Here is a 72,089-nt window from a genome sequence, read left to right as displayed (position 1 = left end):
CATTCTACTGCCATTGAAGGACCTATCACCACCACATCCATCACTGCTGGAGCCTGTGGCCGTCGGGTATGCCTCTATTGCCAGTGAATGAAGCTGTTGTCGCCAAGATCCGTTGCGAGTAAGGTTTCAAGTTTTGGGTTTTTTTTTTTTTTGAGATTTCAAAAGCTTTATTGTTGCTACATGTTACTTTCAGTCACTGTCACTGGACTCGGGTCGCACTGCTGCCAAACCGGTTCAGAGGTTATCGCTGCTCTATTTTCATATTACAATAAGTATTTTACGTTTCAAAATCCCCCGCATTAGTGTTCTGTTCCGTGTACTAAAGTATTTGCAATGTTAATGGTCTTAGGAATTAGAACCGAGTTTGCATGTGGTGTTTGAGGTTGTTTCTACTATTGAGAAAGCAGAACTGAGGTTTTGGTTGCCATTGAGTTCGGGTCGAGACAAAAGGAATTCTGTGAGGTGCTTGGGTTGTGGTTTCAATGTGTTGAGGTAGAGGCCTTTTAAGAAAACTATATCTTATAAAATGGAATTATTATATATGGATATTTATGCGAGAAATGTATTTTAGTGATTGTATAAGTCTTATGTGTTGTTTGGTTGTCTTGGGTGAATATGAATGCTTGTTTGACTAGGTTACTGTTTGGTTTTGTGAGACAGACTATTCTTGGAGTGTTTCTTTAAAGCTGTTTCTTAAAAGTTTTGAAATTAAGTTTAATCTATTGGAAATTTATTTGAGTTTGAATTGGCGTTCTTGAAATCTAAAAATGATGTACTTTTGGAACCAACTTGATTTTGAACTGATTTGGTTTTGAACCTATTGAAGAGGATTGTGGATTGGTGTAGTTGGGACCCAGAAAAGGTGGCAATGTCCAAGTTTTAGGAGAGGTGCTACCGAAATTCCTATAATATCTGAGACTTTATTGAAATATTATTTGAAAAGTTATGAGTTAAAGACTTCTACTATTTTACTTGGATTATTTAAGAAAGGGATGACTTATGCTGAATTATTAAAAAGAAAACTATGATTTAGTCTTGTTTCTTAAGAAAAGTAGTATATCTCATTTGGGAGCAAGTGATTCAGAAAAACCTATTTTTAGGCTGGTTTAAATGTGAAAATGGTTTTTCTTTGAATTTGACTTTAGGGTTTCAATTGGAGGAGTTTTAGTGACTTTGAAAGAACTTGAATGTCTATTGACAAGTCTCATTTTACAATGTTTTAGGAAAAGTTTTAAGCACTCTTTGAATTCTGAATTTTTGTAAGATTAAAATAATTTTTGAGCAGTTTGAAATGCTTTAGATTTAATCATGGAATGGAAGTTGTTTTTGTTTAAGTAAAAGAAATGGTTTTGAAAATGTGTTCGGAGTAATTGACTACACTACTCGGTTTGGCTTAGATTCTATTTTTATTACTCAAATCAGGAAGCCAAGGTCTTAAAGATTTTAAACGAATTTGCAGAAAAGTGTTATGTTATTTCCCCTAAAGACTTGAGACTCTACTGAGGAAATTTTGTTACCAAATCATGTTTTAGGATGAATGATTTTGAATCTCTTAGAAAAGACTTTTGTTTTGGTGTGGTTTTTATAATGTTATGGAAAGATGTTGAGGAAGGTGACTTTGTTTTAAAAAGAGGAATTTACGTTTGAGAAAAATTGGCTTATGAGCCTGAAATAATTTGAGAAATTGGGAGTTTAAAGTTGAGGTTAAAAGGAATTGATTTTGATTTCAAGGTAAAGTGATTTGAGGAGAAAGTAATATATGGCATAAATGAATGTATATTTGAGATACCTGGGTAGTAGCAGGGATGGTGGTTCGTCCCGCTTGCTCTAGGTCAGTGATTGTGATGCCTGGGTAGTAGTAAGGGTTGTGGTTCATCCCACTTGCTCCAAGTTGAGCTTTTAAACACTCACCTGGGTAGTAGCCGCAGTAATGGTTATTCCACTGGCTCTGGGTTGAGTGGGTAGTAGTAAGGGAGTTATAACTCAAACTCACTTGCTCCGCATGGGTGTTTCAGTCCATGGTTAGCTACCAGGATGTGTCGGGTTGGCTATATAACCGACAGATGATATCATCAACCATAGGGCAGGCATTCATCATATGCATCCATGTGACATTGTTTGGGTATGCATATTTTACTTGGTTTGCCTATGTGATTAATTGTGTTTAACTGTTAATTGTTCTACTTAATGTAACTGCTTGATTGTGTTTGAATCTTCTTACTTGTATTTGTGACTGAAAAATTGTTGGACTGCGGTGGATTGACTGTTGTTTGGATTGTTTGGGCCTAGGACTGTGGTTGATTATGAGATGGGCTGAAGGCCGTGTTTGGTTTGTGTTTTTGGTTTAGAAAAGTATGAAAAACTAAATTGGTTCAGCATAGACTTAATGAACCTATGCTTGGAACAGCTTGGTCATTCATGTTGTCTAGGAGAAACTTTTAAAAGGGTTTTGGGATTTTTGAAGAGTTGACTGTTTTCTCCTTTAAAAAGGATTTCAAATATTTGAATATAAGTTTTTGATTTTGAAAGGATACATAAGGTGGTTATTAATCATTGTACTTTAAAAAAGAATTTTATTTTCACGTATCCTATTATAGTAATTCTTTAACCCCATAGTGAGAATCAGTGAGGATGATGTTCTCACTCCCTTACAGGTCATTTCTTTTTTAGGTTATGGACGACGAGGTTCAAAAGAGCTTATATATTCCTTTTTTTAGAAGATGTTTTATGTTGTATTAGTTGCTTTTTCCCTTGCCTTTATTCTTTATAAGTCTTTATAAGAGGGATAGGATTCTAATTATGTAATGCTTGTAATATTTATTAAGATGTATATATATATGTATCCTTTGTATGTAACACCCAAACTATCAAAATGTCATGCTTCCAACTATGCCACTTTGATAGCTTGCATATTACAACGACTCTTATAATATTTAATACTAAAATATGAGCCTGTTGAAAACTTAAACCGAATTTTATCAAAACATTTATCCATATTTACAATACAAATTACAATCCTTACAGAGAATGCATACATATATATAATTACATACATATTATTAATTTTATATACATTACATAATAAATTTCCTATCCCTCTTATAGAAAATTGTAAAGATAAAGGCGAGGGAAAAAGTAACTAATACAACACAAAACATTGTTTAAAATAGAAAAGAAATAAATTAGCTTTTCCATACTTCGTCGTCCATAACTTGAAAAAGAGAATACCTATAGGGGAGTGAGAACATCGTCCTTGCTGGTTCTCACTATGGGATTAGAGAATTACTATAATAGGATACGTGAAAATAAAACCGTTACTGTGATTAATAATAGCCTTATGCATCTTTTCAAAACTAAAGGTTTAATATAAAAAATTCAAAATCCTTTCTGAAAGAGAAATCTGTTAATTTTTCAATAAAATAATCCAAAAGCCTTTTTGAAAGTTTTTCCTAGACAGTATGAATGACCAAGCTGTTCCAAGCATATGTTCATTAAGTCTATGCTGAACTAGTTTAGTTTTTCATACCCTTCTAAACCAACAATACACACCAAACACGGCCTTCGGCTTATCTCATAATCAATCACGGCACTAAACCCAAACAATGCAATCCACAGCCAATCCATGGCCCTCGTCAAATTCATTTAAAATCTTTAAAACCTGGCTTCCTGATTTGAGTAATATGAATAGAATCTAAGCCAAATCGAGTCGCGTAATCAATTACTCCGAACACATTTTCAAAACCATCTCTCTTACTTAAACAAAACCAACTTCAATTCCATGATTAAATCTAAAGCGTTTCAAACTGCTCAAAAAATTTTAGTCTTGCAAAAATTCAGAATTCAAAGAGTACTTAAAATTTTTCCTAAAACATTGTAAAATAAGACTTGTCAATAGACATTCATGTTCTTTCAAAGTCACTGAAACTCCTCCAATTGAAACCATCAAGTCAAATTCAAAGACATAAACCCTTTTCACATTTAAAACAACCTTAAAACATAAGTTTCATCTAAATAACTTGCTTCCAAAAGAGGTACAATACTTTTCTTAAGAAACAACACTAAATCATAATTTCCTTTTTAATAATTCATTTTAAAAGCATAAGTCATCCCTTTCTTAAATAATCCAAATAAAATAGTAGAAGTCTTTAACTTATAATTTTCCAAATAACATTTCAATAAAGTCTCGAATTTTATTGGAATTTTGGTAGCACCTCCCCTAAAACTTGGACCTTGCCACCCTTTTTGGATCCCAACTACACCATTCCACAACCCTCTTCAATGGGTTCAAAACCAAATCAGTTCAAAATTAAGTTGGTTCCAAAGGTACAACATTTTCAAATTTCAAGAACACCAATTCAAACTTAAATCAATTTCCAACAGGATAAACTCAATTTCAAAGCTTTTACAAAACAACTTTAAAGAAGCATTTCAAGAACAGTCCGTTTCACAAAACCGAACAATAACCCAGCCAAACAAGCATTCACATTCATCCAAGATAACCAATAATACATAAGACTTATACAATCACTCAAAGATACATTTTCTCACATCAATATCCATATATAATAATTCCAATTCATAAAGGAAAGTTTTTTGAAAAGGCCTCTACCTCGACAAGCAAAACCATAACCCAATTGCTTCAGAAATCCTTTCATTTCGACCCGAATTGACGGCAACCAAAACCTTAGCTCTGATTGCTTTCTCAGAAGCAAAAACAGCTTCAAACGCAACATGGAAACTCGGTTTCTAACTCCTAAAATCATTAACATTGCGAATACTTTATTACACGGAACAGAACACTAATGCAGGGGCTCTCGAAACAAGAGTACTTACTGAACCAACAAAACAAATCAGCTGCGAACTCCGAGCATGACATGCAAGCATCGATACACAACCCTACGACAGACAACGTCGCAACACCTCAGCAAAAATTAACAGAACAGCGACAAAAGGCTTCTTGAACCAAAAAAGCTTACCAATACAGAGGAAGAATGGCTGAACTGAAATAGCGGCGGTCTCAGAACCGGTTCAATGGCAGCCCCGGTAGCGATGTCCTGAACAACATGCAACGATGATAAAGTTCCCAAAAACTCAACGGAAAGAAAAACCAACTTAAAACACCTTAGCGGCAGTGATCATCGGTGACGGCAGTGGTGTTTGGTGGTGTCAAAGACTCAGCCACCCATCAACAACTGCGGCGACGGAGCATGCAATAGTGGCGGCTGGGTTCGCACTAGACGGTAGCGACAGAAATGGCAAGGCGAGGCGATGAAGGCGCGGTGGCTCCAAGCCCGCGACCCTCTCACTAGCGAGCAATCTCTCTTCGCTGCTCTACTCTCAACGGTGTTAGGGTGTCTGGCAGTGGGGAGGACGAATGGTGGCGGTGCAAGCAGCAGAATGCGGTGGTGGCGGGGTGCGAACAGTGATTGCGACAAGACTTGCTCAACAACGTTGCAGCTCGGGGACGGTGACTCACGAAGATGTCATCGACGGGGTTCCTTTTGGTGATCGTGGCCCTCCTCCCCTCGGCCACGTCAGTCGGTGACGGCGATCCCAGTGCTGCAGGCGCAGATCCCCCTCTCTTCCTCTGCTTCTTCCTCGAGCTCTCTACCCCCATTCTCTCTTTTCTTTTTCTTTCTTTTACTTTGCAGCTACTACTGTTGTGTTGTTAGTGTGTGTGTGTGTGTGTGCGCGCGCGCGCGCTGGGTGTAGGTATGGGGGTTGGGTAGCTAGGGTTAGGGTTAGGTCAAAAATTAGAATTTTGATTTGAGGATTTTGGGTTTAATTTAAGTAGGATAATTTTAATAAAATTAGGATCCTAATTTTATAAGGTATTTGAGATAAAATAATAATTTAAAAATTAAATATAATACTATAAAGATTATTTTTAAAATACGTAAGATTTTATTTATCAATATATCAATGAACTCAAATGATTATCTTTAATTTAAATCATAAAGTAAACATACTAATCACATTTTATAAAATACAATTTAGACACGAAAATATCAATTATTCAGATTATATGCCATAATCTTTCATAATTTCTCTGTTACCAAGATTTTAATTTCAATTTGTATAAAACAACTAATTATAATAAAAATTGTACATACACGTTAGTTAACTTAAACTCAAAGTATTTATAAAAATTAATTTAATCATTCCTAATAAATTAATCTCTAAGAGCTCAATTTAATAAAATTAATCGTAATTTAATCATAATACAACTTTCTTAAATTAAATTATATAATACTTTTATTGCTGAATTTTAATTTCAAATAACCAATTATAAAAATTTACACAAGAATATTAATGATCTTAACTCCAAATATTAATAAAACTAATTTGATTACTCCTAATAGATTAGTTTACAAAATAAGGAGTTCAAATTAATAATAAGTCATAGCTTATTCATAATAGAAATCACTTAAATTAAAATATACAATTCTTACTTATTTTTCAATCACTAAAATTATGCAAAATGTTTCATTATGATAAAATTACTTAAGAATCTTATTTGATTTAAAAATGAAGTTATCTCCGAATTTATTTAATTATTTCTAATATTCTATAATTATAAAGTTTAAATTTAATAAAATAAAATCACAATCTATTCATATTTAGATTTTCAAAAAATGCGGGATGTTACAATGGGTATTGCCGGCGAAGAGTTTTAAAATGAGAGGAGAGGAAAGCTTTCGACGACAGCAACAACAGAAGGAACGAATCGAATAGGGCTGAACCGCCAAACAAAGCTTCCACGCGTGATGTGGCACCCACGGTCTGTCCCTGGAGGAGAAAAGTTTGACGATGACCGAAGAGGAATGGTGGGCTGCTGCGACTGCGTTTAAAGGAGGTTTAGTAACACTAGGGTTCTCCAATTTGAATTTTCAGAGGAAAAGAGACGGGTGGAGTGCCCTCGTACAGGTAATACTATTGGCCTTTTATTTTCTACTGCTAATGATACATTTGATTTGGATTTTTATTTTTTATTTTTATTTTTAGTATTTTTATTTTTTAGATTTTGCAAAGAAAAAAATAAAAATAGTAGGTAAAAATAGAAAATAAAATTTTATTATTTTTACTATTTTTTTACAAAATTCAAAATACAAAAAATATTAAAAATAAAAACACAAATCAAACAAATCCTAAATTTTTTAGAGATTTAAGACAAATTCAGCAAAAATCTTGAAAACTAAAAGCTAGTGATAGAATTTTAGTGAAATTTACATTTATATTAATAATGGTATATAATTAAAATATAATTAATTTGAAAAATAGAAAAAACATAAATTAAATTAAATTAGATATTTTTGTATACTATATAATTAGTATTTGTTAAATATAATAATTAGAAGCAAATGGCTGAGTGGCAAGTGGAGGTTGGTTTTGCTCAAAGGTTCTTGGTTCGAGATCTAGCGGAGACATTTTAAAAGTTTTTTCACGCAGACCGGTTTGCACCGGTTCTTACCGGTTTGATCCGATTCTTACCGGTTCATATCGGTTTTCTTCCTTAAACGGTCTAAGGAGTAAATCAAACCGAATTAGAATCCGGTTCACCGATTTTCTAGTCGAACTGGCCGGTCCGGTTCGATTTTTACAACTATGATAGCAAGTGTACATTTGTATATGTGTGTTATGATTATAAATTTGAATATGTTATTTGTAAAGTTTGATTATATGTGTAAATCAAGTTTGTTAGTATTATTTATTAAATTTAATTATATATATATATATATATATATATATATATATATATATATATATATTCATATGCATAGGTATTGATTACGTCTTGCATCAATGTATAACAAGATCTCAAATTCTCAATCTCAAATCTCATATATAGTATATATATAATAGGGCTCATTTTAGTTTTTTCATGTAACGATAATAGAATTTTCAAATTTTGATTTAAAGCATTAGAAATAATGTTTATACGCAATTTTTTATTTCAAATAATAAAAAAAGTTCTTATTATAGGTACGTTTTAAATTTTTGAAATTAAATGCTTTTTTGTTTTTTTGAGTTACTTTTTTTCTTTTGTTTTCAAATTTTTATTTTGATTTTTTTAAAAAGAATTTAAATTTTAAAAAATCTTTTATGAGGTATATAAGATTTTTTTTAAAAAAAATACGAAAATATTTATGTAAATATCAATGATTTTATATTAAAATAATTTGTATTACTTTTTTAATGATTTTTTTTCATAAATTTTCCATGGATTTATATAGTGGTTAGTGATTAGTAGCAATATGAGACTAATATTTTTTCTGACAAATTAGTAACAACATGAAATAAGTGAAAAAAGTATATCAGTTGTTAAACGATCGCTAATTCCTCACTAAATAAGCTTTTGATTAGTGACTCAATTGCAACCAGTTACTTATAAAATTTTCTCGATCAGTTTTGGATTTGTTATAACTCTGCGACAGAGTTCCAACGAGATTAGCAAGTAATTTGCTACAAAATAGGTAGGATATAGCTTTTACTTTGCGACAAGATTGCAGTTGCCAAGTCACTCGCTAAATTAAACTTATGATAACTTAGCGACAAATGTATTTCGCCCGCTAATCAGCGACTTGAAATCAGCGAACAAACTGTGTTAGTTGTTAAATGGTCGCAAATTTCTCACTACTTATGTCCTAGGCGCTCAATATCCGTATTTTCACTTTAGCGACTAATTAGCGAGGAACAATTCCCTAACTAAATGATTTATCTGTTGTGACGAGTTAGCGACGACTGTTTTCTGTCGCTACTCTTATTTTGAATTTTACAATATTATGCGACAAATTAGCGAGAAATTAGTTGCTCGCTAAAAAATAAAAGCTTTGGTGACAAATTAGCTAGCAAATTATCCATCGTAAAATGCATTTCAATTCTTCGTGACGGATTAGCTAGGAATGTTGTTCCTCACTAATTAGCCATTTCGCGCAAAGTTTATTTAGCGACGAACTAGTGTGTGAATTGTTTCTCGCTAATTGTATATCAAACACCTGCGACGGAATACTGACAATAATATCACTCGTTACTTTACTTTTATTCGATTGAACCCCTAAGTGACTGATTTGCTAGAACATTGTCACTCGCTAATTAATTTGTGACAAATTAGCGAGAAAATTTTCCCCGCTCTTTTTTAGCCACAAAAGTCAATCTGCGAGAAACAAACTTACTTGTAAATATCTCAATAATCAGTCACTTTTCTCAAGTTCGGGTATTTTGTGAAAACTCATTAATTTTGTCGTTAGTGCGTCACTAATTCCTCGCAAGTTAGTGACGGATTAGTGACAAAACATATTTCTCGCAAAAATTCGTTGCTAATTTGTCAAATTCTTGTAATGGGACATAGGGTACTAATTTGAAATCTAATTAATTCCTTAAATTTTACTTCAAAATATTATTTGTTGTGCCATAATACTAATTAAATAAAAAATCAAATACTTTAATTGAAATTATAAGATAAGAAGATTAATTTTTCTTATTTCTAAAACTCAAAGTATTGAATTATAAAAATATCAACTATTTAAATTAAATAATATAAAATTTTTATTATTTCATAACTACTAACATTATAATTTAAATATAGAAAATAACTCGATAATTGTAGAGGTTGGATAAAAACTTTAATTCATTTCAAATTTAATTAATCAAGACTACCTTTAATTACAATAGTAAAATAATTTATGAAATTAAAACTGTAAATAAATATATCATTTTGAAATTAGTTCATAATAAGGTTTTTCAAAAGTTCTGGCTCTTACATTCCACCCACCTTATAAAAATTTTCGTCCTCGAAAATTAAAGTAATACATAAGGTAATACATAGTCTTAGCACTCTACCTTTTAAATGCTTTTTAAATAAGTAAGAAAGTTTAGCATATATACATATAGATGTTCAAATACTGAATAACTATAAGATTTAAATATAAGGGTAAGGTATGGTGTAAGGCAGAAGATACAAGATAGGCGTTCACAAAGCAAAGCTATAGTTAATGTGGCAGAAGCTATGAAGCAAGCTGGTATTAAATCAACGAATATAACGTCCTCTCACAAATCTCTTACCCACTTCAGAACTTCAACTTTCCAACTCTATCAAACACTTTATAACCTCATACCCGGCCACAAGCCTAACACCCGCAAACTCTTTCGCAAGGAACAAAACTCCCACAACTTCTCATGATGTACACTTACCGCTTCACCTTTCATATCCATATACCACATCTTAAAGAACTAACACATCGCATTACTATGACTAAAGGTCGAACGTGATATCAAAACAATTCCCGAGTCTACTCAGAAGGGTACACAAGAATTTGAGAGAATTGTTGAAATTACACGTAGATGAGGAGGTAAGAACATTGAAGGGTACTGGAAGGCAAATCAGTTTGCCAATTTCAGGAACAACTTCTGAATCAGAGAAGACCGATAAGAACTACAAAAAGAATAGCAGTGGGGTAGTTTAAAACAAAATCAAGCTGAGTCAAAGAAGTATGAAATCATAGAAGATTGACTAAAGTCAGTGATGATGCTCACAAGGATTTAAAAAAATTATGATTAAGTACACCTAATATATAAAAATATAAAGAATGAAAAACTAAAGGAAGATCACCTCATGTTCTAAAAGAAAAGGTATGTAACTCGCATTTTGCACAAGGGTGACAGAAACATATATCAAAGCTGCAATATGGTTAAAAGATAATTAAATTGCATTTTGTCCAAACAGTTTCTAAGTAAAAAAGCAGAATAGATGAGGTTTGAAAAATAAAAATCCATTGTGTTAAGGCCAAAATGATTTCTCACCATTCTCGAAATACATTTAGGTAATAAATCAAATAAAGTTGTGCAATGGAATCGCAGCAAAGTCGGAAGGAGTCAAATCTTGTTGGAAAAAGGAAAGTTTGGGTTAAAGTTTTAAACTGCACAGACTTTCAAAGTTCATATTCAAACTCCATTAAAAAAGAAATTCCGAGGTAAAATTTGCTTATAGGTCAGTAAAGGAAATAAGTGGCGCGTTGTGAGCAGACAGGTTTCTGCTAAATAAGGAAGCTTTTCAAAACTTCATTTAAAATAGTGCATGCCAACTTTAAAATAATTTTGTCAAATTTAAAGAATAGTTATGGATGCAATTAAGCGAGAAAAAATGATTTAAAATTTTTTAAGAAGGGAATTCAAAACTTGTGTTAAAAGTTCACATCAAAATTCTAAAAATATTCTTGAAATCGCCATCACATAAAAACATTCAAGAATATTAAGATGTACTAAAAAGAAATCGAGCTATACGAGAAAGGATCTTAATTCAAGGGAGTTCAAACAAGATCCACGAGGCATGAGACATCGAATAAGCTTTCAATTGATCCAAAAGAATGCAAAACTCATAAGGAAAGACAACTCAATCAATAGTGAATTCTCAAGAAAGAACCTTCGACTAAAGAAAGACAATTAAGAGGAAAAATGTACTAGATTGAAACAAATTCAAGCTGACTCGGGTGAGTATGAGATTCACAAGAGAAGGAAAACTAAGATTAATGGTGATGTTCATAAAAATAAAAGAATAATTAAAAGCAAAACCAAGTATGACATCCATAAAATGAAAAGTTTAAGGATTTAGTCCATGTTAGAAAGGAAAGATATGAGCTCCAAATTTTCAAAAGAATAACAAATGCTTAAATGATGTGTTATGTTCAACCAAATTTAATTTAAAATGAATTAGGTGAAGTTTGTCAAACAAAGATCAATTGGAAAGAGGCAAAAATCTTTCTTTTGAAGAGTATCTAAATACATAATCAAATAAAAAATTTTCTAAAAACTATAATAAAGTTGTTAGAAATCAAGTTGTATGTAAAGCAAATATATGTCCATAAATCAGTAAAAGAACAAGCAAAGTATTAGAAACAAATTGTTTTTTTTTCCAACTTGCATAAGGAATTTTCAAAATTTTATATTGAGAGGTGTATATCAAATCAAAAACGATTTTATAAAACTTTAAAAATTGATTATAAATACAGTCAAATCAGAGAAAAACAGAATCACCATTTCTTTAAAAATGGACTCGGAGTAAGGACATAAAAAGGCACACTGCATCAAGACAAGTTCAAAGCTATGCCAAAGGATACCTGAATCAAGAGAAGAGTTCAAACAAAGGAAAGTAGATACATCAAGAATTTCAAGCAGGCATATGCAATTACGATCAAACAAGAATGCATACGAACATACCAATAAGGTTGGAGAAATCAAACTACTATCCAAAAGAAAAGGCAACAAGAACTTCAAGATAGGTGGTGCACGAAATTGCAATCACACTTTTGCAATTCCACACAACTAACCAGCAAGTGCACTGGGTCGTCCAAGTAATACCTTACGTGAGTAAGGGTCGATCCCACGGAGATTGTCGGCTTGAAGCAAGCTATGGTTATCTTGTAACTCTTAGTCAGGATATCAATAATTATCAGGGTTGATTGTGAAAATTTAAAGAACATGAAATAAGTCCTTGTTTTGCAGTAATGGAGAACATGTTGAGGTTTTGGAGATGCTCTATCTACTGAATTTCTGCTTTCCTACTGTCTTCTTCTTCATGCACGCAAGGCTTCTTCCATGGCAAGCTGTATGTAGGGTTTCACTGTTGTCAATGGCTACCTCCCATCCTCTCAGTGAAAATGTTCAACGCGCTCTGTCACAGCACGGCTAATCATCTATCGGTTCTCAATCAGGTTGGAATAGAATCCAGTGATTCTTTTGCGTCTGTCACTAACGCCCAGCCTTCAGAAGTTTGAAGCTCGTCACAGTCATTCAATCCTTGAATCCTACTCAGAATACCATAGACAAGGTTTAGACCTTCCGGATTCTCTTGAATGCCGCCATCAGTTCTAGCTTATACCACGAAGATTCTGATTAAAGAATCCAAGAGATATCTACTCAATCTAAGGTAGAAAGGAGGTGGTTGTCAGACACACATTCATAGGTAAGAATAATGATGAGTGTCACGGATCATCATATTCATCAAGTTTAGGAACAATTGATATCTTAGAATAGAAGCAAGCGTGATTGAATGAAAAACAGCAGTAATTGCATTAATCCATCAAGACACAGCAGAGCTCCTCACCCCCAACCATGGGGTTTAGAGACTCATGCTGTAGAAGATACAATGAGAAACGTGTAAAGTGTCATGAGGTACAGATACAATATCAAAAGGTCCTATTAATAGTGAACTAGTAACCTAGGGTATACAGAAATGAGTAAATGACGCAAAAATCCACTTCTGGGGTCCACTTGGCGTGTGCTTGGGCTGAGCATTGAAGCTTTCATGTGTAGAGACTTTTTCTGGAGTTAAACGCCAGCTTTTATGCCAGTTTGGGCGTTTAACTCCAATTTTTGTGCCAGTTCCGGCGTTAAACGCCGGGAATTCTGAAGCTGATTTGCAATGCCGGTTTGGGCCATCAAATCTCAGGCAAAGTATGAACTATTATATATTTCTGGAAAGCCCAGGATGTCTACTTTCCAACTCAATTGAGAGCGCGCCAATTGGGCTTCTGTAGCTCCAGAAAATCCACTTCGAATGTAGGGAGGTCAGAATCCAACAGCATCTGCAGTCCTTTTCAGCCTCTGAATCAGATTTTTGCTCAGGTCCCTCAATTTCAGCCAAAAAATACCTGAAATCACAGAAAAACACACAAAATCATAATAAAGCCCAAAAAAGTGAATTTTAACTAAAAACTAATAAAAATATAACAAAAACTAACTAAAAACATACTAAAAACAATGCCAAAAAGCGTATAAATTATCCGCTCATCACAACACCAAACTTAAATTGTTGCTTGTCCCCAAGCAACTAAAAATCAGAATAGAATAAAAAGAAGAGAATATACTATAGACTCCAAAATATCAAAGAAACTTAGCTCCAATTAGATGAGCGGGACTAGTAGCTTTTTGCTTCTGAACAGTTTTGGCATCTCACTTTATCCTTTGAAGTTTAGAATGATTGGCATCTATAGGAACTCAGAACTCAGATAGTGTTATTGATTCTCCTAGTTAAGTATGATGATTCTTGAACATAGCTACTTTATGAGTCTTGGCTATGGCCCAAAGCACTCTGTCTTCCAGTATTACCACCAGGTACATACATGCCACAGACACATGACTGGGTGAACCTTTTTAGATTGTGACTCAGCTTTGCTAGAGTCCCCAATCAGAGGTGTCCAGGGTTCTTAAGCACACTCTTTTTGCCTTGGATCACAACTTTATATATTTTTCTTTTTCTCTTTTTTTTGTATTCACTGCTTTTTCTTGCTTCAAGAATCAATTTGATGATTTTTCAGATCCTCAATAACATTTCTCCTTTTCCATCATTCTTTCAAGAGCCAACAATTTTAACATTCTTAAAACAACAAATTCAAAAGACATATGCACTATTCAAGCATTCATTCAGAAAACAAAAAGTATTGTCACCACATCAAACTAATTCAACTAGTTTCAAAGATGAATTCGAAATCCTGTACTTCTTGTTCTTTTGTGATTAAAGCATTTTTCATTTAAGAGAGGTGATGGATTCATAGGACATTCATAGCTTTAAGACATGAACCTTAAATTTTATTAATCATGAATTAAGAACAAGACTTAAAAATAGATATAAGGTAAGACTAATAGTAATAGAAAACAGAATTTTAAATTACTCTAAAATAGACTCTTAATGATAGAAATTATCACAGAGTTATAACTCAACAACCTTGATCTTGAGAAGTGGATGCTCCCTCAACTTGTGGGGTATTTGATCCTTCAAGGGAGAGCTTTTGGCACTTCAACTCCTGTAGCTCACGCCCTTGCTTCTCTTGTTCCTTCAGCAATTTGCAAAGCATGCAGTTTTGATTCTGCTGTTTTTCCTTAATTTGTTCCATAGCTTCTTGCAGCTTGGCAACAGATGCTTCTAGATGAGTCAAGTAGTCAATTTCAGGAAGTTCAAGGAGGAACTCCTACGCCCTCCTTTTGATAGAGTTATCTTGCATTTGTCCTTCCATTGACCTCTTGGTGATTGGGTGCTCAATTGGGATGAATTCATCTACTCCCATCCTCACCCCAGCATCTTTACATAGCAAAGAGATTAAGCTTGGGTAAGCCAGTTTGGCTTCAGTGGAGTTCTTGTTTGCAATTGTGTAAATCTCACAAGCAATCAGATGATGAATCTCCACTTCTTTTCCCAGCGTAATACAATGAATCATCACTGCTCTCTTGATAGTAACCTCAGAACGGTTACTAGTGGGCAAGATAGAACGCCCTATGAAGTCCAACCAGCCTCTTGCAACTGGTTTGAGATCTCCCCTCTTGAGTTGGTTTGGGACACCTTTTGAATTGGTCATCCACTTGGTTCCAGGGAGGCATATGTTCTCTAGAACTTGATCCAACCCCTTATCTACTCTCACCATTCTCCTATTAAAGGATTCAGGATCATCTTGTAGTTGAGGTTATTTGAAGACCTCTCTTATTTTGTCCAGATGGAAGTAAATAATTCTCCCTCTGACCATGGTTCTGTAGGTATGAAAAGCGGTTCCAGTCATTCTCTGCTTATCTGTCAGCCACAGATTTGAGTAGAATTCCTGAACCATATTTCTCCCAACCTTTGTCTCAGGGTTGGTTAGAACTTCCCATCCTCTGTTTCGAATTTGCTCTTGGATCTCTGGATATTCATCTTCTTTCAGATCAAATTTAACTTCCGGGATCACTGACCTTAGACCCATTATTTTGTGGTAATGGTCTGCATGTTCTTTGGTTAAGAACTTCTCTTGACTCCAAAGGTCTTTTGGAGTATTCTCTTTCTTGCCTCTTGAATTGGTTTGTTTTCCTTTGGGAGCCATGATCTTGATGAGCCTTAACTTAGTGATCACGGAAAAACACACCAAACTTAGAGGTTTGCTTGTCCTCAAGCAAAAGAAAGGAAATAGGAGAGAGAGGATGAGAGCAAATTCGAATGGTGGGGAAGGGGGGTGTGGCCGAACATATATTTACAAGGAAGGGGGAGAGATTTCGAAAATTTTGAAGGAGATTTGAGAAGATATGGAAAGAATTTGAGAGATATTTGAGTTTTTTTAAAGAATATTTGGAAAGGATTTGAAAGAGATTTGAAGAATGATTTTAATTTTGAAAATTTGAAGGTGAATGATGAAAGTTTGAAATGTGTTTATGTAGAAAATTATGGATCAAAATAGAAAAGTTTGAAAAAATTTGAAGAGGAAAGCAAAATCTCTATCCCCCACCTTTCTGGCGTTAAACGCCCAGAATGGTATCCATTCTGGCGTTTAACGCCCAAATGTTGGCCAATTTGGGCGTTTAACGCCCAGCCAGGTACCCTGGCTAGCGTTAAACACCAGAAACCCCTTCATCACTGGGCGTTTTGCTAAACACCCAGGATGTTGCACACCTGGCGTTAAACGCCCAAAATGGTGCCCATTCTGGCGTTTAACGCCCAAAGTACCCCTTACTGGCATTTTTTCGCCAGCAAGCTCCTTTTCTCTGCTTTTTGCACTGAATCCTTCTGTAACTCTGTGAATTCCTTCAATTTTGATGATTGCCCTTTGAGAATATGTATCAAACTTTGATTAAACAAAACAGATAACCTGCTAATGACTGGGTTGCCTCCCAGCAAGCGCTTCTTTATTGTCTTTAGCTGGACCTTCACTGAGAATCATTCAAGCCTCAATTTTGAGCATTCTTGCTCAAATTGCTTTCAAGATAATGCTTGATCCTCTGTCCATTAACAATGAACTTTTTGTTAGAATCAGTATCCTGAAGCTCAACATATCCATATGGTGACACTCCTGTAATCACATACGGACTCCTCCACCGGGATTTAAGTTTTCCTGAGAACAGTCTGAGCCTAGAGTTGAAGAGCAGAACTTTTTGTCCTGGCTCAAAGACTCTGGATGACAACTTCTTGTCATGCCACTTCTTTGCCTTTTCCTTATAAATTTTTGCATTTTCAAAGGCACTGAGTCTAAATTCATCTAGCTCATTTAGCTGGAGTAATCTTTTTTCACCAGCTAACTTAGCATCCAGGTTTAGGAATCTGGTTGCCCAGTAGGCTTTATGTTCTAGTTCCACGGGCAGATGATAGGCCTTGCCATACACAAGTTGGTATGGAGAGGTTCCTATAGGAGTCTTGAATGTTGTTCTGTATGCCCACAGAGCATCATCCAAGCTCTTTGCCCAATCCTTTCTACGGGCAATTACAGTCTATTCTATGATTCTTTTTAGCTCTCTGTTAGAGACTTCAGCTTGCCCATTTGTCTGTGGATGATACGAAGTTGCTACTTTGTGGCTAATTCCATATCGGACCATAGCAGAGTATAGCTGTTTGTTGCAGAAATGAGTGCCTCCATCACTGATTAGGACTCTGGGAACACCAAATCTGCTGAAGATGTGTTTCTGGAGGAATTTCAGCACAGTCTTAGTATCATTAGTGGGTGTAGCAATTGCTTCTACCCATTTAGATACATAGTCCACTGCCACCAGAATGTAAGTGTTTGAGTATGATGGTGGGAACGGACCCATGAAGTCAATACCCCATACGTCAAACAATTCAATTTCTAAGATCCCTTGTTGAGGCATGGCGTATCCATGAGGCAAGTTACCAGCTCTTTAGCAACTGTCATAGTTATGCACAAACTCTCGGGCATCTCTATAGAGAGTAGGCCAGTAAAAGCCACATTGGAGGACCTTAGTGGCTGTTCGTTCACTTCCGAAATGTCCCCCATACTGTGATCCATGGCAGTGCCATAGGATCCTTTGTGCTTCCTCTCTGGGTACACATCTGCGGATCATTCCGTCTGCACATCTCTTAAAGAGATATGGCTCATCCCATAGGTAGTACTTGGCATCTGAAATTAATTTCTTTCTTTGCACCCTGCTGTACTCCTGGGGTATGAACCTCATAGCTTTATAATTTGCAATATCTGCAAACCATGGAGCTTCCTGAATGGCAAAGAGTTGCTCATCTGGGAAATTCTCAGAGATCTCAGTAGAAGGGAGGGACGCCCCATCTACTGGTTCTATTCGGGACAAATGATCAGCTACTTGGTTCTCTGTCCCTTTTTTGTCTCTTATTTCTATATCAAACTCTTGCAGAAGCAGCACCCACCTTATGAGCCTGGGTTTTGAATCCTGCTTTGTGAGTAAGTATTTAAGAGCAGCATGGTCAGTGTACACAATCACTTTTGACCCTACTAAATAGGATCTAAACTTGTCAATGGCATAAACCACTGCAAGTAACTCTTTTTCTGTGGTTGTATAATTCTTCTGTGCATCATTTAGAACACGACTGGCATAATAAATGACATGCAGAAGCTTGTTATGCCTCTGTCCCAACACTGCACCAATGGCATGGTCACTGGCATCACACATTAGTTCGAATGGCAATGTCCAGTCTGGTGTAGAGATGACTGGTGCTGTGACCAGCTTGGCTTTCAGGGTCTCAAATGCCTGCAGACACTGTGTGTTAAACACGAATGGTGTGTCAGCAGCTAGCAGGTTGCTCAGAGGTTTTGCAATTTTTGAAAAAAATTTTATAAACCTTCTGTAGAATCCTGCATGCCCCAGAAAGCTTCTGATTGCCTTAACATTGGCAGGTGGTGGTAATTTTTCAATTACCTCTACCTTTGCTTTATCCACCTCTATTCCCTTGCTTGAAATTTTGTGCCCAAAGACATTTCCTTCAGTCACCATAAAGTGACATTTCTCCCAGTTTAAAACCAGGTTAGTCTCTTGGCACCTTTTCAGGACAAGTGCAAGGTGGTTAAGACAGGAGCTGAATAAGTCTCCATATACTGAGAAGTCATCCATGAAGACTTCCAGGAATTTCTCCACCATATCAGAGAAGATGGATAACATGCATCTTTGAAAAGTTGCAGGAGCATTACACAGACCAAAAGGCATTCTCCTGTAAGCAAACACGCCAGAAGGGCAAGTGAATGATGTTTTCTCTTGGTCCTGAGGATATACTGCAATTTGGTTGTAACCTGAATAGCCATCCAAAAAGCAGTAATAATCATGACCAGCTAGTCTTTCTAGCATTTGGTCTATGAATGGTAAAGGAAAATGATCCTTTCTGGTGGCTGTATTGAGCCTTCTATAGTCAATACACATACGCTACCCTGTAACTGTTCTTGTAGGAACCAGTTCAGTTTTTTCATTATGAACTACTGTCATGCCTCCCTTCTTGGGGACAACTTGGATAGGGCTCACCCAGGGGCTATCAGAAATGGGATAAATAATCCCAGCCTCTAGTAATTTAGTGACCTCTTTCTGCACCACCTCCTTCATGGCTAGATTTAGCCGCCTTTGTGGTTGAACCACTGGTTTGGCATTATCTTCCAATAGGATCTTGTGCATGCATCTTGCTGGGCTAATGCCCTTAAGATCACTTATGGACCACCCAAGAGCTGTCTTGTGTGTCCTTAGCACCAGAATCAGTGCTTCCTCTTCCTGTGGATTTAAAGCAGAGCTTATGATCACTGGAAAAGTGTCACCCTCTCCCAGAAATGCATACTTCAGGGATGGTGGTAGTGGTTTGAGCTCAGGTTTGGGAGGCTTATCCTCTTCCTGAGGAATTTTTAAAAATTCTTTTGTTTCCTCTGGTTCTTCCTGATCAAGCTGAACATCCTTGAAGATGTCCTCTAGCTCTAATTCTAGACTTTCAGTCATATTGATCTCTTCTACTAAAGAGTCAATAATGTCAGCGCTCATGCAGTCATTTGGTGTGTCTGGATGCTGCATAGCTTTTACAGCATTCAACTTGAACTCATCCTCATTAACTCTCAGGGTTACTTCCCCTTTTTATACATCAATAAGATTTCATCCAGTTGCTAGGAAAGGTCTTCCTAGAATGAGAGTTGCACTCTTGTGCTCCTCCATTTCCAGCACCACAAAGTCAGTTGGAAAGGCGAATGGCCCAACCTTGACAATCATGTCCTCTATTATGCCTGATGGATATTTAATGGAGCCATCGGCAAGTTGGAGGCATATCCGGGTTGGTTTGACTTCTTCAGTCAACCCAAGCTTTCTGATAGTGGATGCAGGTATTAGATTGATGCTTGCTCCAAGGTCACACAGGGCTGTCTTGGTGCAAGCACCTTCTAATGTGCATGGTATCATAAAGCTTCCTGGATCTTGAAGCTTTTCTGGTAAGCTTTTCAGAATGACTGCACTGCATTCTTCAGTGAGAAACACTTTTTCAGTTTCTCTCAAATCCTTCTTATGACTTAAGATCTCTTTCATGAACTTAGCATAAGAAGGTATTTGCTCAAGTGCCTCTGCAAACGGAATCTTTATTTCAAGAGTCCTTAGATAGTCTGCAAAGTGAGCAAATTGCTTATCCTGTTCCACTTGGCGGAGTTTCTGAGGATAAGGCATCTTGGCTTTATATTCCTCAACCTTAGTTGCTGCAGGTTTATTCCTTACAGAGGTGGTTGGAGAAGCCTTTTTAGAGGGGTTACTATCAGCACTCTCAGGTGTCTGATTCCTCATTGGCGTTTGAACGCCAGGATTGGGTGAGGAATGGGCGTTTAACGCCAACTTTTCCCCCTTTTCTGGCGTTTGAACGCCAAAACTGGGCAAGGAATGGGCGTTTAACGCCAGCTTTTCCCCCCTTTCTGGCGTTTGAACGCCAGGAGTATTCCTCTCTGAGCTCTTACTGTCCTCAGAGGCATTTTGAGCAGTGGTTTGGTTATCCTCTGTCAATTGTTCCTTTCTTGGCTTTTTGCTACTGTGAGCAATGTTATTCAATGTCTTCCCACTCCTCAGTTGAACTGCTTGGCATTCTTCTGTTATCTGTTTAGATAACTGCTGTTTTGTTTGATTCAACTGTGATTCTATGTTCTTGTTGGCAATTTTTGTTTCTTGGAGCATCTCTTTAAATTTTGCCAACTGTTTTGTCATCAGGAGTAATTGCTGATTAAGCTCAACAATTTGTTCTTGAGGATTAGGATTAGTAGCTACTGCCATAGCTTCTTCTTTTGTAGAGGGCTCACTGCTAGAGTACAAATGTTGATTTCTAGCAACAGTATCTATGAGTTCTTGAGCCTCTTCAATCGTCTTCCTCATATGTATAGATCCACCAGCTGAGTGATCTAGAGACATCTGAGCTTTTTCTGTATGCCCATAGTAGAAGATGTCTAACTGTACCCACTCTGAAAATATTTCAGAGGGGCATTTTCTTAGCATACCTCTATACCTCTCCCAGGCATTATAAAGGGATTCATTATCCTCTTGTTTAAGGCCTTGGATGTCCAGCCTTAGCTGTGTCATCCTTTTTGGAGGGTAAAATTGATTCAAGAATTTGTCTGATAACTGCCTCCATGTTTTTATGCTTACTATGGCTTGGTTATTCAACCACCTCTTAGCTTGATCTTTTACAGCAAATGGAAACAGTAATAATCTGTAGACATCCATATCTATCTCTTTATCACGTACTATGTCAGCAATTTGTAAGAATTGTGCCAGAAACTCAGTAGGTTCTTCCTGTGGAAGACCGAAATACTAGCAATTTTGCTGCACCATGATAATGAGTTGAGGATTTAGCTCAAAGCTGCTTGCTTTAATGGGAGGTATACAGATGCTACTCCCATATGCAGCTGTAATGGGGTTAGCATATGACCCCAGAGTCCTTCTGGACTACTCAATTCCACTTAGGTCCATGATGGAGAAAGGGAATATGATATGGATTCACAAGTAAAGTAATTTTTTTTTTTTGATTAAAGGTGACCGAAGAATTTAAAATAAAATAAAATAAAATTTCGAAAACTAAAAAAAATAAGATCAAAACAAATTGAAAACTAAATCAATTAGTTAATTAAAAAAGATTTTGGAATTAGCAATTGAAAAGATATGATTGAAAATTATTTTGAAAAAGATTTAATTTTTTTGAAATGAGGAAAGAGAAAAACAACAAAATGACACCAAACTTAAAATTTTTAGAAAATCAGACACAAATTTTCGAAAACTTAAAGGAAAACACAAAGAAGACACCAAACTTAGAATTTTTAAGGATCAAGAAAGGACTAAGGACATGCAAATTCGAAAAATAAAAGAAAACAAAAGCATGCAATTGATACCAAACTTAAAATATGAAACTAAACTCAAATAAAAGATTCTAAACCAACAAAAATGAAACAGTCCTAATATAAGCAACAAGATAAACCGTCAGTTGTCCAAACTCGAACAATCCCCGGCAACGGCGCCAAAAACTTGGTGCACGAAATTGCAATCACACTTTTGCAATTCCACACAACTAACCAGCAAGTGTACTGGGTCGTCTAAGTAATACCTTACGTGAGTAAAGGTCGATCCCACGGAGATTGTCGGCTTGAAGCAAGCTATGGTTATCTTGTAACTCTTAGTCAGGATATCAATAATTATCAGGGTTGATTGTGAAAAGTAAAAGAACATGAAATAAGTACTTGTTTTGTAGTAATGGAGAACAGGTTGAGGTTTTGGAGATTCTCTATCTTCTGAATCTCTGCTTTCCTACTGTCTTCTTCTTCATGCACGCAAGGCTTCTTCCATGGCAAGCTATATGTAGGGTTTCACCGTTGTCAATGGCTACCTCCCATCCTCTCAATGAAAATGTCCAACGTGCTCTGTCACAGCACGGCTAATCATCTGTCGGTTCTCAATCAGGTTGGAATAGAATCTAGTGATTCTTTTGCGTCTATCACTAACGCCCAGCCTTCAGGAGTTTGAAGCTCGTCACAGTCATTCAATCCTTGAATCCTACTCAGAATACCACAGACAAGGTTTAGACCTTCCGGATTCTCTTGAATGCCGCCATCAGTTCTAGCTTATACCACGAAGATTCTGATTAAAGAATCCAAGAGATATCTACTCAATCTAAGGTAGAACAGAGGTGGATGTCAGGCACACGTTCATAGGTGAGAATGATGATGAGTGTCACGGATCATCATATTCATCAAGTTTAGGAACAAGTGATATCTTAGAATAGAAGCAAGCGTGATTGAATGAAAAACAGTAGTAATTGCATTAATCCATCAAGACACAGCAGAGCTCCTCACCCCCAACCATGGGTTTTAGAGACTCATGCTGTAGAAGATACAATGAGAAACGTGTAAAGTGTCATGAGGTACAGATACAATATCAAAAGGTCCTATTAATAGTGAACTAGTAACCTAGGGTATACAGAAATGAGTAAATGACGTAAAAATTCACTTCCGGGGTCCACATGGCGTGTGCTTGGGCTGAGCATTGAAGTTTTCATGTGTAGAGACTTTTTCTGGAGTTAAATGCCAGCTTTTATGCCAGTTTGGGCGTTTAACTCCAATTTTTGTGCCAGTTCCGGCGTTAAACGCCGGGAATTCTGAAGCTGATTTGCAACACCGGTTTGGGCCATCAAATCTCAGAAAAAGTATAGACTATTAAACATTGCTGGAAAGCCCAGGATGTCTACTTTCCAACGCAATTGAGAGCGTGCCAATTGGGCATTTGTAGCTCTAGAAAATCCACTTCGAGTGTAGGGAGGTCAGAATCCAACAGCATCTGCAGTCCTTTTTAGCCTCTGAATCAGATTTTTGCTCAGGTCCCTCAATTTCAGCCAGAAAATACCTGAAATCACAGAAAAACACACAAACTCATAGTAAATCCCAGAAAAGTGAATTTTAACTAAAAACTAATAAAAATGTAACAAAAACTAACTAAAATATACTAAAAATATACTAAAAACAATGCCAAAAAGCGTATAAATTATCCGCTCATCAATAGGCTAGAAAAGAACAAGTCACATGATTCTAACAGAATTCAAGACACATAACTAAGTAACCTCGAGAAATAGTTTCTAACATTCCCAAAACTCACGATTCGCGTTATCTATAACTCGTATATCGTCTATGATAATCCATGAGTGTTTCCATATACATAATCCACTAGCTATTAAGTCGGCCAAACTCAATACCAGGAATTATGCAATGCAAAACTAATGACATTATCAATAGACCGTCATGTGCATAAAACTCTAATTCTCGTTATCCGAACAAGACCTACTATATGACAGACGCTTAGAGTATGCAATTGAAGCATAGTCAGTCTATTCCTCAGGCTCTACCGAAAAGACTGCTCTGATACCATAATGTAACACCCTAACTATCAAAATGTCATGCTTCCGGCTATGCCACTCTGATAGCTTGGGTATTACTATGACTCTTATAATATTTAAGACTAAAATATGAGCCTGTTTAAAACTTAAACCGAATTTTATCAAAACATGCATCCATATTTACAATAAAAATTACAATCCTTACAGAGAGAATACATACATATATATAATTACATACATATTATTAATTTTATATACATTACATAATAAATTTCCTATCCCTCTTATAGAAACTTGTAAAGATAAAGGCGAGGGAAAAAGTAACTAATACAACACAAAATATTGTTTAAAATAGAAAAGGAATAAATGAGCTTTTCCAAACTTCGTCGTCCATAACCTGAAAAAGAGAATACCTGTAGGGGAGTGAGAACATCGTCCTCGCTGGTTCTCACTATGGGATTAAAGAAATACTATAATAGAATACGTGAAAATAAAATCATTACAGTGATTAATAACTGCCTTATGCATCTTTTCAAAACCAAAGGTTTAATATAAAAAATTCAAAATCCTTTCTGAAAGAGAAATCTATTAATTCTTCAATAAAATAATCCAAAAGCCCTTTTGAAAGTTTTTCCTAGACAGTATGAATGATCAAACTATTCCAAGTATAGGTTCATTAAGTCTATGTTGAACCAATTTAGTTTTTCATACCCTTCTAAACCAACAACACAGACCAAACACGGCCTTCGACCCATCTCGTAATCAATCGTGGCCCTAGGCCCAAACAATGCAATCCACCTAATTTTCGATCACAAACACAAGTAAGGTTCAAGCACAATCAAGCAGTTATTTCAAGTAGAGTAGTTAGCAATTAAACATAATTATTCACATAGACAAACTAATTACAATATGCACACCCAAACAATGTCACAAAGATGCTATGATGCATGCCTGTCCGAATGGCTGATGAGTCTCATCTGTCGGTTATAAAACCAACCCGACAAGTCCTGGTAGCTAACCATTGGATTGTTCTTCTGTCGCGCATTGACGTGCGGAAAATTACCGATTAAGAATTTATAATGGAAATTAACGTTGCGAGTACAGTTCTTAACCAATGAAAATTCTGCGTATCAATTTAAAAAGAGTTCTCACAAATTTAGAATAAAATACTGTGAGTAGAATCCCAGGTCGTCTCCTAACGAGTTTCTAAGAGAATGCAATTTATTGTTCAGGAGTTTTCTAAGAAATTTAGAGTTTGGGGAATGGGTAAATAAATGATTGTAAATTAAAGCAGTGGGATTTAAGAAAAGGATTTGATGTAATTAAAATAAAAGCATTGACTTGGAGAAGATTAATAGGAAGTTCTATCCTTGTTGAAAATTCCCAAGTGTAATAGTAAAAGGTTGTTGTTTTTATTTAGTTAATATTTACCGAATAAAGAAAAGTCAAGTAATTGAGCTAACTCTTATTCACAAGTCCTAACCCTCTCCCTTGGGAAGGATTAGCGTTAGTGACTAGAGAGCCAGCCAACAACTTCTAGTTTCAAATTAACTTTTGAGTATTCCAACTCAAGGGTCTCCTATATTAATCAACTCCAAAGTCAAGTTGAGAACCTACTCCATTGACATGAGTGCCATTTTCACATACATGTAAAGGGAGTAGGAAAAAGACATGGCAAGTAAACTCAATTGAAGATAATCAACAAATAATGAAATTAAATAGAAAATTATCCTTGCTTTAATTAATTCCAAAATCGAAGGTATCCATATAACTCTAAACAAGATAAATGGGAAATAAAAGAGTAAAGGAATAGAAAACAAACTAGAATGATAGAAACTTCACGGAGGTATTAACTCTTCTATATCAAACTCAAAAGCATAAAACTAGAAATTCCTGAACGTGAAGAACCCTAAAAGAAGTGGTAGATTCTCTCTAAGATTCCCCAAACTAAAACTAAAACTAATGATTGAGAATGTGTGAATGTGTGTTGAGTCCCTGCTGTCCCCTGACTCTAGTCTGTGTTTCTGGACCGAAAACTGGGTCCAAATTCAGCCCAAAATCGCCCTCAGCATCTTCTGCAATTTCTACACGTGACGCATGTCACGCGTACGTGCCAGGTACGTGTGTGCATCGATGGTCTTCTATGCGTTCACGCGTATGCTTCAGGTACGCATCCGCATCTCTGTGGAATGTGCCAAGTTGTGCGTACGCGTCAGGCATGCGTGCACGTCGATTCTTGCTGGCCAACTCCTTGGTTTCTTGTGTTCCTTCTATTTTTGCAAGCTTCCTTTCCATTCTCTAAGCCATTCTTGCCCTATAAAGCCTGAAAATACTTAACACACGGATCACGGCATCGAATGGTATAAAGGAAAATTAAAAGTACACAATTTAAGGGATTAGGAAGCAAGTTTTCAATCATAGAACAAACTTGGGAAGGATTTGTAAAACCATGCAGTTTATATGAATAAGTGTGCAAAGAACTAATAAAAACCACTTAATTTAGCATAAACCTTAAAATAGTGGTTTATCATGCATCCCCAACTCGAGTTATTCACAATCATAATTATCAATATATACACAACATCCAGACTGGTGTTTATCCACGGGGGCGAGCTCATCCAGAACTTTCACAGTGTCCGGCCACACTTACGACATAGGGTCAGCAGAGTATCGTGTCTCAACTTGGAGCACGTGGTGGCTAGCCACTGCTTTCTCCCAGGGAAACTCGTATCTCAGATAGTTGGAAATGCAATAATCACATTATCAAATCTCTAATCATCCATATTCATACTCATCCATAATTTAATACCAATACAGCCATCTGACTCATAACATAATTCACATCCAGCCACAATTCATTATCATTTACAGCCATCCGGCTCATAACATAACAGCACTTTCACTATCCAACATCATCAAACTCATAAAATCATCACTTAGGCCATAAATCACTTTTTCTAATATCTCTTTTCTTTGAAATTAAAATCAATTCCTTCCAGCCTTAGCTTTAAACTCCCCATTTCTCAAATCATTACAGGCTCACAAGCCACTTTTCCTCAAATGTAAATTTCTCTTTTTAAAACAAAGTCACATTACTCAACATCTTTTCATAACATTTCAAAAACCACACCAAATCAAAAGTCTTTTCCGAGAGGCTCAAAATCATTCATCCTAAAACAAGATTTGGTGACAAAGGTTCCTCAGCAGAGTCTCAAGTCTTTAGGGGAGAAAAACATAACTCATTTCCTCAAATTCGTTTAAAATCTTTAAAACCTGGCTTCCTGATTTGAGTAATAAGAATAGAATCTAAGCCAAACTGAGTTGCGTAATCAATTACTCCGAACACATTTTCAAAATCATTTCTCTTACTTAAACAAAACTAACTTCAATTCCATGATTAAATCTAAAGTGTTTCAAACTGCTAAAAAATTATTTTAGTCTTGCAAAAATTCAAAATTCAAGGAGTACTTAAAATTTTTCCTAAAACATTGTAAAATGAGACTTGTCAATAGACATTCAAGTTCTTTCAAAGTCACTGAAACTCCTCCAATTGAAACCCTCAAGTCAAATTCAAAGACATAAACCCTTTTCACATTTAAAACAGCCTTAAAACAAGTTTCATCCAAATAACTTGTTCCCAAAAGAGGTACAATACTTTTCTTAAGAAACAACACCAAATCATAATTTCCTTTCTAATAATTCATTTCAAAAGCATAAGTCATCCCTTTCTTAAATAATCCAAATAAAATAGTAGAAGTCTTTAACTCATAATTTTCCAAATAATATTTTAATAAAGTCTCAAATTTTATCGGAAGTTTGGCAGCACTTCCCTTAAAACTTAGACCTTGCCACCCTTTCCAGGTCCCAACTACACCATGCCGCAACCCTCTTCAATGGGTTAAAAATCAAATCAGTTCAAAATCCAGTTGGTTCCAAAGGTACATAATTTTTAGATTTCAAGAATACCAATTCAAACTCAAATCAATTTCCAACAGGATAAACTCAATTTCAAAGTTTTTACAAAACAGCTTTAAAGAAGCATTTCAAGAACAGTCCGTTTCACAAAATCGAACAATAACCCAGCCAAACAAGAATTCATATTCATCCAAGACAACCAACATTACATAAGACTTATACAATCACTCAAAGATACATTTTCTCACATCAATATCCATATATAATAATTCCAATTCATAAAGAAAAGTTTTCTGAAAAGGCCCCTACCTCGACAAGCAAAACCATAACCCAAGCGCCTCAGAAATCCTTTCATCTTGACCGGAATTGACGGCAACCAAAACCTCAGGTCCGATTGCTTTCTCAAACGCCACATGCAAACTCAGTTTTTAACTTCTAAAATCATTAACATTGCGAATACTTTATTACATGGAACAGAACACTAATGCATGGGCTCTTGAAACAAGAGTACTTACTGAACCAAAAAAACAAAGCAGCCGCAAACTCCGAGCACGACATGCAAGCATCGATACACAACCCAACGATAGACAACGCCACAACACCTCAGCATAAATTAACAGAACAACAACAAACGGCTTTTCGAACCAAAAATGCGTTCCAAGACAGAGGGAGAATGGATGAACTAAAACAGCGCCGGTCTTCAAACTGGCTTGGCGGCAACCCCGACAGCCACCTCAAGCGGCAGCGACGACCTAAACAACATGCAGCGACAATATAGTTCCTGGAAACTGAACGAAAAGGATAACCAACTTAAAACCCTTTACCGGTAGTTGTCATCAGCGACGGCAGTGGTAGCTGGCTTCGTGCTGGACGGCAGCGACAGAAATGGTGAGGAGGGGCGACGAAGGTGCGGCGGCTCCAAGACCGCGACCCTCTCACTCGTGAGCAATCTCTCTTCACTGCTCTGCTCTCAATGGTGGCGGCGCAAACAGCAGAATGTGGTAGTGGCAGGGTGCGAACGGTGATGGCGACAAGACTGGCTCCACATTGCTGCAACTCGAGGACAGTGAATCGTGAGGATGTCGTCGACGGGGCTCCTTATGGCAATCGTGGCCCTCCTCCCCTCGGCGGTGTCAGTCGGCGACGGCAAGCCCAGTGCCGCCGGCGCAGATCCCCCTCTCTTCCTCTCCTTCTTCCTCGAGCTCCCTTCCCCATTCTCTCTTCTCCCTTTCTTTCTTTTACTTTGCAGCTGCTGCTGCTGTGTTGTTAGTGTGCGTGTGTGTGCTGGGTGTGGGTATGGGGTTGGATAGCTAGGGTTAGGGTTAGGTCAAAAATTAGGGTTTTGATTTGGGGATTTTGGATTTAATTTAAGTAAGGTAATTTTAATAAAATTAGGACATAAGGTACTAATTTAAAATCTAATTAAATCCTTAAAATTTACTTCAAAATATTATTTGTTGTGCCATAATACTAATTAAATTAAAAATCAAATACATTAATTGAAATTATAAGATAAGAAGATTAATTTTTTTATTTCTAAAACTCAAAGTATTGAATTATAAAAATATCAACTATTTAAATTAAATAATATAAAATTTTTATTATTTCATAACTACTAACGTTATAATTTAAATATAGAAAGTAACAGTCACAAAAAAAAATATAGAAAGTAACTCGATAATTGTAGAGTTTGGATAAAAACTTAATTCGTTTCAAATTCAATTAATCAAAACTACCTTTAATTACAGTAGTAAAATAATTTATGAAATTAAAACTGTAAATAAATATATCATTTTGAAATTAGTTCATAATAAATTTTTTCAAAAGTTATGGGTCTTACATTGTAAGTATTGAGTTTTGTATGGATGTATATTATCTATTTCAAAAAATTGTCTTTTGAGCGGTAATACGATTAAAGTTTTAAACAGACTCATATTTTAGTATTAGATATTATAAGAGTCGTCGTAATACCCGAGTTATCAAAGTAGCACGGCCAGAAACATAGCATTTGATAGTTAGGATGTTACAATATCTCTCTCAAATTCATATATATTAGTATATTACTTTAATGTAAAATACATTGTTACTGAATTTTCATCTCAAATTGGACTAACATTATTATTTTAAAGGTAATTTTTAAACTTTTTTTATTAAGTAAGGAGTGTTATAATTTTTGTCAATTAAACAAATTTTAGTTTTTTATTATTATATTTTATATCAATACTTCAAATTTAGAGTTTAGAATTTACTAAGATTTAGATTTAAAATTTAAGACGAATTAGAGTTTAGGATTTAAGATTAAAAAATTAAAATTTATGATTTAGAATTTAAAAACGTTGCATTCTTTACCTTTTTTTAGAGTATAATAACATTTTTTTAGAATGCTTTAAATATTTTTTCTTAAAAAAGTAACCTAATAGATATACTTCACAAACCAAGTTCAAATACGTGTGAATTATTCAATTATTTTTATCTTATTTTCATTCATACATATTTGTGTTATTTATAATATTTACACAATATTAATTTTCTATTTAAATTTTTTAATGATAATATAATTTTAATCTCGTTAACATATATCTTAAAGAAACATTTTAACAGTATCACGAAAAAATTATTTTATTAAAAAATTATAAAAAAATATCTTTTTATATTTTTTAATATATTATGAATATATTAAAAAATTATAATTTTTTATTATTATACTATTAAATGTGTTTTTAAAATAAAAAAGAGTTAAATTACTCATATGAAGTAGATGTAAAATATAGAATATGAATTAAAAATATATAAAGTAACATTATATATTTATATATAAATATATAATAATTAATTTTTTCATATATATATAATATTTTTTAAAAAAATTGAATTAAATAATCCTCTCTTCAGACATAAAAATGTTAAACCTTTTAATAATATTAAAATTTTTTAAAGTTTCTTTTGCAATTAACACAAAGAAATTCATTCTATCACAAAAAAATGATTTCCTTGTACATGTATATAAAAAGTGATATGAAAATTATTTTTACGAAAGTATTTTATTATAATTTATTATCTTTTTTAAACATAACAAAAACATATATTTTTATGATTGTATCTAAAATATTTTGGTAAAAATAAAATTTAAATATTAAATATTTATTGAGATTATTAGATGATGATAAATATAAAAATTTATATTAAAATAGATGTTATAAAATAAATTTATAAAAAATATATTTTAAAATATAAAAATATAACAAATGCCTAAATTACATATTATATATATATATATATTAAGAAAATTTAAATAAAATATGTGTGTGTAACATTTTATTGAATAAAAATATTTCATTAAATACTATTTTAATTATATTACAAATCTAAATAAAATAATAATTATTTTGTAATAAAAATTCTAATTGAAAAGAGATCTACTCATGTTAGTTTATCACAATTTTTAACCCTTTTCAACATAAACTGGTTAAAGCGTTAAAGGACGAGATTGTAATTTTATCTTTTATTATGTGGATGAAGAAAAAAGCAAGTTGCTTCTTTATTATATTCTTCAAATAAACAATTTCACGTACAAAATTCTCGCTTTCATTTCATCCTTTATTATATTTTAATATAAATCTTATTGGTTGAAATGATGGGAACAACAATATTCTATTAAAGTACAGCGGTATACGGAAACCGCTTTCAATAATATAATAATGGGTTGATTAGTACACATAGTATGTTGATAAGGATAATTATACCAATAGTTATAATATTATTTAATTATGTGTCAGTTTATGTCACTTATCACGACAGTATTCATTCACATGTTATTCGTTATATTATCTTTGTATATACACCAAATTAACTCTTATTTTTGCTTAAGTTACTCATTTTAGTTCCTAAAAGTAAATATCACCAAATTAGTCCCTTTAATTTTTTTATTTTTTTTATAAATTCAAAATTCTCAATATTTTTAAATATACTCATTTCAATTTTATTTTTTTATATATTATTTTATTTTTATAAAATATTTTAAAAATATTTTTTAATTATACAATTTTTTTATAATAATTTTACATTGATAAATTTTATAATATATAAATATATTATTTTAAAAAGGACTTATATGATTAATTAAACACACGCTTTTTTTATTTTTGTCCAAACATGTGTGTTTTTAACGAAAAATTAAGAATCAAAATTTTTTTGTTCGGTTATATGAAATACACGTTTTTTTATCTTAGATTTTTTTTAATCAATCATATAATTCTTCTATAAATAACAAAATTATTATTATGAGGCATACCTAAAATCAGTTGTTTGTAAATAAACTAGACCAAAAAAAAATATTAAAGATGGCACTTAAGGTACTTGAAGTGTTTTCATGTCAACTTCAACATGAAAGTTGGAGGTACTTAGAAAGAACTTCAATACCAAAGTCAATAAAAGTCTAATTAAGTTGGCTTATGTGATAAATAAGGAGAATTATCTGAGTAAATAATCTTATTTAGAGCAAGTGTGCGATTTCTTTTTTTATTGTATGAAAAGTTAATTCATGCGTAATTACTAGTATTAAATTATTATAAAAAATTATACGATTAAAAATAAAATCGTAAAATATTTATTAATAGCACTTATATTTAAACGATATGTGAAAAAATAGAATTGAAATTAGTATCTTTAAAGATATTGAGAATTTTAAATTTATAACAAATAGAAAAAAATTAAAAAAGAAACCAATTTGATGTATAACATTTAATTTTAATAACGACAAAAATGAGTCACTTAATATAAAGTTAGAGACAAATTTAATACATCTATAATAATGATATAGCGAATGACATACACATAAATGAATAATATTACGTGACACATAGTACAAGTTGACACGTGACCAAATAACACATTATAATGCGTGACACGTGTTATGTATCACTCGTTAACTCGTCATCATACTATTACATGTGGTAAATTATGTAGTGACACATATTTTAACTATCTATGTTATTAAATTATGTCAGTACACCATTATTAAAAAATAATCATAAATTAATATGATGTATAAATAATTAATGTAATTATAATCTCAAAAATAATTTTAGTGCACAGTATCAATTTTAAATACCACTTTATTTAGAGTTTAACTCTTAAATTACCACTACATACTATTCTATTGATGAAAAATTTTAGGAAACTAATTATTTGATTAAGTAAAATTTTTCACGGGTGAAACTCAATAGATTACTTTGACTATTAATTCGATTAAAATTTGGACAATAACAATTATTCTCCTATCTCAGTTGTCAAAAGTGATTAATATTTATTTTTTGTTCCCCTATTTGTTTTCAGTTATATATATTTGTTAAGAACATTAAATTTTCTCCAACATCTATAAATTAAAAAAAAATCCTTTGTTAGTTCTAACGTACTTTCTCTCTCTAAAATTATATTCTTTACTAATAATTTTTTTAATAAATACATAAAAAATATAAACTAATTAATGAGTTATTAAAATTCAAAAACAATAACTAATTTAATAATTTTATATTAGACACTTTAATTATTTAATAAATTTTTATTTTTTAAAAATATTAAAAAAATACACTTGTTGGATAAGTTTGTCCATTCATCTGTCATTTTAAATTGGAACTAATTTATCGTAAAACATATTTTTTGGGACATAAATACATAATTATAATAGAATTTGTTAGGGCCGGACTAATTTAATTGAAAATAACTGTACTAATTTGTCTAATAAAAATAATTCTTAAAGACTTTTAGAGAATAGAAATTTGATAAGAACCATAATATTTAATATAAAATTCTTTAAAGATCAATTCGAGTATTTACTCCAAATAAAACTAAAAAGTTATACGACAGAAAAAAAAATTGTTTCTTCTTTTAATAAAAGGATAAATTATTAAAATAGTACTCGAAAGTTTATAATATTGACAAAATAATCCATAAAGATAGGAATGAGAAATAAATTCTTGAATAATTTAAAAATATGACAAAAATAATCTATATATTATATATTTTATATGTGGCAAATAAAACCTTTTGTATTTTGCAAAATAATTTATTGATTTGATTTGAATTTTTGTGGTGATATTTGAATAGTTATTTTAAAGGTACACACAAACAATCAGAACAAAATTTTATCTCTATAATTATTTTTCGAAAAAGTTTGTCATTTATAATAATAATTTTTTAAAATAATTTACTTAGCATAAAATTATCAAATCTTAAATATAAAAAGATCTTATTTTTTTCAATAATGTGTATAAAAAAATGTATTAAAATCTAATTTCTAAAGTCTTTTTTAAAATATATATTTAATATTTAATTAATTATTTATTGTTCACATCTTTTGAAGTTATTTTTATTAGTAATCTGAATTTTTGAATATAATTTTCGTAAAACCCTGAATAAAATGAAGAGTTAATGCGAATATGACTTTGTTTATGGTGTATATTAATTCATTCAATATGCAATTAATGCTAACATATTGAAAAAAATAATCATATTATTTGTACACTAAAAATCAATTATTATTTACCAATATAAAATAATATTAAGATATAAAATATATATTAAAATTTAGCTAAATAACACATATATTTATACATAAATATATAATAATTATATATTGATTTAATGGCTAATTTTGTATTACACAAAAAAAAATTTCGAAACCATATATATGCTACTTGGATGTATTATTTGCTCTCTTTCAAATTAATTGTTTATTTTTAGTTAAAAATATTTCTAATATTATTTTTTTCTCTCCAATAATCTCTAACATTTTTTTTCTAATTAAAATGATATAGTAGATAAAAATTAATTAATAACTTCTTAAAATTAAGAAAATAACAGTTAATTCATAATAAAAATAAATATTAAAAGAAATATATAATTTAAAAAGGAATTAATGAATAATGTTTTTACTCGTTATGTAAATTCTCTTTCTCTTTCAGATATAAATATAAAAAGATAGAACACAAGAATCCACATTTCTTAGTAGACAATAAATATAAGAACCTCTTGAAGAGAGATAGTGAATTCCTCACTCCTCAGAAAGCATGGCCAACCACTTCTCACAATACACCGTTCTCCTTCTCCTCATTACATCAAGTACAAGTAAGTTTAACCCTGATCCTTCTCTATCTTCCAAGAAGTGTATGTATGTGTATGTTTCTCATTATTTTGGTAGAATCACATATATTCTATTTGAATTTCAGAAAATTTATAGATAGTATTATACTCAGCTTCAATATTATTAAAGAAATTATTTGCCTCTTATTTTTTTTATATAATTAAAAAAATGTTAAAAAAATTTTAGTATAAAAACTAAAAACTCATGTTTTTGTTTATAATTAAAATGTCTCACTTTGGCATTTATTTTTTTAACTATTTATTTATTCATTTGAGTATAACTTTTCAAAAGTGACAAATATTTGAATCTAAGACGGTAAAAAAAGTAGAAAGGTATAATTTAAAAAATTTCTGTTTTATTGAAAAAAATAATTAGTGACATATGTAATATAATTTATACTTAACTAGTGTATGCATCTGTATGATGCACAGAAAATATTTATTTTTTTATATTTATGTTTGAAATATATTTTTTAACAAAATTTATATGAATATATTTAAATTATATAAAATAGTTTTATTTTTTATTATTTATACAAATACCAAACAAAAGTATAAAATAAAAAAATTCATAATGATAATAATAGTAATATATTAATTTTGTTTCTTTAACGTCTTATACGTGTTACAAAAATTTATTTGATTATAGCAATTCAACTCATATATATATGTTCTATTTAATAATTATTCTATCCTATTTTTTTATATTATTTGTAGTCCTAATGATGAGTTATTCTATTTGATATTTTGTATAAAATAAATTTTAAAAATATTTAATATTATTATAAATATTTTTTTGTAATAGTTTTATGTTTCCAAAATATCCATGTGTAAGTAGAGAAAAAATAAAGACCATAAAAATAAAATTATATCCAATACCTCAGAAAATAAAATATTAAAATAACTATCTAAAATAAACTAATAATAAGATTAACATATTTATCTTTTAAGGTGAATCTATGTATTTAATTACTTTTAAGAATAATTTAAAAAACTTTTAAGATTAATTTAAAAAATTATTAATTAATAACATAATAATTTAATTTTTTAATTTTAATAACAAATAATTATGTATGATTGTAACATAATTTATATTTAGTATAATTAGTAATAAATTAAAACATTATATTTCTTCTAATAATATATTCAAATATATTCCTACCATTAATTGATGATTTAAAGTATTGTTACATGTATTATTTTAACTAATAATATATAAATATTTTTTTACTCATAATTATATATATATATATGTTCTTTCTATAAGTATAATGCTTTTAAGATTAGTAAAGAAATTATTAATTAATAATATAATAAAAATTATTAAAATAAAATCATATCCAATATATCAGAAAACAAAATCTTGAAATAACTACTTCAAATAAACTAATCACATAATTTTTAACAATAAAAAATTTTAAATATTATTTTATTCTCAAAATTTTTATTTAATAGACTGACCTATTTACTCCTTAATTATAGTCTAAACATTTAATTATAATATTTTTAAAATTAGAAAATAAATTATTAATTAATAATATGATAATTTAATTCTCTAATTTAAAAATAAATAATTTTATACAATTATAGTATAATTTGTATAATTTATAGTTAGTATAATTAGTAACAAATTAGAATATTATTTTTTCCTAATAATATGATCATAATTCATATAGATGGTTACCATTAATTAATTTAAAACATTAATACATCGATTTTAACTTTAATAATATATAAATATTATGTTTCTTATAATCATATGTTAATATCCGTGTTCTTTTCGTAAGTGTAACACCCTAATATTCAAATCCTTATATTCGAATCATAAGTCAATGATAATAAGGTGGTATGACTCTTAAGAAAATTTTTTTTTTATACATAATCATAAGTATAATTGAAAGGAGTATTTATTGATAAGCCTAAAAAGGAGTAAAAATAAAATCGTGAAGTCGTAACACTCACATATCGACAAAAAGTAGGTAAAGCATGAACTGAGATGATATAAAGATAATGCCATCGAGAAGAATAAAATAAAACAAAATATAGATTGGTAATATAAATAATTAGTCACTAGTCGCGTCCCGCGAAGTTTAAGCCGGCTAGGGTACAGTATAAAAGCAGTTTGACAACCATATCTCCTAATCTCTCCCAAAACATGCACAAGGGCCTCTATAGGCAAGTTTAAAAGAGTTCAATACATAATATTGGCTTTTCAAAATAAAGGTAGAGAGATTTTAAGCAAAAATATAAAGTAGAGAATATAAAGATCTTCGCCGTCTCTCAGATGAACCATAACTAACCCACTTCTGAGTATGTGGACCTGTATCTGAAAAACAAGAGATATATACGGAATGAGAATCCTGACCCATGGGTTCTCAGTACGGTAAAAGTGCCAAATAAATACAATACATTGTAATAAAAACTCACTAAGCATCCTAAACTTCCTTTCACCAAATATTCATCCTATGTTCTCGCTAATCCATAAATAGGCAACTGTCATAAGGGAATGCTAAATGTAATACATCTTCCTCATGCTTTCTAACTTTCTAACTCTCCAACGAATCAGAATCAGAATCATAAACAAAACCATCACCAATTATTCTGTCTCAGTAATTCTATATCAATACTTCATATCTTCACCTAGAGTAAGTGAAATCACTTCACTACCTGTCTACCCAAGGAGCTCAAATTATCTCATTTTCTACCTGGAGCAGTGAAATCACTACACTGCGTTTACCTAGGGGACTTAAAATTACCTCATTCAATAATCAACATTTTAAATTAATCATATCATTACTCTATCTCAACAAGAACAGCCCTCAGTGTCAACCGACACCAGCATGAGAGATCTCTTAGTTGTACAAATACAAGCAATACAGGCAAGTAATACACAATAAGGTACAAGTAGAACAAGTAGCACATAATCAGGTAACATAGCATATATGATATAGTAATCCAAAACAAATAGACAAACACAAACAATTCAAACATATGCAAATGATGTATGCTTGCCCTATGGTTGATGATATCATCTGTCGGTTATATAGTCAACCCGACACGTCCTGGTAGTTAACCATGGACAAAAACACCCATGCGGAGCAAGTGGGCTTGAGCTACAACCCCTTTACTACTACCCGCTTAACTCAAAGCCAGTGGAATAACCACTACTGCGACTACTACCCAGGTGGGTGTTTAAAAGCTCAACATAGAGCGAGTGGAATCACCACTACTGCTGCTACTACCCAGGCGTCACAATCTCTGACCTGGAGCAAGTGGGACGAACCACAATCCTTGCTACTGTTTAGGACCTCAAAACATACATTCATTCAGTTTAAAATCAATCATCATTGTTATCAAATCTCAAATATTAATCTGGAGCAAGCGGAACGAATCACAACCCTTGCTACTACCTGGGTATCACAAATACACATTTATTCATAATCACTTTTCATTATTATGAATTATCAAACAATGACCTGGAGCAAGTGGGACGAACCACGACCCTTGCTACTACCCAGGTATCACAGACTAACATTCATTCAAAATCCCATAATTAAACTCATTTATCATAATTCTCCTTTCCCATCTTATACTCAGAGCAAGTGGACAACGCTATTGCCTACTACCCGGGGTCACACGTCACATTCATTTTTAAATCATCATTTCTACACTTCCTCAATCACATTTCATTACTCCAAGTCTTTCTTCATCAACAAGTTAGCATAATTCCTAGTTTCTTCTCATTACTAGGCATACTATAAAAATTTAGGACCTAAAGGATGAAAAAGGAGGCTTAGAAGTCTAAAATTCGACTTTAAAAACTCAAAAATCAATTTTTGCTGAAAACGGGGTCATGCGTGCGAGTCGCCCACACGCACGCGTGAAAAGCGGAGAGGTAGGGTGATGCGTGCGCGTCAGCCACCCGTACACATGGATGCGTTTTGTCCTCCTCTCACAAAATCGGCACGCTACCATCACAACTCTCTGGAATTTATACCACGCACTGGCATCAATACAGCGACGTGAATGCGTTGGCCAGGTGCACGGGTGATAGAGTAAAAGTCGTGAGTGACGCGTGCGCATCGGTCATGCGTGCGCGTCGGAGTACGTTTTACCAAAAATTTTACTAAGTTTAAAAAGCTGCAGAATTTCATTTTCCAATCTCAAACTTCTGCCACACATAACTTCTTCTACAAAATTCTATTTTCAACCTTTTCTGAACCGTTAGAAAGATCGTTGAATGAGCTTTCATAAAAATCCAGTTTTAAAGAATTCCTATCTTCGAGGACTGAGTTACGAGCCGTTGAAATTGGTCAAAAATCAGTTTTTACCCAAAAATAGAAATCACCAATTATTCCAATGTTCACAAGCTAAATTCATTTCCACTCATCCAAATGACCACAACCCAACCACATTCACATAATTACACTCAACCAAAACCAAACCTACATCATCTACACAGTTCAATTCAATTTCGTCACCTTCCACTCCTAAATTCCTAATTTCTTATTATTCCACATTCCTCCCATTTGTTCACACACTCAATATTCAATATTCATTCCATCTCATATGACATCACACAATACACACATCACTTACCTTCCTTACCTCTTTCTGGCTTTCGGTCCAAGATTCACGGCCTCCGGCCTAAATTCACAATTTAAATGCATATTTCACAAACCAATATTCATGATCCAATTCATCAAATTCTCAACACACCAAACATATAAATTCACACAATTCTCAACCCAATCATTAGTTTACATTACATATCAACTATATATATTACTTACCAATAATTTACACAATCCAAACTTAATTCTAGGGGCATCTAGCCTAGAAATTCTCATTATACCACACGGTACTTAAATGAAATTTAAACCGTACCTTAATGACGGTAGTTTACACCCAAATTTGAATTCTCTTCTCCAAGGCCCACAAGCTTAAACCTCCACACCAAAATTTTACAAGCAAATTGAATCTTCCTATTGTGCACAAAAATCACCAAATACACTAACATAACAAATTTCACATATATACATTAACCTAGGGTTCAGAAAATTTGATAGACCATAAGGGTTTGAGCACTTCTTACCTTAGCTCATATGAAATAGGGATAGAACCCACTCAGAATTCATGTTAGAGTATCTCTAAATAACCAAAATCACAAAATCACTCATCACATTTTCATAGGGAAAAATTGAAACTGGGCAAGGAAAAACAAAATACTCACCAAAATACCTAGATAGAATCGAAGAGAGCGGGAAGAGCGACGCACGACTGCAAACGACTCACCAATTGGAGCTCCGTAGCTCAAGTTATGGTGGTTTGAAGTTGATGGTGGCTAGGGTTTGATTTCTCCACTCTCTTCTCTCTTCACCACCGAACCTCCCTCTCAAAATGGGGGGAAAATAATTTGTTTTGTGCTGAAATGAGTCCTTATATAGTGTGGGCTTAGGTCCATTTAGGCCCGATTCACTTGGTTTAACCCATTAACCTAATTTTAGGCCAAAACCTTTAATATTAGAATTTTAAATTGTATTTTAAATATTTCTATCTTCCCAAATTATAAATTCTTATTTCTTAACCTTGTTCACTCCTAATTAGTTTCCTCGGCCGCAGTACCAGACAGATCTCAACCTATACTGCCGGTCAAATTTTCACTGTGCAGTTTTATGTAAAAAACTATGTTTTCTGAATTAGAAAAAATCACTGAATCCAAATATCATATTTAAATTATCAGATTCTGGTTGCTAAATTTTCTAACCATATTTGCTCCTATTTAATTTATTATTTAATTAATTACAGGTTAATCGAATTTTATAATAAGTATAATACTTTTAAAATTAGGAAAGAAATTAATTACTGATATAATAGAAGAAAATAAAAATAAAATCATATCTAATACTTTAGAAAATAAAGTCTCAAAATAACTTACCTAAAACAAACTAATTAATCATGGCATTTTTAACAATAAAAAAATTTAAAAATATTATTTTATTTTCATAATTCAATTTGAAAATTATATTTAATAGACTAATATAATTATCCCTTAATTAGAATATATGCATTTAACTATAATACTTTTAAAATTAAAAAATAAATTATTAGTTAATGATATAATAATTTAAACAATAGAGTATATGCATTTATTATTATTGACAAAGAAATATTATTATTATTTTAAATAATTTAATTTTTAATTTTTGATAGATTAAAAGTATATCAAAATTATACGAGACATTATGATATTAGCAGCATTTTTTACTAAATTACTTGGATATATTACTGAAAAAATAAAATCATAAATAGTAAAAAATAAAATTAATAAATTAAATATTACATATCTAAATTAAATAGAATTAACTAATAAAGTGAGATTAACTTTTAAATTCTTTTAAAATTAACTAATCAAATCTTATTATTAGAATTAAGTTATTTAAATAATATCTATGGTATTCAATTCTATAACTTATATGCATATATATTAGAATCATTTTCTTAATGACAACTAATAAAAATAGTTTGATCAAATTGAATATATAAAATTCATACAAATTCATCCTCTTGTTAAATAAGCTCTATCATCAGTTATTCATATAATACGGAAGGCAAGAATAACCACATTTAGCTCGATAATAAATTTAGCTTTCCTATGAAACATAACTTTACCCACATTCTATTAGGTTGTTTATAGTATATAAGAAGATCCAACCATCTTTCACCAAAATAAAGTTCACTTTCTCTACTATGTTAAACTCTTATATCCATATAATTAGCACCTAAATTAACGAAACAACTTGGAAATGAAACATGGTGTATGCAAGGTATTGTAATGATTGTGGTAAAAGACAATTCTTATGTAAGGACAAAAGAAAATAAATTGAGTAAAAAAAATTATTATATAATTAAAATAATACAAATAAGGTTTGCTTCATAAAAGAATGACAAAATTTTAATTTATGCCTTAAAAAGATCAATTTTAATTAAAAAAAAACAAAAAATCCATTATTATTGTATGAAATAGTTAAGAAAAAATTAAAAAACAAAACAAAACTTTGGTTCTAGAATTTACATTTATGAATAATAAATGAAACATTTTATATATAGTACTCAGAGATATATGAAAAAATCATTGTAATTATTAAAAAGATATAATATAAAATATTATAATTATCATAATTAATTATTAAATATTAATAAATATAATTATTTAAAATTAATACTTTTTAAAAATAAGAAATAGAAAAAAGAGGTAAGCATACTAACATCATTAGAATATACCATATTAGCATGTTTGACGCCAACATAAATATCATATAATTAAATACTAATTATGTATAATTGACAATTAGTATAATTATTTATTAAATGTTGATTTTCATATAATTATAAATAATATACTTTCTTAAAATAACTTAAGAAGAGAGAGGTATGTATATTAATGGCAGAATGTGCCACGTTAGCATGTTTGTTGCCAATTTTAGTGTCAAAACATAATTCATTATAGAAAAATACAATGATTTTATCAGCAGGAGATTGAGTTATATTTTTAAGGATTGGTTATTTTAATTATTCAATTTAAACTTAAATAATATTAATCATTGTATTGCATAAATAGGTTAAGAATAACAGAGAATAAAAATTTACCAAAACATACTTCATGTACAGCGTGACATAAGAGTTCATTCCATTGTTAACTTTTTCTGATATATATATATTTGTTGTGGGGTGACGTATTTGTTCACTAGTAACTGGTGTATAACTACAATTTCTAGCTATACCCATGATATTGTTCACTGGAAATTGAATATGAAAACCATCTAATACTAAAAGTTCCAAATTTTGAAGCTCATGAACATTGACATGTATTACATATATACATATACTACATAGGTGCTCTTATGATGACGGTGGCAAGTAGTGAAGTGTGTAACAAAGATGGTGGTATTGAGGATAATTGCTCATCATTGCAGCAGAAAAGATGTGAAGATAAGTTGCGTATGCCAAGAGGAGGGTGTGATAAACAATGGTGTACCAATGCTTGTGCTCTTAAGCACCTTGGCCAGGGAGCTACCGGAAAATGCCTTGGCTTCTTTAGGCGTCCAACGGCTATCTGCATTTGTACCTTCAACTGTTTATGATGGTGCACGGTGTGTTGATCAAAAGCTTACATGAACTACAAACTAATGTATTAGTTTGATCACTTTTAAATTAGACAAATTAAAGTTTAATATTGTTACTGATTGTTATGAAAGGTTTGATCACTTTCAAGCAATATATATACTTTAAGTTGTTTTTGTTTTGAGTGAAAATTAATTTTGTTTTTCTTAGTTATATTTTAAAAATATTTTAACCGTAACGTACAGAGTCTGAGGAAATCCAAAATGGTATATTTTAATATTTTGTTTTAAAATTAATGTTCACTGGCTCAATATTTTGTTTGATCTCAATTGCATATGCTTGTTTGAAATCCTTGTTGTATCTATCTTCCTCTGTTTGAGTCCTTCTTGATTCCAATATTCCTTGACATAGCTTTGAACTTGTCTTGACGTGCTGTGACTTTTAACTCCGGGTTCTGATTTCATTCTTAAAGAATTTGTTGATTCGGTTTTCCTCTTATTTGACATTTATTACAGCTAATTTTGAGATTTTCACAAAAGTTGTTGTTGATTTGATATATACTTATCTACACATTTGGAACTTGAAAGATTTCTCATACAGTTTAATGATTATTTATTTCTAATACATCGCCTGTGCGTTTACTGGTTTACGGAACTACATTTACCTTAAATTACAATTTGACTTTCTAGTAATTTTACTATAGTTCCAATGCACATCTTCATTTGATTAAGTATTTGGATATTTTTCAAAATTTTGGAAAGGAAAGCTTTTTTTTTTCACTTTTATCCCAGTTGAGTCTCATTTGATAAACTTTACTTAATTTATTTCGAATTGAGTTTGATTTAGCATACTACATGGTTTATGCCACTGTTGTTCTTTTGAAAATGTTGGACTCATAGCTTTCTTCTTATGAACGGACTAAATTCTTTGTTAAACCTATCATCTCTATCAATGTCATACTTGATTTTGTTTTTAACTAATTTCTTACATCTTGTGAAATTATCATTAATCTTGGTTTTTCCAATCTCGTGAATCTCATTCTTATGTGAGTTAGCTTGATTCGTTTCAAAATAGTGCATCATTTATATATCCTCTCATTATCTTTACAAAAGTTTTTAGTTAAAGATTTATTCTTGAGAAATTACTAATGATTGAGTTGTCTTTTCCTACGACTTTTCTTTTGGGTCAATTGGAAGCTTGTTGGATGTTTCACGACTAGTGAAATCTTGTTTGAACTACCTTGATTTAAAACCCTCTCTTGCATGGCCTGACTCTTTTTAAGTACATCATAATTTTCTTGAATATCCTTCTGAGATGGTGATTTCAAGTATACTTTTGGAGTCTTGTTTTGAACCTTTTAAAGAAGTTTTGAATTCTCTTTGAAGAAGTTCTAAATGGAATTTATTTTCTATTGCTTGATTGAGATTGAAAACCATTGTTCGATTTGTGACAAAATTGTTTTAAAATTGACATGCGCTATTTTAAATGAGGTTCTAAAAAGTTCCCTTGTTTAATGGAAACCTGTTTGTTTGTAACACACCGCTTGTTTCCTTACCAGATTGTAAGCAAAATTTTTACCTCGGGATTTCTTTTCTAAAAAGAGTTTAACCTCCTCTTTTGTTCTCGCTATAAATGTTATACACGCTTGTTTGAATATGTATTTTGAGGATTTTTGAACGAGCATTTGATTTCTCTTCCGAGTTTTATGATCGCTTTTGATTAAGATTGTACACCTAACTATCTTCCAAAATAGTTGAGGAAATACTTTTGCTCTTAGCCAAAATCTGTGTACAGTTTGTTTTAAAATTCTACATGATCTGTTTCAACATGAAATTGTATTAAAGCAAAGCCACGTTTACGTTTTTGTTACTCTTTTGAAGGATGTTTATTGCTTAACCTTCTTTTAAACTGCGAGGCGACTTTCTTGCAAGTTTTCGATTCTTTTATGAACAATGTATTCGGGAGTATTTCTAATCGTGCTCTTGAGTTCTGTGATCTTTGTCTTGGGTTTGAAATATTATCTTCTGTAAACCTCATATTTCATCGACTCAGTTTGAGTTTGTTTCAAACTGATGCGCTGGTTTTCTTGTTGATCCTATTGAACTTCTTTGATCCAAGGGTTATCTTTGAAGTTGTCAATTGATTTATTTCTAGCAAACTTCATTACTTGAGCATCCTTGTTTATCTGGAATTGGATATATTCTTTCTAATCTATGAGTACTATCCTTGATATCATTTCTCCTTGCTAGAATCTTGTATCCTTCTGAGTAGACTCGAGAATTGTTTTGATATCACGTGCGATTTGTAGACACAGTAACACGATACGTTAGTTCTTTAAGACGTGATACATATGCGGAAGTTGAAGCGGTAGGTGTGCAACGTGTGAGTTGTGGGCGTTTTGTCCCTTGCGAACGGGTTTGTGGTTGTCAGGCTTGTGATCAAATTTGGGGTTTGTAAAGTGCTTGATGGAGTTGGAAAGTTGGAACTTTGAGGTTGATATGAGATTAGTGTGCAGAGGATTGAGCACGTCGTTTTAACTCCATCCTGTTTGATAGCCTTTGATGCCTTGCCCTTCTGTCACATGATTGAACCATGTTATCTTTTGCATTGAGCCTACCTTGCAATGTATGCTTTTCAGTCACACTCCTACCTTTACATCCTTATGCTTATGACAATCAAAGTATTTGAAAATCGTATATATGATTATATTTTGAGATATTTTTGCTTCTTCCTTAAATGTGTTCAAGGGTGAACTGTTATGGAATTTCTTTCATTTTGTATCAATTTTCGAGGGCGAAAATTTTTATAAGGTGGGTAGAATGTAAGACCCAGAATCTTTGAAAAGTCTTATTATGAGCAAGTCTCAAATCCTACAGTTATTTATAGCCTTAATTTCAGAGATTATTTTATTATAGATAATTAAAGCAAGTTTTGATTTATTGAATTTGAGACGAGTTATGATTATTATCCAATTTTATAATTATTGGATTATTTCCTATATTTAAAGTATAAAGTTGATAGTTGTGAAATAATAAGGATTTTATATGATTTGGATTAGATAAGTAATATTTTAAATATTATTACTGCTATTTTAGAAAATGAAGAAATTAAGTATATTATTTCTAATTATTTGATTTGGGCATTTTTATTGAAAATAATTTGTAAAATTGATGAGCAAATGGTATTTTCTATATACAATTAGTGTTGGATTTAATTTGGGTTTCAATTACTATATTATTTCCAATTTTAGGTGAAATTACCATAATGCCCTTAACCCTAATTTTCAAAAATGAAACCCTAACCCAATGACCCGTTACCCGACCCGGTTCCTTCACCCACACTCAGCAGCAGCAGCTGCTGCCCCTCTACCCTTGACACACACACACACACCCGCGGAGACAACAGGGAAAGGAAGAACGAAAAACAAACAAAGGGGAAGGGGGATAAGCAAGGGAAGCGATCAGTGGAGAGGGAGACAGGGAACTGCGGCGGGAGAAGGACTTGGCGCCGCCGCTGTTTCTGTGTTCCCCAACGGCGCTGCTGCACACGAGCCGGAGAAGCTCGTCCCTGCTGAACCGCCGCCACCACCACAAGGGTTTTGTTGCCGCCACTTGTGCCACCGAGGGCGATCACGAAGAGAGAGAGAGAAGGAGATCGGGCAGGAACAGGGGACCGAGGGCGGGGGAGCGCAACAGGGGAGGCCATTGCCGCCTGTCACCGTCGCGTGCCTCTGCTGCGTCACCACCGCGCCTTGCCTCGCCGCCGTTGACCTCTCCATAGTCCACTGCCGCCGGAGCTCATGCCATCGCCGATTGAGCACCACGAAGAACAGCGCCGCGTGAATCAGAGAAAGGAGATGCCTTTCTGTCTCTGCTCCTGGGTTTTGGATTCTGACCAGGCGCCACTGCCGCTGTGGAGTTAGTGTTGCTCTGGTCTTGTCCTGACTCCATTGGAATCCGCCGTGCCCAGACAAGCCGCCGCTGTGCTCCTTGCTGCAGTATCGCTGCTGTTGCTCATCTTCCGGAGCTGCAGCTGCTGGGGTTCTCCACCGGTCTGATCTGAGGGAGAGGAGAAGCGATCGGAAGAGCAGGCACGAAGCTATTGCCGCTGCTGCCAGCTCCTAGATGCCATTCAAGCCGCCGCTCCTGCCGCCGTCGCCGGAGAAGTATGCCGGTAAGGGTTTTAATTTGCGGTTTTGGTCATTTTGGATCTTGAGGAGGTTTTGATGCTGCGCGATTTTTATAGTTGATCCACCGGAGCTTCTGGCCGCCACCAGAGCTGTTGCCGGGGGCCGGTTCAAAATCGCAGCTGCTTTGTGTTGTTATTCCGGTAAGAGATTATGTTTCGAAAAGCCTCGTGTTAGTATTTTGTTGTGTATAGTTGATGAATATGAATTCTAATAGCGTGGGGTCGAGTTCTGATTATTGTATGTTGCGATTAGTGTTGCTATGGTTATTGCGAATGTGGCTTGAAGCTGAGGTTGCAGTTGTTGTTGATTTCGGGTTGAGGCGGAAAGGACTCTGTGACGCGTTTGGGTTATGGAATTGCGTTTTGAGGTAGGGGCGCTTTCCAAAAACTATGTTTTATGTATTGGAATTATTACATATGGATACTGATGTGAGATAATGTATTCGGTGATTGTATAATCCTTATGTGATGTTGATTATCCTGGATGTATGTAATTATATGTTGAACGGATTATTATTTGGTTTTGATGAATGGATTGTTGCGTGGTTTTGTGAAACGAGATGCTTTTGAAGTTGATTCTTTTAAAGCTTTGAAATCTGGTTTAATCCGTTGTGAATTGATTTGAGTTGAGTTGATTTTTTGGGTAATGTGGAAAGTAGAACGCACTTTTAAATTCAGCCTGGTTTACTTTAATTGACTTGGTTTTGGACAAATGATTTGTTATTAAGCTGTTTCTTTAAAGCCTTGGAAATGAGTTATATCGATTGATATTGAGTTGATTTTTAAATGGTATCCTTGAGATACGCCACTGAGGCGATTGTTGGATTTAGCTTGTTTTAAATTGATTTCTGGTTTTGAGCTGTTGAAAAGGAATGAGAAATGGTTTAGTTGGGACCCGAACCGGGTGGCAAAAGTCCAAGTTTTAGGGGAGGTGCTGCCGAAATTTCTACAAAATCCTACAATTGTTTGTAAGGTTATTTAAAAGGGTTGGAATTGAGAAATTGTATGATTTGATTTACTAAAAGGATATTTATGTTTTCAAGCTTAATTTATTTGATGAACCTTATACGTTGAGTTCGGCTTTTTTAGAACTGAACTATTTTTACCGTTTGAATCACTGAAGGAAAGAATGATGCTCCAATATCGATTTTAAAATAAAAAGGAGTTTTTAGTGATTTCAAAGGAACCTAGACTTTTGATTGATTAATCAAGTTTGAGGCATTTTGGAAGAGTTAGAAAAATGGGTTCTAAAAAGAAACTTGAAAGTGGTTTGATTCAAATGAACCGGTTTCGTTTCAAATGAGTTTATTTTTGGACCGGGTTGTAACTTGTGATTTGGTATGGCCGGTTTTATAGTAAATTCAGTTTTATTTACTTGAACCGAGAAATCTATGATTTTAAGAGTTTCAATGAATTTTAAGGAATTTATATAAGTTGACCTTCCCTAAAGACTTGGGACTCTGCCGAGAAACTTTTGTTATAAAATCCCATTGTTGGATGGGTGATTTTGAATGCTTTGAAATAAATCCTTAACTTGCCATGGTTTTGGAAGTTTTGGAAAGAGAATGCCGAGAGTGGCTTTGTTTTAAAAAGGGAACTCACTTTGAGAAAAATTTGGCTTATGAGCCTGAGATGATTTGAGAAAATGAGATCCTTTAAAGCCAAGGCTGAAAAGAGTTGAAATTTGATTTCAAAGTGAAATGGCTTGAGAAAAGTGAGTTATAGCTTAAATGCCGGTTTTATGAATTTGATGATGTTGAATGATGGAAGTACTGTTTTTGTTATGGGCCAGAATGGCTGTGTATGATTATGAATATTGGCTGGTTCTGGATTGAACCGTGAGCCGGAATGGGTGTGTGTGATATTGATTTATGGCTGATTGCCGAACGAGTTATAAGCCGTATGGCTGGCTATGAATTATGAATTTAAGCCGAAGGGCTGTATTTATTGATAAATTGGTTGGTTCTGAATTGAACCGTGAGCCGGATGGCTGAGATGGATGGTGATCCATGATTGAATATAAATGCATGTATGCAATTGAATGATTTGTGGAATTAAGCCGAATGTATTTGTAATCGTGCTCTTGAGTTCTGTAAGCATTGTCTTGAGTTTGAAATATCTCTTCTGTAAACCGCATACTTCATCGACTTAGTTTGAGTTTGTTTCAAACTGATGCGTTGGTTTTCTTGTTGATCCTATTGAACTTCTTTGACCCAAGGGTTATCTTTGAAGTTGTCAATTGATTTATTTCTAGCAAACTTCATTGCTTGAGCATCCTTGTTTGTCTGGAATTGGATATATTCTTTCTAATCTATGAGTACTATCCTTGACATTTGACTCCTTTTAAATCTTGTATCCTTCTGAGTAGACTCGAGAATTATTTTGATATCACGTGCGACTTATAGACGTAGTGACGCGATGCGTTAGTTCTTTAAGACGTGTATGTGTATATGGAGTTGAAACGTAGGTGTGCAGCGTTCAAGTGATGGTGTTTGTTCCTTGCGAACGGTTTGTTTGTCAGGCTTGTGATCGAATTTGGATTGTAAGTGCTTGATGGAATTGGATTGAAACTTTGAGGTTGGTATGAGATTAGTGTGCGGAGATAACACGTCGTTTTAATCATCCTGTTTGATAGCCTTTGATGCTTGCCTTCTATCGATGATTGACCCATGTTATTTTGCATTGAGCCTACCTTGTAATGTTTGTTTGCAATCACACTCCTACTTTGTATCTTTATGCATACGACATCAAGTATTTGAAACCGTTATATGTTATATGTTAAGATATTTTACTTTTCTTAAATGTGTTTAAGGTGAACTGTTATGAATCCTTCGTTTTGTATCATTTCGAGGCAAATTTTATAAGGTGGGTAGAATGTAAGACCCAGATTTTGAAAAGTCTTATTATGATCAAGTCTCAATCCTATGGTTATTTATAGCCTTATTCAGAGATTATTTATTAAAGATATTAAGGCAAGTTTTGATTTATTGGATTTGAGATAGTTATGATTTTTATCCATTTACAATTGTTGATTATTTTCTATATTCAATTTATAAGTGGTAGTCATGAAATAATAAGGATTTATATGATTTGGATTAATAAGTAATATTTATATTATTACTGCTATTTTGGAAATGAAGAATTAGTATCATTTCTAATTTTAGATTGGGCATTTTATTGAAATAATTTGTGAATTGATGAGCAAATAGTATTTCTATGTAAATAGTGTTGGATTTAATTGAGTTTCAATTACTATATTATTAATTTATGTGATTACCATAATGCCTTAGCCTAATTTCAAAATGACCTAACCTTGGAAACCTAACCCGACCCGGTTTCCCCAACTGCTGCGCCTCTCTTCTAACAGCAGCAGCAACACTTCTCCTTCCTCAAACCAACACACTCAACAGCAGCAGATTTTCCCTTTCCCAACAGCTTGCAACACTCATGGCTTCCCATTGCCATGAAAGAAACCGAAATTAGAAGCAGAGGATGGAGAGGGAGTCAGAGTCGCGCGTCAGGGGAAGAGAAGAGGGAGAGGCGAGCCAGCAGCGGTGGGCCTCGCCGTCGCCGCCCTGCTGCTCGCCGTTCGCCACCAACGTCGAAGAAGAAGGAGATCAGAATCGGAAGTGAAGAGGGTCGCGTTTCACGCCGTGCAGTCGCGTTGCCCTCACCGCGTCGTGTCGCCGCGCCGCCAATCGTCCTCACCGCACCCCACAACGAGCTGCGTTCCCTAACCACCCGTTGCATCCTCCCTGTGCCGTTCTTCACGCCATCGCATTCCTTCGTCGCCGCCGCCGTTGACAGAAGAGGGAGTTTGATCCGAGAGCGCAGTGAGGGAAGGGCGTCGCCGGAGGAGAGCCTGGCACCGCCGCCGCCACTGTTCGCCGCGCCGTCATCTCTAGCCTGCGCCGTTGCTAGTCGCGCGAGGGGGAGACGCGCCGTGAGGGAGATCCGTCACGTTTCTGCCGTCGCCGATTCACACGCCGCCGTTGTGCTCCTTGCCGCAGCGCCGCTGCTGGAAGAGGAGAGCTCGCCAGTTCTGTCTCTCACTACCGTCTCCGTCGGAGCTGCCGCCACGGTCGCCGGAGCTTCTGGCCGAGCCTCAACCGCCGGGAAACCGTTACTGGAGCCTGTGTCATTTGGATTTCATCGCGAGTTACCTCCACCAGAAACCACCGCTGTGATTCTGATCACCGGGGACGACTCTGTGACTTTCGGGATCACCGCTGAAGCTCCAGGCAGAGTTTCTGCCGCTTGAGACCATGCTGTTGTCGCCGGAAAATTTTGCCGGTAAGCGTTTTAAGTTTGATTTCAGTTCTTTTGGAATTTCGAGAAGGTTTGATGCTGTGTGGTTTTTATAGTTGATCCACCGGAGCTTCTGGCCGCCGCCGGAGCTGTGCCGGGGCCGGTTCGAATCCGCAGCTGCTTCGTGTTGATTTTCCGGTAAGAAATTATGTTTCGAAAGCCCTACGTTAGTGTCCCGTACGTGTATTAAAGCCTTATGGTATTAATGTTCCTAGAGTTAGTAACTGAGGTTGCTTGTTGTAATTTAGAGTTGTTTATGCTGCTGCGAAAATGTGTGGGGCTGTGCTTTGAAGCTGCCTTTGATTTTGAGTTGAGGCGGAAAGGACTTGATGATACGTTTGGGTTATGGAATTTTGCGTTTTGAGGTAGGGGCGCTTTCCAAAAAACTATGTTTTGTGTATTGGAATTATTACATATGGATACTGATGTGAGATATTGTGTATTTAGTGATTGTATCTGCCTTATGTATTATTTGATTGACTCGAACGATTATGGATGTTGGTTTGGCTGAATTTGTTGTGCGGCTTGTGAAATGTAATGTTTGAAGTTGATTCTTTAAAGATTTGAATCTGAGTTTAATCCGTTGAGGATTGATTTGATTTGAGCCAATTATTTTAATGATGTGAAAAGTCGAATGCACTTTTGAATTCAGCACGGTTTATTTTAATTGATTTGGTTTTGGACAAATGATTTGTTATTGAGCCGTTTCTTTAAAGCTTTGGAAATGAGTTATATCGATTGATATTGAGTTGATTTGAAATGGTATCCTTGAGATACGCCACTGAGGCGATTGTTGGATTTAGCTTGCTTTAAATTGATTTCTGGTTTTGAGCTGTTGAAAAGGAATGAGAAATGGTTTAGTTGGGACCCGAACCGGGTGGCAAAAGTCCAAGTTTTAGGGGAGGTGCTGCCGAAATTTCTATAAAATCCTACACTTGTTTGTAAGGTTATTTAAAAAGGGTTGGATTTGAGAAATTGTATTATTTGATTTATTAAAAGGATATTTATGTTTTCAAGCTTAATTTATTTGATGAACCTTATACGTTGAGTTCGGCTTATTTAAAACTGAACTATTTTTACCGTTTGAATCACTGAAGGAAAGAATGATGCTTTAATATTGATTTCAATATAAAAAGGAGTTTTTAGTGATTTCAAAGGAACCTAGACTTTTGATTGATTAATCAAGTTTGAGGCATTTTGGAAGAGTTAGAACAATGGGTTCTAAAAAGAAACTTGAAAGTGGTTTGATTCAAATGAACCGGTTTCGTTTCAAATGAGTTGATTTTTGGACCGGGTTGGAACTTGTGATTTTGTATGGCCGGTTTTATAGTAAATTCAGTTTTATTTACTTGAACCGAGAAATCTATGATTTTAAGAGTTTCAATGAATTTTAAGGAATTTATATAAGTTGACCTTCCCTAAAGACTTGGGACTCTGCCGAGAAACTTTTGTTATAAAATCCCATTGTTGGATGGGTGATTTTGAATGCTTTGAAATAAATCCTTAACTTGCCATGGTTTTGGAAGTTTTGGAAAGAGAATGCCGAGAGTGGCTTTGTTTTAAAAAGGGAACTCACTTTGAGTAAAATTTGGCTTATGAGCCTGAGATGATTTGAGAAATGAGATCTTCAAAGCCAAGGCTGAAAAGAGTTAAAAATTTGATTTCAAAGTGAAATGGCTTGAGAAAAGTGAGTTATGGCTTAAATGCCGGTTTTATGAATTTGATGATGTTGAATGATGGAAGTACTGTTTTTGTTATGGGCCGGAATGGCTGTGTGTGATATTGACTTATGGCTGATTGCCGAATGAGTTATAAGCCGTATGGCTGGCTATGAATTATGAATTTAAGCCGAAGGACTGTATTTATTGATAAATTGGTTGGTTCTGAATTGAACCGTGAGCCGGATGGCTGAGATGGATGGTGATCCATGATTGAATATAAATGCATGTATGCAATTGAATGATTTGTAGATTTAAGCCGAATGGCTGAGATGAAAGTTGTAAGCGAGTATGCTTGTGTTTTTCTCTCTGTTGTAAGGGTGACAGGGCACCGATACCCTCTAATGGCGACAGGGCGCATATACCCTCTAATGGCGACAGGGCGCATATACCCTCTAATGGCGACAGGGCGCATATACCCTCTAATGGCGACAGGGCGCAGATACCCTCTAATGATAATAATGCGCAACAGAGAGACTGTGTCCGGGTTAGCTACCGGACACGTCGGGTTGGCTTGGTAACCGACAGATGATATCATCAGCCACTAGGGACAGACATGCATCATATGCATCTATGTGACATTGTTTGGGTGTGCATATTGTACTTGGTTTGCCTATGTGATTACTTGTGATTACCTGCTACTTGTTCTACTTGCTGTAACTGTTTGTTTGTGTTTGCATCTTCCTACTTGTGTTTGCATCTAGTACTCTGTTGGATTGTGGTGGATTGGTTGTGGTTGGATTGTTTGGGCCTAGGGCCGTGGTTGGAATGAGATAAACCGATGGTTGATTTCGGTTTTGTGTTTCTGGTTTGGAGTAAAATATGAAAGGCTATTTTGGTTCAGTTTAGATAAACCTTTTTGAAAGGCTTTTGATGTTTTGAAAATTGAACGGTTCCTCTTTCAGAAAGGATTTTTGACTTTACTTTATTTATAAACTGTTGTTTTTGAAAAGAGGCATAAGATGGTTATTAATCACTGGTACGGTTTATCTTCATGTATCCTATTACAGTAATTCCCAAAAACCCTCTACTGAGAACCCTTTCGAGGATGATGTTCTCACCCCTTATATTTTTCCCCTTTCAGGATTTGGGCGCAGAAGTTAAGAAGAGTTTAATTATTTATTATTGAGATGCTCTGTATTGCTTTAGATTATTATTATTGTACCCTCGCCTTTATCTTGATATATTTTGTAAGAGGGATAGGAATTGTATTTGTTAATGTCGGTAATATTATTTATATATATATGTATGTATATATATGGATGTACTCTTTATGAGTTTTTGTAAGTTGTATGGTTCCTATGGATGTACGTTATCGAACAAAAGCATTTTTGGGGACGGTATTTGCGGTTTAAAGTTTTTAAACAGGCTCATATTTTAGTATTAAATAGTATAAGTGTCGTCGTAATGTCCGAGCTATCAGAGTTGCGCAGCCGGAAGCGTGAGCTTTGGTAGTTAGGGTGTTACATTAAACTATTTCTCGAGGCTATTCAGTTGTGTGTTTTGGATTTTGTTCGAGTCGACCTGTTCTTTCATGTCCTGACTTGAAATTCTTGTTTGCTACTCCTTTTGAAAAGTAGTTTGATATTTCTACTCTATTCCCTTATTCATATGCATTCTTGTTTGATCCTAAGTTTATATGCTTGTTTGAGATCCTTGTTGCATCTGTCTTTCTCTGTTTGAGTCCTTCTTGATTCCAATATTCCTTGACATAGCTTTGAACTTGTCTTGACGTGCTGTGACTTTTAACTCCGGGTTCTGATTTCATTCTTTGAGAAATTGTTGATTCAGTTTTTCTCTTACTTGACAGTGATCACAGCCAATTTTGAGATTTTATAAATTGCTGTTGATTAGATATATACTTTTCTATATATGAGACTTTGAAATTATTTATACAGTTTAACAACTATTTCTTGCTAATACCTCGCTTGTGTTTTTACTGGTTTATGGAACTGCATTTACCTTAAATTACAATTTGATTTTCTAGTAATTTTACTATAGTTCCAATGCACAACTTCATTTGATTATGTATTTGGATATTTTTCGAAATTCTGGAAAGGAAGTATTTTTTCTCGCTTTTATCCCGGTCGAGTTTTGTTTGATAAACTTTACTTAATTCATTTTTATTTGAGTCTGATTTAGCATACTACATGGTTTATGCCACTGTTGTTCTTTTGAAAATGTTGGACTCATAGCTTTCTTCTTATGAACGGACTAAATTCTTTGTTAAACCTATCATCTCTATGAATGTCATACTTGATTTTGTTTTTAACTAATTTCTTACATCTTGTGAGCATTACCATTGATCTTGGGTTATCCAATCTTGTAAATTTCATCCTTATGTGAGTCAGTTTGATTCGTTTCAAATTACTGCATCGTTTATCTTCTCATTGTCTCTAACAGAGTTTTTAGTCAAAGATTTATCCTTGAGAAGTTACTAATGATTAAGTTGTCTTTTTCTATGATTTTTGTATTCTTTTGAGTCAATTGAAAGCTGGTTTGATGTGTCACGCCTAGTGGATCTTGTTTTAACTATTTTGAATTGAGATTCTTTCTTTTATGGCTTGACTCCTTTTAAGTACATTCTAATCTCCTTGAATGTCCTTCTGAGATGGTGATTTCAAGAACACTTTGGAGTTGTTTTGAACTTTTAAAGAAGTTTTGAAGTCTCTTTGAAGAAATTCTAAATGAAATTTAGTTTCTGTTGCTTGATTGGGATTGAAACCATTATTCAATTTTTGACAAAATTGTTTTAAAGTTGACATGCGCTATTTTAAATGAGGTTTTGAAAAGTTTTCTTGTTTAATGGAAACCTGTTCGTTTGTAACGCACCGCTTGTTTCCTTACCAACTGTAAGCAAATTTTTACCTCGGATTTTCTTTTCTAAAGAGAATTTAACTTCCTCTTTCGTCCTTGCCATAAATGCTACACATACTTGTTTGAATATGAATTTTGGGAAATTTTGAACAAGCATTTGATTTCTCTTCTGAGTTTTATGATTGCTTTTGGTTAAGTTGTGCACCTAATTATCTTTCTAAAATGTTTTGAGGAAATATTTTAGCTTTTAGCCAAACGTGTGAGCACCTTGTTTTTAAAACTCTGCATAATCTACTTCAACACGAGATTGTATTAAAGCAAAGCCACGTTTATGTTTTTGTTACTCTTTTGAAGGATGTTTGTTGCTTAACCTTCTTTTAAACTGCGAGGTGACTTTCTTGCAAGTTTTCGATTCTCTTAAAAAAAAAAAAAACAACGTATTCAAAAGTATTTGTAATCGTGCTCTTGAGTTCTGTAAGCATTGTCTTGAGTTTGAAATATTCTCTTCTGTAAACCGCATACTTCATCGACTTAGTTTGAGTTTGTTTCAAACTGATGCGTTGGTTTTCTTGTTGATCCTATTGAACTTCTTTGACCCAAGGGTTATCTTTGAAGTTGTCAATTGATTTATTTCTAGCAAACTTCATTGCTTGAGCATCCTTGTTTGTCTGGAATTGGATATATTCTTTCTAATCTATGAGTACTATCCTTGACATTTGACTCTCCTTTTAAATCTTGTATCCTTCTGAGTAGACTCGAGAATTATTTTGATATCACGTGCGACTTATAGACGTAGTGACGCGATGCGTTAGTTCTTTAAGACGTGATATGTGTATATGGAAGTTGAAACGGTAGGTGTGCAGCGTTACAAGTGATGGGTGTTTTGTTCCTTGCGAACGGGTTTGTGGTTGTCAGGCTTGTGATCGAAATTTGGGATTGTAAAGTGCTTGATGGAATTGGAAGGTTGAAACTTTGAGGTTGGTATGAGATTAGTGTGCGGAGGATAAACACGTCGTTTTAACTCCATCCTGTTTGATAGCCTTTGATGCCTTGCCCTTCTATCGCATGATTGACCCATGTTATCTTTTGCATTGAGCCTACCTTGTAATGTTTGCTTTGCAATCACACTCCTACCTTTGTATCTTTATGCATACGACCATCCAAGTATTTGAAAACCGTATATATGTTTATATGTTAAGATATTTTTACTTTTTCCTTAAATGTGTTTAAGGGTGAACTGTTATGAAATTCCTTTCGTTTTGTATCAATTTTCGAGGGCGAAAATTTTTATAAGGTGGGTAGAATGTAAGACCCAGAATATTTGAAAAAGTCTTATTATGATCAAGTCTCAAATCCTATGGTTATTTATAGCCTTAATTTCAGAGATTATTTTATTAAAGATAATTAAGGCAAGTTTTGATTTATTGGATTTGAGATAAGTTATGATTTTTATCCAATTTCACAATTGTTGGATTATTTTCTATATTCAAATTTATAAAGTTGGTAGTCATGAAATAATAAGGATTTTATATGATTTGGATTAAATAAGTAATATTTTAAATATTATTACTGCTATTTTGGAAAATGAAGAAATTAAGTATACCATTTCTAATTTTTAGATTTGGGCATTTTATTGAAAATAATTTGTGAAATTGATGAGCAAATAGTATTTTCTATGTACAAATAGTGTTGGATTTAATTTGAGTTTCAATTACTATATTATTCCTAATTTTATGTGAAATTACCATAATGCCCTTAGCCCTAATTTTCAAAAATGAAACCCTAACCTTGGAAACCCTAACCCGACCCGGTTTCCCCCAACTGCTGCCGCCCCTCTCTTCTAACAGCAGCAGCAACACTTCTCCTTCCTCAAACCAACACACTCAACAGCAGCAGATTTTCCCCTTTCCCCAACAGCTTGCAACACTCATGGCTTCCCATTGCCATGAAAGAAACCGAAATTAGAAGCAGAGGATGGAGAGGGAGTCAGAGTCGCGCGTCAGGGGAAGAGAAGAGGGAGAGGCGAGCCAGCAGCGGTGGGCCTCGCCGTCGCCGCCCTGCTGCTCGCCGTTCGCCACCAACGTCGAAGAAGAAGGAGATCAGAATCGGAAGTGAAGAGGGTCGCGTTTCACGCCGTGCAGTCGCGTTGCCCTCACCGCGTCGTGTCGCCGCGCCGCCAATCGTCCTCACCGCACCCCACAACGAGCTGCGTTCCCTAACCACCCGTTGCATCCTCCCTGTGCCGTTCTTCACGCCATCGCATTCCTTCGTCGCCGCCGCCGTTGACAGAAGAGGGAGTTTGATCCGAGAGCGCAGTGAGGGAAGGGCGTCGCCGGAGGAGAGCCTGGCACCGCCGCCGCCACTGTTCGCCGCGCCGTCATCTCTAGCCTGCGCCGTTGCTAGTCGCGCGAGGGGGAGACGCGCCGTGAGGGAGATCCGTCACGTTTCTGCCGTCGCCGATTCACACGCCGCCGTTGTGCTCCTTGCCGCAGCGCCGCTGCTGGAAGAGGAGAGCTCGCCAGTTCTGTCTCTCACTACCGTCTCCGTCGGAGCTGCCGCCACGGTCGCCGGAGCTTCTGGCCGAGCCTCAACCGCCGGGAAACCGTTACTGGAGCCTGTGTCATTTGGATTTCATCGCGAGTTACCTCCACCAGAAACCACCGCTGTGATTCTGATCACCGGGGACGACTCTGTGACTTTCGGGATCACCGCTGAAGCTCCAGGCAGAGTTTCTGCCGCTTGAGACCATGCTGTTGTCGCCGGAAAATTTTGCCGGTAAGCGTTTTAAGTTTGATTTCAGTTCTTTTGGAATTTCGAGAAGGTTTGATGCTGTGTGGTTTTTATAGTTGATCCACCGGAGCTTCTGGCCGCCGCCGGAGCTGTGCCGGGGCCGGTTCGAATCCGCAGCTGCTTCGTGTTGATTTTCCGGTAAGAAATTATGTTTCGAAAGCCCTACGTTAGTGTCCCGTACGTGTATTAAAGCCTTATGGTATTAATGTTCCTAGAGTTAGTAACTGAGGTTGCTTGTTGTAATTTAGAGTTGTTTATGCTGCTGCGAAAATGTGTGGGGCTGTGCTTTGAAGCTGCCTTTGATTTTGAGTTGAGGCGGAAAGGACTTGATGATACGTTTGGGTTATGGAATTTTGCGTTTTGAGGTAGGGGCGCTTTCCAAAAAACTATGTTTTGTGTATTGGAATTATTACATATGGATACTGATGTGAGATATTGTGTATTTAGTGATTGTATCTGCCTTATGTATTATTTGATTGACTCGAACGATTATGGATGTTGGTTTGGCTGAATTTGTTGTGCGGCTTGTGAAATGTAATGTTTGAAGTTGATTCTTTAAAGATTTGAATCTGAGTTTAATCCGTTGAGGATTGATTTGATTTGAGCCAATTATTTTAATGATGTGAAAAGTCGAATGCACTTTTGAATTCAGCACGGTTTATTTTAATTGATTTGGTTTTGGACAAATGATTTGTTATTGAGCCGTTTCTTTAAAGCTTTGGAAATGAGTTATATCGATTGATATTGAGTTGATTTGAAATGGTATCCTTGAGATACGCCACTGAGGCGATTGTTGGATTTAGCTTGCTTTAAATTGATTTCTGGTTTTGAGCTGTTGAAAAGGAATGAGAAATGGTTTAGTTGGGACCCGAACCGGGTGGCAAAAGTCCAAGTTTTAGGGGAGGTGCTGCCGAAATTTCTATAAAATCCTACACTTGTTTGTAAGGTTATTTAAAAAGGGTTGGATTTGAGAAATTGTATTATTTGATTTATTAAAAGGATATTTATGTTTTCAAGCTTAATTTATTTGATGAACCTTATACGTTGAGTTCGGCTTATTTAAAACTGAACTATTTTTACCGTTTGAATCACTGAAGGAAAGAATGATGCTTTAATATTGATTTCAATATAAAAAGGAGTTTTTAGTGATTTCAAAGGAACCTAGACTTTTGATTGATTAATCAAGTTTGAGGCATTTTGGAAGAGTTAGAACAATGGGTTCTAAAAAGAAACTTGAAAGTGGTTTGATTCAAATGAACCGGTTTCGTTTCAAATGAGTTGATTTTTGGACCGGGTTGGAACTTGTGATTTTGTATGGCCGGTTTTATAGTAAATTCAGTTTTATTTACTTGAACCGAGAAATCTATGATTTTAAGAGTTTCAATGAATTTTAAGGAATTTATATAAGTTGACCTTCCCTAAAGACTTGGGACTCTGCCGAGAAACTTTTGTTATAAAATCCCATTGTTGGATGGGTGATTTTGAATGCTTTGAAATAAATCCTTAACTTGCCATGGTTTTGGAAGTTTTGGAAAGAGAATGCCGAGAGTGGCTTTGTTTTAAAAAGGGAACTCACTTTGAGTAAAATTTGGCTTATGAGCCTGAGATGATTTGAGAAATGAGATCTTCAAAGCCAAGGCTGAAAAGAGTTAAAAATTTGATTTCAAAGTGAAATGGCTTGAGAAAAGTGAGTTATGGCTTAAATGCCGGTTTTATGAATTTGATGATGTTGAATGATGGAAGTACTGTTTTTGTTATGGGCCGGAATGGCTGTGTGTGATATTGACTTATGGCTGATTGCCGAATGAGTTATAAGCCGTATGGCTGGCTATGAATTATGAATTTAAGCCGAAGGACTGTATTTATTGATAAATTGGTTGGTTCTGAATTGAACCGTGAGCCGGATGGCTGAGATGGATGGTGATCCATGATTGAATATAAATGCATGTATGCAATTGAATGATTTGTGGATTTAAGCCGAATGGCTGAGATGAAAGTTGTAAGCGAGTATGCTTGTGTTTTTCTCTCTGTTGTAAGGGTGACAGGGCACCGATACCCTCTAATGGCGACAGGGCGCATATACCCTCTAATGGCGACAGGGCGCATATACCCTCTAATGGCGACAGGGCGCATATACCCTCTAATGATAATAATGCGCAACAGAGAGACTGTGTCCGGGTTAGCTACCGGACACGTCGGGTTGGCTTGGTAACCGACAGATGATATCATCAGCCACTAGGGACAGACATGCATCATATGCATCTATGTGACATTGTTTGGGTGTGCATATTGTACTTGGTTTGCCTATGTGATTACTTGTGATTACCTGCTACTTGTTCTACTTGCTGTAACTGTTTGTTTGTGTTTGCATCTTCCTACTTGTGTTTGCATCTAGTACTCTGTTGGATTGTGGTGGATTGGTTGTGGTTGGATTGTTTGGGCCTAGGGCCGTGGTTGGAATGAGATAAACCGATGGTTGATTTCGGTTTTGTGTTTCTGGTTTGGAGTAAAATATGAAAGGCTATTTTGGTTCAGTTTAGATAAACCTTTTTGAAAGGCTTTTGATGTTTTGAAAATTGAACGGTTCCTCTTTCAGAAAGGATTTTTGACTTTACTTTATTTATAAACTGTTGTTTTTGAAAAGAGGCATAAGATGGTTATTAATCACTGGTACGGTTTATCTTCATGTATCCTATTACAGTAATTCCCAAAACCCTCTACTGAGAACCCTTTCGAGGATGATGTTCTCACCCCTTATATTTTTCCCCTTTCAGGATTTGGGCGCAGAAGTTAAGAAGAGTTTAATTATTTATTATTGAGATGCTCTGTATTGCTTTAGATTATTATTATTGTACCCTCGCCTTTATCTTGATATATTTTGTAAGAGGGATAGGAATTGTATTTGTTAATGTCGGTAATATTATTTATATATATATGTATGTATATATATGGATGTACTCTTTATGAGTTTTTGTAAGTTGTATGGTTCCTATGGATGTACGTTATCGAACAAAAGCATTTTTGGGGACGGTATTTGCGGTTTAAAGTTTTTAAACAGGCTCATATTTTAGTATTAAATAGTATAAGTGTCGTCGTAATGTCCGAGCTATCAGAGTTGCGCAGCCGGAAGCGTGAGCTTTGGTAGTTAGGGTTTTACACTAAGGGGATAATAACTCAACGTTATTTTGCTTAACATCCATAATTTTTTATATTTAACATTTATAATTATACACTTATTACATCTAATACTACTCATTACTCAATTAGTCTATCAATAATTAAAAAATACAAAATAAGATAATTTTAGATTATTTTAAGTAAATTTTCTATTTTCTTCCAAATATTTTTGTATCTCAAATAAGCAATTCCTTTAGTCTATCCTCCTACTTAATTAAAAATATGTTATCCAAAAAGGTATTTGAAAGCGTTAATAGATTCAACAATGTCAACTTTTTTTTTGAGGGGGGATTGGAGGGCAACGTCTTGATACTTAGCGATCAATCAGTCGTTAGTATTTTTTCTCATTTTTCTCGTAAAATGCAAAAAAGAAGGACATTGTCACAAGGCCTTCAGCGGAGGCAAAATACATAACTTTTGGAACCATAGTTACATGAATTTACCGATTATGTGATAGATGTAATGCATATCAGTTTTGATTTATCATTATTGATATACTTCTCCCATAAAATATTTTACATATGAATTCATGGTGTATTCGTTCTTGTACGGAATTTATTATATTATGTATAACTATACTAGGCACTACTGTCAAAAAGCTACAATAGATACAAGAGTTTCTTTAAGATCTTGCTGCAACTCAATTGTTTTCGGCAACAGTTAGTGCTCTGCTGTGACAATCATAGTGTACTATACATTGTAGTCAATCTGGTGTTCTATAAAGCGTATAAGATAACATCCTTACTGTTAAAATGTTACGCTTTTGGCTGCGTCACTCTGATAGCGAAAAGTATTACGACGATTTCATATACTTAATAATAAATTAGGAGCCTCTGACTCAAAACTGTATCGCTGTTCTTTTAAAAAAAAATTAAAAATACTTTTTCTTGAAAACAAATAAGCATATACAAACATACAAAATTTTTTACTCAAGCAACTTACAAATTAGTATATTTTTCGTCTCAAATTTTTTAATGCAAAAAATGAGAATAAATTATATTTTCATAATTTGTTATAGTTTGTCACTAAATAGAATACAAGAACATAAAATTTTGTGTCTTTGTCCTTTATTTCTTGTTCTCAATGTATTGTCTTGTCCTGCTCTCAAAAATAAACACAGCCTAATAACCCAGAGAATCTCAAGGAGGTAACAAATTCCAAATCAAATAGAATAGTGCAAAAAAAAATTAACATAGACACATCCAATTACTTGAGACGCATTTCCGACGCGGAGGAAGTAGCTACGAGGAGGAGGGCGGCACAAAAGAGGAGCACGGGGACGAGGATGAGCACGACGCGGAGGAAGAAGCGAAAACATGGAGAAAGGCGGCACAGAGGAGGAAGCGGCGAGGAAGATAATGAGCGTGACGCAGAGGAGGAAGCAGTTACAAGGATGATGAGCACGGCGACGAGGAGGAGCGTTGTGCAATGAGGATGTGGTGACAAAGATGAGCGTGGCGTGGAGGAGGAAGCGGCGACAAGGATGAGGAGCTAAAAAAATTATCAGCACAGACAAATCCAAATACTCTAGTGATGACACGTCATCTTAAGCTGTTTTTAGGGTTTTTTTTATTTGTTTTCTTAGATTTTTAATCAAATTTCTTATGTTTTCTAATGAAATTTCCTAACTAATTAAATATTTGGAATTGTGTTAGTATTATTATGTTTTAGGTGTTTTTGTCTCAAAACAATGAAGGATTAAAGCTTTTTTAGCAAGAAAACAAAAAACCAGTTCAATGACAGTTCAACCAGACCAAGGAGCATGTGAACTGGATGCCTTCAGCATGGATGCCCAGCCCACACACACACACACACACGCCTGGCGTGTGTGATCACAAGCCTGGCCTCCCTCCATTTGGGTAAGCATGCCCGGCGTCCTCCAATTGCCTCCAATCACAAGCCCAACGTCCCTCCTCCATTTGCACACACAATCCTGGCGTGCCAATCACAAGCTGGACGCCCAAACTTCCTTGGAGGTACAAATTGGGCCTACGCCCACATTTAAGGATGCAAGCCCGGCATGCCTCAAGCCTCAACTCCCAGGATCCAATGCATCAACACTTCACAAGGCCCAAATTCAGTTATCAAATCATTAGAAGCCATAATTGTAAGACCCTTACTAGCAGAATGTCACGCTTCCGGTTGCGCCATTATGATAGTGAGGAGTATTACGACGACTTTCATATAATTAATAATTAAATAAGAGCCTTTGTAAAGCTCGAAACCGTATAAACTATTCTTTTTTAAAAATGACAATATATTTTGTTTGAAAATGCACATATATACATATAAATCAATCACAACCACTTAAATTTAAATACACACACACACACAATAACTAACACACACACACACAACACACACACACACACACACACACACACAATAACTAAGTTCTTTATACAATAACTTACAAACATAACCATCACGACTCCTAACCCTCTTTACAAGATACAGTATTAATGGCAAGAAAAAAATAAATAATAACTAAACTAATATAACATTATCGTATAAACAAAATGCAATTAAACTCTTCATAAGCTTCTTCATCCGATTCTTAAAAAGATAAAGCTGTAGGGGGTGAGAACCTAACCACATGGTCTCATCACGAATTTTTAGAATTGTCATAAGAAGATATTTAAAAATAAATTCAAGCACAGTGATCATTGTTTGTCTTATGAATCTTTTAAATAACAACGGTTTAACCTCTAAAAAATCCCAAAACCTTTTTAAAAGAAATCAGTTAATTATTCAAAATCCAAAACCTTTCTTCTCTTATAAGAAGATCTTAAAAGTTTCCTAAATTGTATGAATGACCAACATGTTCCAAACATAGGTTCATTAAGTCTATGCTGAACCAGCTTGATTTTTCATACTTAACTAAACCTCAAGCAGAAACCATCACGGCCTCCTGCCCATCACGCAATCAATCAACACTATCATCAATTCATCACCAATACTTAATCTCAAAAGTACCACACTAGAACAACCCTCAACAGCTCTTCCACCATCCAGAGGGATCTCTCACAAACAAACACAGGCACAGAAAATGCAAGAAAAATACAGGTATAGATAGCAGTGACATCAAATAGCTTAGATAGCAGTTAATAACAGTTAAACAATTAGGCAAAACAAAACAAATTCAAACTCAAACAAATCATACAAATGCATATGATGCATGCCAGTCCTACAGCTGATGATACCATCTTTCGATTATATAGCCAACCCGACATATCCTGGTAGCTAACTTTGGATAGAAACACCACATTGCAGAGCAAGTGGGACTGAGCCACAACCCTTTACTACTACCCACTTAACCCAAAGAAAGTGGAATAAACTACTGCTACTTCTACTACTCAAGCGGGTATTTACGACTCAACCCAGAGCAAGTGGAATAAACTACTATTGTTGCTACTATCCAGATGTCTCAATCACTGACCTAGAGTAAGTGGGATGAACCACAACCCTTGCTACTGCCCAGGTATCTTAATCAAATTAAATTTCATTTTCAAATCCATTCTCAATATTATTCAGTTCATTCAAAAATCATACTTAAAATCAATCCTCATTATCCTTCATTCAAATCCAATCATCGTCATTCCTCATTATCATGCTGATCCTCATCACACCTCCCATTCTGTTCATTAGTAATTCAAACTCAAAACATAATTCATTCTTTTCCAAATAAATTAAATTCAAAACATAATACTTTTATAAATAAATAAAACTCCAAAATATACTTCATTTCTTTTATTAGTAATTCAAAATCAAATAATACAATTCTTTAATCCAAACTTTTTTTAAATAACACTTCAAATCAAATCTCCAATTTTTATAGAAATTTTGGTAGCATCTTCTCTAAAACTCGGACTTCTGTCACCCTTCAAAGGTCCCAACTACCATACCAAACACCTCTTAGTCATTCAAATCATTTCCACTACCAAATCATTTCAAAATCAAACTAATTTCAATATTAAATATTTTTCCAAAATAAACCAACTCCAATACCAAATCGTTTTTAAAATTGAACCAATTCCAATATTAAATCTTTTTCAAAATCAAACCAGCTCCAATATCAAATCATTTATAAAATCAAACTACACATCTCTCAACCAATCAATAACTCAATCGAGCAAACAATTTCATTTATCCAAAATAATCTAATTCAATCCATAAGACTTACGTAATCATAAAAATATATTTTTGTATTAATATTGACTTGTAACAATTCTTGAAAGTAAAACAAGTTTAAGAAAATGCCCATACCACAAATAGTCGAAATCCAAAAGCTATAAAATGTGTCAAAACTCTTTCTCCCAGCCTGCAACAGTGGCAACCACAACCACAACTCTGTCTTTCTTCCGCAGCAATTGTGGTGTCTTTAATCGCAACATGCAAAGACCGCAACTCGACCCTACGTTATCAAAACCTCAAAATCTTAAATCAAACCTAACAAAATGCTAATTTTCAATGGTTCTGGAATGAAATGCTTACTGTAACTGAGGAAAAATGAGTGAACTGAACAACAGCGGCTCAAGCGATGTTTTCTGACGGCCAGAGGTATGGCGGCAAGGCTTACTGCAGCTCAATAATGATGGCAGCAGCTCCTAATGGTAATGCAGGTGCCTTCCTTCCCCTTCCCTCCCGTTGCGCCGTCACTCTCTACTCAGGTTTTTGCTCCGGTAGCGGCGACGGCAGCTGGGCAGCGACGAACGGTGATGGCTCTCCATGGACAGCGGCGACGACAACCTAGCAATAGTGACAGATCGGCGGTACCACACGGAGGCTCCTACTTCGTTTTCCTCTCTGCACGACGCTTACTCCACGCCTCCCTCTCTCTTTGACTCGGGCTTGACAGCGGCATGATGGTTTATCGATGATGGTTTGGACTGGACAGCACAGAGTGTGACTCTTCCCTCTATCTCTTCTTCTCTCCGTGCTCTTTCTCTTCCCTCTTCCCCGATTGGTTTTTCCCCTCTTCTCTCTTCCCTTTCTTTCTGCGTCGTATGTGTTTTGTTTTTCTGTGTGTTGTGTGTTGTATGAGGGGAGGGGGTAGCAGCTGAAGAGAAGAATGAGTGAGTGTTAAAAATAAAATTAGGTTTATGGTTAGGGTTTTAATTTGAAAATTTTTGTGTTAATTAGGATAGGGTAATTTCAATAAAATTAGGAAATATAATAATTGAAAACCAGTCTTAATCGAACAAAAAAATATAAATATCATGTATTCATCAACATGTAAATTATTTTACAAATAGTATTCTAATTCAAAAATTAAAGATAATTAAATTAATTTTCTTTTATTCGTAAAATAAGGTTAAATATCTAAATACTCAAATTAAGGCATATAAAATTCTCCTTATCTTTCAATTTCTAAAGCTTTAAATCATACCTAATAAATTACTCTAATAATATAAAAATCTCTTAAAAACAATAATATTGATTAAATATTATAAATCATAAATAATTTATTATTTAACTTTTAAAAATCTGGGGTCTTACATTAATCATGTAAAACCCGGTTAATTAACGGCTAATTAACCCATAAATGAGAATTTATTCTAGAAAGCCCAAAATGTGATTTTTGTGGCTAAATGTGATAGAGGAGATTGAGACGAGAATTTTGGTACCAATTTTATAGAATTCGGACCTAGATTGGACCGAACGGGCCAAACCGGGCCAACCGGACCCAAAGTGAGCCCTTGGCCTAACTAAACTAAACCAAAATCCTAGTTTTCATCACTCTCTTTCCTCATTTGTTACACACACATGCTGAAATGGAGTGAGGGAGGAGAAGAATACTCTCTCAAACTTCTATCGCTCACTTGATCTTCAAACCACCATAACTTTTGATCTAGAGCTCTGATTGCCGCACCGTTTGCGGCCACGCGTTCACCGCGGAGAGCTCTAAAAAACCCATATAATCAATTTTGAGGTAAGCCACGTTTTGCTCTTCGAATTTCTAGCCTTATTTTCGAGTTTTATGAGCAAAAATATTGAGATTTTGGGCTCTTTGATGTTATAGGACCCAACTCTCTTGAAGGAGAAGGTTAATCTTGTCTCCTTAGACCTTGGGTGTGGTAAGATTCTCAACCCTAGTGTAATTTGTGGTTCTATGATGTTTGGGTTTTGAGATGTTGTGTATGGGTATGATGATTGTGGCTTAGGTTGTGTATGTGTGTATATTGGAGCTTGATTGGTGACTTCGAAAAGCTTGAAAAGGGCTTTGGTGGTGAAAAATCTGTTCTTGGAGGTGTTGAGACCTTGAGAGCTTGAAGAAAAGTGGTTTGGAAGTGTTCCGGTTGAGCTTGGGAAATCGGCTAAGGTATGGTTTCGGTTTTCCGTATCTAATATGTAATGTGGTAGGAAATACTTAGGCTAGAGGCCCTGAGATAGGCATTGAATTGTTGATGTTATTGAATGGTTGAAATATATGATGTGATCATATATGTGATGATGATTATTGATGCCTTGATGGTATGATGTATGAGAAATATGCATGTTGTGATATATGCTTGATGTTTGGTTATGGTTGAATTGTGGGTGGAACCATGTTGATGGTGAGTATGATATTGATTGTGTATAATGATGATTTATTAGAATTGGTGTTGTTGAAAATTGGCATGAGGAAGAGGATATGATATGTAAATATGTTTGAGTTTGAGCCACTTGGATGAAGTGGGTTAAAATGATGAGATAGTGATTTTGGTAAATTATGATAGATTGTCTATGTGTGAGTTGAGGAGGCTTGGTGTTGAATTTGATATATTTTTATTGATTTCAAAGAAAATGGATGAAATTGGCATGTTTTGATTGATTTTGAAAAGAGTTGAAAATGGCTTGTTTTGAAAATGGCACTTTGTGGTTTTTATGAAAAACTTGGTTTTGGACATACTTTGACGGGACATAACTTGGACTACAGATCTCTATTTTGTGCCAAATCTGTTTAGAAATGAAATTGAATTCGGGATGTCCATGCCGTTCGAAGAACGGGTGAAAAACAATTTAAAACGAGGAAGTTATGTCCGTCGGAAGATTGGGGGTTGAATCTGCGAATTCTGCAGTTTTTAACTTAGAAAATTTTTAGCAGAATGATCCCCCGCGCGTAGGCGTACTTGGCGCGTACGCGCCGTTCTTCCAGAAAGCGCCATCCATGCGTGCGCGTGATGTGCGCGGGCGCGCCGATGGGCTGCACCCAATGCCCAGCTATTTTCCAGAGAGTTGTGCCAGAGTTGTGCCCGTTTTGTGCCTGGGGCACAAGAGTACCCACGCGTGCGCGTGGTTGGCGCGTGCGCGTGGTTGGCGCGTGCGCGCCATTGACTAATCTTTGAATGTGCGTGTCCGCGTGAAGGGCGCCTACGCGCCGATGAGTTTTTATGGCCATCCGCGCGTGCGCGCAGAGTGCGCGTACGCGTGGTCTTGTTTTCATCCCAAAGTTGATTTTTGAGTTTTAAAAGCCAAATCTCATACTTCTAAGCCTCCGATCTCGCCACTTATGTCTTAAATCATGTTGATATGCCTAGCTATTAGAAAAGGAGCTAGGGGATGTGGTAACTAGCGAGTGAAGCAAGGGAAAAATGAATGATCAATGAGGATCAAAGATGATTACGTGTGAGGCGGAGGATGGTGGTGGAAGTGCTTGTTATGCCATGGGCCGAAAGGTCGTAATTGTTAATGAAACGGCTGGTTATGGATTTAACCGTTAGCTGGGTGGCTGGTTATGGATTTAACCGTGAGCCGGATGGCTAGATTATTGCTGTGTTACGGCGGAGCCATAATTATGGCTAGCATAAATGCATATATGCTATTGAATGAATTGTGAATATTGCACTTCCATTATCGGAAATGAGAGTTTCCCTGGGATAAAGCAATGGCTAGCCACCACGTGCTCCAGGTTGAGACTTGAAGCTCTTTTGACCCTATGTCGTCAGGGTGGCTGGGCACTGTGAAAGCCTCGGATGAGCTCACCCCCATAAATATTCACCAGTGAGGGTGATGGATATGGATCATGATTATGATCAAGTTTATATTGAGTATAACTCGAGTTGGGGAGACACGACAGAGGGACAGTCCAATGGTTAACTGCCAGGACTTGTCGGGTTGGCTTTATAACCGACAGATGATATCATCAGCCACTAGGGACAGGCATTCATCATATGCATACTATATAATTGTTTGAGATTGCCTATTTGACTGCATATTACTTGCTAATTGTCTAAATGTCTTACTTGTTCCTAATTGTATATTTCTTGCCTGATATAACTGTGTTTGCTACATTATACTTCTGCTGGTGGTTGGGAGGTGTGAAGGAATTGGAAAGGGAAGTATTAGTTAGACTGAAGAATCTTTTGTCAGTCGCCACATATGGTTTAGCTTGTTTATAAGCTTTGATATTATCTGGAGGAAGTTTTAGGATTGCCTTTGGCTTTCCTCTATTATTATGTATTATATATGTGGAAGCTGTTACCATGCTGGGGACCTCTGGTTCTCACCCATGCGGATTTTGTGGTTTTCAGATGCAGGACGTGAGGTTTCCCACTGAGGCATACTGGAGACTTCTAGATTTGCAAAGATCCTTTGTTCTCGGGACTATGTTTTGGGTTATATGTTTTGCTTAGATACTTTTATCTCCATTAAATAATACAAACTGTGATGACTCCTCTTATGGGAGGTTTTGGAGAATAGGTTTCTGTATTTGTGTCCCTTTGGGTTTCCTTTGGGATTTTCCTTATTTTATCATATGTATATATTGCTATGCTCAGACCGGTTATCTTCGCAGCCGGGTTTTGAGTCTTGATATTCCTGTTTTTGACACTCTTTTGTATATATATAATCTCGCGTTGGTTTATCCTTGTTCGTTACGTTATCGATCGGAGTGTTGCGCTTTTGAGTTGCGGTTTTTGTTTGCCCCTTTTTCTACACAGGCTCCTAGTTATAATCAATCATTCATACTACTATACGTACTAATTTTTTTTTATTTTAGAGGTCATAATACCTTGCCATCTCTGAATTATGACTTAAGCATAAGACTCTGTATGGTAGGGTGTTACAAATCACATCCGAAGATTGAATATTCAAGAGCTTTGTTATCACTAATTTCTTCTTGAAATATGACGAGTTGGTTGTTAGGATCAGTTTCTAGAAAGATGAATAAGATTGGTATGTTTTGGAGAAAGTATTTTAATCTAACTCTGTTTGGTTTTAGGATTAATAATGTAAGTGTTTTCTTTATTTTAATTTATAATTCTTTAGTTTTTCAAGATTGAGTTTTTTTCTTCATCAATAAGAGTTAGAATTATTGAAAAATATTCTAAATCTGTCTTGGATTCTGATTTTATATTTGGAAAAACTAATTTCGGAATCAGCTTAAAACTCATCTCATAATCTTCACTTATCTAGCTCTAGTTCGAATAAGTGACATATCGTTCGGCTAGTGATAGTTCTTGAAGGTTGTGTGGCTTAAGAATCAAAATCGTTCTTCACTTCTTCTCTCGATTAGTTGACCAAGGGATTGGAGATTGGATTTAGAGAAATTAAATCACCAAGGGATTAGGGTTTAGTTATAAATGATTTGTTGTGAAAAGATTTTTGCATGAATTAAATAAGAAAGCTTAAGCATTGTTCTTCTAAGAATCAAACATCTCTGTAGCCTTCAACATTCTCATATATTGATTTTCTCTCAACTTCAAGCATTTTTCCGATTCTCTTCTGTTTCTTCTTTTCTTCAATATCCACAATTTATCATTCAAGGTTTGATCAATATAATTAGATATTTAATTAGACATTGCTTGTCTCAATCCGTTAATCCTCATGGAAATGATATCCACTCACCG

General features: G+C 34.5%; 3 protein-coding genes and 1 long non-coding RNA gene across 6 annotated transcripts; all 4 read left to right on the top strand.

Annotated features, from left to right (window-relative positions):
- Window positions 1–35,008: 35,008 nt before the first annotated feature.
- On the top strand, window positions 35,009–43,470 carry LOC112794266 (uncharacterized). The gene is made up of 2 exons (XR_011880737.1): window positions 35,009–35,122; window positions 43,034–43,470. It is a non-coding gene; the product is annotated as an uncharacterized lncRNA (long non-coding RNA).
- A 3,124-nt stretch (window positions 43,471–46,594) lies between these two features.
- LOC140184422 (uncharacterized) lies at window positions 46,595–54,814 on the top strand. Of its 2 annotated transcripts, none has more exons than XM_072235429.1 (4): window positions 46,595–47,434; window positions 47,507–47,590; window positions 47,703–47,817; window positions 53,795–54,019. In XM_072235429.1, exons 1-4 carry the CDS (start codon window positions 47,386–47,388, stop codon window positions 53,994–53,996), a joined length of 450 nt encoding a protein of 149 aa, XP_072091530.1. In that variant the 5' UTR covers window positions 46,595–47,385; the 3' UTR covers window positions 53,997–54,019. The 2 variants fall into 2 exon arrangements, with proteins under 2 accessions (XP_072091530.1, XP_072091531.1); XM_072235430.1 differs by lacking the exon at window positions 53,795–54,019 and adding an exon at window positions 54,560–54,814 and having other exon boundaries at window positions 46,599–47,434.
- On the top strand, window positions 50,884–52,269 carry LOC112796583 (uncharacterized). The gene is made up of 3 exons (XM_025839115.2): window positions 50,884–51,742; window positions 51,814–51,895; window positions 52,006–52,269. The coding sequence occupies exon 1, from the start codon at window positions 50,913–50,915 to the stop codon at window positions 51,708–51,710; it is 798 nt and encodes a 265-aa protein (XP_025694900.1). The 5' UTR covers window positions 50,884–50,912; the 3' UTR covers window positions 51,711–51,742; window positions 51,814–51,895; window positions 52,006–52,269.
- Window positions 54,815–57,984: 3,170 nt separating the features above from the next.
- On the top strand, window positions 57,985–61,880 carry LOC112796582 (uncharacterized). Of its 2 annotated transcripts, XM_072235428.1 has the most exons (4): window positions 57,985–59,067; window positions 59,139–59,220; window positions 59,331–59,447; window positions 61,857–61,880. In XM_072235428.1, exon 1 carries the CDS (start codon window positions 58,238–58,240, stop codon window positions 59,033–59,035), a length of 798 nt encoding a protein of 265 aa, XP_072091529.1. In that variant the 5' UTR covers window positions 57,985–58,237; the 3' UTR covers window positions 59,036–59,067; window positions 59,139–59,220; window positions 59,331–59,447; window positions 61,857–61,880. The 2 variants fall into 2 exon arrangements, with proteins under 2 accessions (XP_072091529.1, XP_072091528.1); XM_072235427.1 differs by lacking the exon at window positions 61,857–61,880 and having other exon boundaries at window positions 59,331–59,594.
- The last annotated feature ends 10,209 nt before the right edge of the window (window positions 61,881–72,089 follow it).

The sequence above is a fragment of the Arachis hypogaea genome, chromosome 4 (genome assembly GCF_003086295.3).
Source record: "Arachis hypogaea cultivar Tifrunner chromosome 4, arahy.Tifrunner.gnm2.J5K5, whole genome shotgun sequence".
Taxonomy (NCBI): domain Eukaryota; kingdom Viridiplantae; phylum Streptophyta; class Magnoliopsida; order Fabales; family Fabaceae; genus Arachis; species Arachis hypogaea.
The sequence above is the reverse complement of the archived record's forward strand: the minus strand, read 5'-3'. Positions and strand labels throughout refer to the sequence as shown.

Excerpts from the sequence above, each read along its gene's own strand:
- LOC140184422 (XM_072235429.1), top strand. The coding sequence starts at position 47,386 with ATGCCATTCAAGCCGCCGCTCCTGCCGCCGTCGCCGGAGAAGTATGCC. Across the intron at positions 47,591-47,702 it reads TGCTTTGTGTTGTTATTCCG|TGTTGCTATGGTTATTGCGA; the intron begins GTAAGAGATTAT and ends TGTTGCGATTAG. Across the intron at positions 47,818-53,794 it reads TTATGGAATTGCGTTTTGAG|GGTGACAGGGCACCGATACC; the intron begins GTAGGGGCGCTT and ends CTCTGTTGTAAG.
- LOC112796583 (XM_025839115.2), top strand. The coding sequence starts at position 50,913 with ATGAAAGAAACCGAAATTAGAAGCAGAGGATGGAGAGGGAGTCAGAGT.
- LOC112796582 (XM_072235428.1), top strand. The coding sequence starts at position 58,238 with ATGAAAGAAACCGAAATTAGAAGCAGAGGATGGAGAGGGAGTCAGAGT.